The sequence below is a fragment of the Protomyctophum parallelum genome (assembly GCF_964188405.1).
Source record: "Protomyctophum parallelum genome assembly, chromosome: 4".
Taxonomy (NCBI): Eukaryota; Metazoa; Chordata; class Actinopteri; order Myctophiformes; family Myctophidae; genus Protomyctophum; species Protomyctophum parallelum.
Window position 1 is genome coordinate 33,327,222 of NC_139700.1, and position 55,584 is coordinate 33,382,805.

The window sequence follows — 55,584 nt, forward strand, 5'->3', positions numbered from 1 at the left end:
GTACATTTTACTGTAGGTTAAAAACTTTGCTATACAATGTTGTTTTCACATTTAACTTCGCAAGGTCCAGTCAGGTTGGCCTGTAGCTGTTTGTTATAGGCTAGATTGGCTATCACTATTAGGCCTACTTCAAATAGGCCTACTTTCAAATCAGCAAGTTTAAAAATTATAAATATGATCTACTGGAAATGTTATAGCAGCATAATGTAACAAAATATAAATATTTTGCGCCCCTCAAAAATCGTATTATAAAACTATTTCAGAATCTTGCATGCAGGGCCGTGCAGAGAGCACTGGGGGGGCAGGGGCTCAAACTCCAGAAAAGGGCACATGTGTGGGCGTGCGCAGCGCGCGCTGATTTTTGGGGGTGGTCTTTTTTTGGAGTCCTTCCCTTGTGCCATTTCATGTCATTGGACAGTAAAATAAGCAATACGTTCTCATTAGTCTGAAACTAAAACTGACTGATGGCAGATTAAAAGATAATTCATTATGATAGTGGAATTTATCATTACTTGTCAAATGTTCGTCTTGAAGGGCCAATGGCCCTTATTGGTCCCCCACACAAGTCCTTATTGCCCACCACATAAGCCCTTATTGCCCCCCCCCCAACACAAGCCCTTATTTGCCCCCCACACAAGCCCTTATTGGCCCCCCACATACGCCCTTATTTGCCCCCACACATAAGCCCTTTTTGGCCCCCTCATAAGCCCTTATTTCTCCCCCACACAAGCCCTTTTTGGCCCCCACATAAGCCCTTATTGCCCCCCCACACAAGCCCTTTTTGGCCCCCCACAAGCCCTTATTTGCCCCCCAAATAAGCCCTTGTTTCCCCCCCACATAAGCTCGTATTGGTCCCCCACCCCCCCCCCCCCCACATGTCCTTATGTGGCCAAAATATAAATAAAAATAAAACTTTTTTTTCTCCTTTTTTTGAGAAAGTGCACTTTCTCAAAAAGGGCAGGTGCTCAAGCCCCCCTAGCCCCTACCCCTCTGCACGTGCCTGCTTGTATGTGGAATGTGCATGGATAATATACAACCCTCCGCATTGGGCCTTTAAATAATGAATGTCACCCCCTAGAGGCAAACGGTTGAGAAGGTACAGTAGATGAGAGGAAATTGCACCTGGTAGCAGAGATGTGACGAGCAGCACTGCAGCCTAATTGGATCCAGGTGATACTCATCTGTGAACAACAACATCGGACAAGACATTTCTGATTTCTCGAACGGATTAAGGAGAAAACAAGGCTTGAATTTTAGCTTAGGCCTACTGCTACATCAAGTTGTGTTGTTTTTCATGCGTGCAGTGCATGCATTTTATTTTTACATTAGCCTACATTATTTAACTTCAACTTTAAAGCGTCCGAGAAGCCCACCAAAACCCGTGAGTAGCATAGCCTATAAGGCCTAAATCCAAATTGTTGTAGCCCTAAAGAATGTATGTGTAGCCTGCTACACTTCATGTCATTAAATGTATGTATGCAGCCTATGTAAGATTAGATCAGACATTCTAGGGCTATGCGTGTTGCTGTTTTACGAAAGAAGCACACAAATATCTAACTCTATGACATTGAGTTGGTGTAGCCTATACGATATTTATTTATATACAAGGATTTAAATCGTAACATCGACCATTACAACAACTATGAACACGACAGAGCTCCCGCTGGCTTAAATGTAGTCATTGTAGCCTAGGCTGTTGATGAGAAAACTACCACTGTGCATTGAATGGAGGACACCTGTTGTTGACAGAGGTCCTAACATTTCAGACGCTGACAATGTTTCAGGATGTATGCCTGGCATTACACTCAGTGCGTCGTCTGGTGGTGGTATATGAATCTGTGTGTCTGTATTATGTTTAGGCCTAGTACAGTAGGCATTGTCTGTCATATTAATTACATCAGTCTGGGAAGCATAGTAAGTTAGATGCATGTGACCAGGTCAATGAGTGTTAAGTGACAGAGTTTTAAGTGACGGGCAGGGTTATTGGATTGCATTCTGGCAGCACCACAGTGTGTGTTTTGGTAATAGGCCCTTTTTACATTTTACATTTCTTTCCTGGGAACTAGGAATAAGCCTGCCCTGAGGTGGAAGCATGCAACATAGCAGAAATGTTCCCATATGCTGGAGTGTGTATCTGAGTGTGGCTCTCTATTGATTGATTGATTGATTGATTGAAATATTTATTAACAGTTTGCAGAATTACAGTACATTTCAAGCACAAACTCAATACAAAGAGTGTTAACTGTGAGTGGACGACCCAATTAAGCATTACACTTGTTTACAACAGGGTCCACCATGTTCAATTCATCAAAACATTTAGAGACGTACAAATAGTCACTTCTATATAGTTAAAGAACAGAACAGGAATTCATCATAAAGGAAGCAAAAAGGGAAAAGAAAAATATACAGTGAGGGGAAAAGTGGGGCGGGGGGATTCAGATTTTACGGGGGCCAGTTTCGAATTGCAGCCGTCCGTAGGTGCCCTTTGAGAGCGGATTTGAAGGAGTCAAGGGATTCACATGTCTTAATGACTGTTGGTAGGGCGTTCCACATTTTGGTGGCATAGGAGTGAAAATAATTTAGTTCCTTGTTTGTGCCGAATCTGGGTTGTACATGGTTTGTTGCACTCCCTCTGGTGTTGTGGGTGTGGACTTCGTTTACATTAAGGAAGTATTTAGACAGGTACATGGGTATCTTGGTGGTGTATCGAATCTTGTGGACCAGACCCATTGCAAGATGCTGTACTCTGTCGTCGACCCTAAGTCATCCCAGCCTGTCAAAGTGGGCAGGCGTGAGGTGGGTTCGGGGGGTGAGGCCAAGTAGGAGCCTGACCAGTTTGTTTTGGGAGGTCTAGAGCCTTGTTTTAAGGGCCTTTGAGGTGCTGTGGTACCAAGAGGTGTATGCATAGTCAAAGAAACCTTGTACGAGAGCTCCTGTTAAGGTGTTTTTGTTGACCAGTGAGGAGATCCTGTAAAGGAATCTTGTTCTTTGATTGACTTTTTTGATTACGTTGGTGGCCATTTTATCACTGGAAAGATTGGCCTCCAGGATGGAACCTAGGTAGGTAATTTCATCTTTTCGTGTGATAATATTGTCATATTGTCTAACCAAGAAGCCATCTGCATTGCTGAGATTACTATTTGATCCGAAGAGAATGGATTCAGTTTTTCCCAGGTGTAAGGATAGTTTGTTATCAGCAAGCCAGGTGCAGATTCTACCGAGTTCAGAGCTGAGGGTCTTTTCAACCTGCAGTTTGTTCCTGTCCGAGACCAGCAGTGCTGAGTCATCTGCGAACAGGAACAAGTTGCAGTCACAAGCTGATGTCATGTCGTTTACATATATTAGGAACAGTAAAGGCTGTATGCTTCCTTGTGGAACGCCACAGCTCACTGGGAGGGGGGGACAGTGTTCCATTCACCTCCACCATCTGTTCTCTCCCCTCCAGGTAGGATTGCATCCAGCTCACTGATGTGCTATCAAAACCAATAGCTTTTAGCTTGTTAACCAGTATGGAGTGGTGCCGCAGTATTTGCCAGCATCCACCTCGTGTTTGATGTGGTCGCTCAAATAGAGGAGGCATGTGTCAGTGGAGTGGGGTGTTCTGAAACCAGATTGGAACTCGTACATTAAACTGTTTGGTAGCCATAAACGTCTAGATGTCTAATTGCCAATTAAGTACCGGATGCCACGGACGACAAGACGTCTTCCCTTGGGAATTCAAAATTATTATTATTTTTTCATCCATATTTTGAAAATTCCTCTAATCTGGTGTACAGGTGATGACATGCACATTACATGCATAATATAATTACAATTCTTTCTTTCTTTATAATGGGAAAATTGGCACTCAAAGCCTAAACTGGTGACCACCAGGTGGCGCTGAAAGAGTTAATTTGTTAGTGGCAAGATACTTTTCAACCTGTTCATAGACTATTTTTTCCATCACTTTCGAGATGGAGCTTAGAATAGAAATAGGGCGGTAGTTGCCGGGTTCTAATTTACTCCCTTTTTTGTACAGGGGGGTTACTTTGGCCAGTTGGAAATCTTGGGGGACCTGTCCCTGTTTGATGGAGAGGTTTACTATGTGGGTGATGACTGGAGCTATGGAAATGGCTGAGTCTCTGAGAAATTTGGAGGGAATATTGTCATGGCCAGTGGCCTTGTGGGGTTGGAGGGCACTCAGTTTTTTAAGTACCTCCTCAGTTGTTACCATTGCCATTTTAAAATCATCTTTACAAACACCTAGGTTTTTGTAGAAGGCTTTGATGTGCTCTACACCAAAACGCCCAGAGTGGGAGGCATGATGGCCAAGAATATTCGTTTCTCCCAACAGTTTCCAAGGACAAGGATATGAGTCCAACCTGCAGTGAAAGCACTCACTGCCGCATGCATCAGAGATAGAAGAATGATACGGACATCTATATGTGAGAATCAGGATCAGTCATCATCACACAAAAATGAAGGTATGCAAAATATACAGTACTCATATTTTAATTAATTGGTTGTTTTATATAGTGCAGTCTCTAGACAATTATCAGATTTCCAACAATTAATTGCTAATACAGTAGGCTATGTGACATTAACAAAACAATATCATCATCAGCCCACTAAACACTCCTTAGGGCATCAATTAGGCAGTCAGACTATTATCTCAATATGCAGTCAGTCACTCACTGTAATTATCTCTTTTCACACAGCATTACGCAGTGTTCAGTCATTACCCAGAACCACCCAGGTGGTGTTTGAGACCCATTCAGGAAGAAGCGTGGCCCGACTGAGAGAACCCCGCCATCTGTACGGTGTGTCTGGACGCATGTCTCAAACAGTTCCACGCTGGCCTCATGAGTGTGTGGTCATACCCAGGCAGATTCATCACATTGGTGAGACAGAAATCTAGTGGTTTAAGTCATATTAAAAACACAATGTAGTGTTCTGTTTGTTAATCTGACTGTGAAGACAAACTGACATGATTGTTTATTTTTAGTGGAGTCTTGACCAGAGCCAGAGGTACCATGGTACGGTTGGGTTGGTTTGATGCATCACTGAACACAACTCTTGTGAGGATTCAACAAGTTATTCTTCTGTTTTCCAGAGTGGGCTCCTTCCATCCCAGAGCCTCTTTGTGGACAGGTGAAGACAATTTATTCTGAGCAACAAGCAGAAACAAACATGGAAGGCATAATTGTATATAATACAGAAGAAGGTATGCTGCATTTGACAGAGAAAACCTGACAAAGCCTGATGGCAAAATGTGTTGTGTATACTTTCAGATTTGATCTTGCTATAAGGAAACACTAAAGATAATAATGCAGTGTGATAATCATTCAGCATTCATCATTGCCCCAGGTTGAATACTGACTGCAACAACAAATACCAGATGATTATTTTTATTTACACATACCCAATGCCTTATTAATTCACTAGATGACAAAATAGTATTTGGTCAACAGTTTAATTTCATAAATAGCGTATCATTACTGGAAAGGAGGAAATGCCCCTGCAAACGAATAGTTTCCCAACAGTGTGGGAAGGGAATTGGCTGAAAACATGGAAAGTGGTCCCATGAAAGTGTCCATGAATGTGTCGCATGAATGTGTCACATGACCACTTCTCTTCCTTCTCAAAGCTTCCTTGTATCTGTGTGAAGTGGGCGGACGCCTTTTTATGAGACGGGAAGCAGGGTGTAGTCTATTCATTCCAATGGGAGAGTGAACGTGAACGCTTCTGAACTATTCTGGCCACATGGTCACTAGGGGTGCAACGGTTCAGTTAGACCTCGGTTCGGTTCGAACCTCGGTATGGGGGCCACGGTTTCGGTTCGGTTTCGGTACAGTAAAAAAAAAATTACACCCGTGTGAAGTGACCCCCAGGAACGCGCCCAGGGGGCCGGACCGGTTCCGGCGAGCCGCCCCGTGTCCGAAACGGTTGAGAAATTACAGAGTTACTGTGTGCCGGTCCCTCTACTGTACCCTCTACTGTACTGTACTGGCACACACGAAATCATCATATATACAGTTAATGTGCGTGTGTGTGTGTGTGTGTTTGTGTGTGTTAGGTTGCGCACAGGTGGTGAAAAACAACCATGCTGTTTTCATGCTCATACCAGTCAGTGGCTTGCACCACTCAAAAAAGTTTATTTATAGCATTTTCTTTTCTTCTTTCTTTTTTTTAGCATATATTATTTTATTAGGCATTTCTGCCTTTTCATTATTTTCAAGGGGAAAAAAATGCACCTCACACGGGGCAGTAAGCACATGAGGAGAGGAGAGTGGTGGAGGGGAGGGGAGGATTCACACAGTGAATGCGTCGTGTACTCGTGTCGCACAGAAAAATACAAAAGTTTACAATAAGTCTACATGAGGATTTAAGGATATTATGCTTATATTATTAGAAGAAGGGCTTCTATCTACAGTCATGGATTGGACATTTTGTTGGGACTTTTCTGACGGAATTAATGTCCTGCTGCGGGTTGTTTTTGCTCTCACTCTCCCTCTTAATTAGCACTCAAACAGCGATTGCAGATGCAGAATCAGATCTGAACAAATTTACAAAGACCGTGCTTATAGAAGCCTGTTGGCGCGAGGTTACTCCGCTGTGTGCGTCTCTGTGTATGACGATCAATAATTATTCCAAGAACGACGTTTAAAGACGAGGGCTGGAGTGGATTCTCCTCATCATGCCGTCTCTCTGTGTGTGTGTGTGTGTGTGTGTGTAGGGGGTGGGCTGACAGAGTGCTACACTTCTGTGACCAAAAGAGTGCTAGACTTCTTAGTAGGACGGTGTGTGACCGATAGAGTGCTAGACTTCTAAGTAGGCCGGTGTGTGACCGAGAAATACATTCTTCGCAGCTGTAAGAAATGTATTAATGCAAACCGAAATAGTGCGGTTCATTAGAGCGCATTGAACCGTGTATGCTGTACCGAACGGTTCGGTTTTAAACCGAAAACCGTTGCACCCCTAATGGTCACTGAACTAAATATTGGATCCGCTCGTCACAAGCCACAGAGACAAATCAGGAGAAAATGTACTTTATTATTGACCTTTCTCTGTCCCAGCAAGTAGCAACACACTCTCGTGGGATCTAGCACCAGTAACCATAGGATGTTCGAGATTTTCCGTCTGACACTGGTGCCCACTTTGTGGATTTGTGTACCTGTACATGTCATCTTTCTAAATTAACAATCTTTGGTTTCATCCATGTGTAACGTCATCAGCAAGGTCTCATGAGCTCAATTCCAATGCCCCAAATCTTGGCCACTCGTGTACTCACCCTCGGCCACTCCAACATGGCGGTGTTACGGTGACATTGGTGACCTGCTGAATTATGTGACAATTGTGTTGACATCACATAATGTTAGTGATCTAATTGTTGTTAGTAATTATGTCACCTTTTTATGGTCCCAACCTCACAGTAATTCCTGAAGACATATCACACAACAGATTTCTTATCATGTCGCTCTATAATTGATGTATTTGTTTTACAGTGAAGGAAAACTACTTTTCGGGTTCTTGTGTTGGTGGGACCCATCAGTCAACTTTGAGTCCTGCTGCTGTATCCCTAACTGGGCCTGATGACACTACCCTGCAGTTTGAAGGACGTTTTGAAAGTGGCAACCTCTTAAAGGCTGTCAAAGTGTAAGATGATGTAGAAATTCACAGTGTACTCATAGGCATGGCAATATTTGTTTGTATGGTCTCACCTCGCCTACTGTAAACTAATTATCTTTCAGAGGTGAATTTGATTATGAACTCTATCTGCGGACTGACCTCTATACCAAGAAGCACACTCAGTGGTTTTACTTCCAGGTCAGGAACACCCGAGCATGTGTGGGTTATCGCTTCACCATTACCAACTTGATGAAGATGACCAGTCTGTACAAGTTGGGCCAGCTGCCTTTGATGTACTCTGAAGAGAAGGCCAAAAGTCAGGGAGTTGGCTGGCACAGGGTGGGCCAGCATGTCTCTTATTACCGCAATGGACGCCAGAACTTCCACCGGCCATGCTACTCCCTCTCCTGGCGCCTTTACTTTCCTTATGACCAGGACACCTGTTACCTGGCCAACTGCTACCCCTACACTTATTCCCAAATGTGGGCCCAGCTTTCTGAAATTGAGCGGGACGCCAGGCGCTCGCACTACTGTAAAGTCCGGACCTTGTGTCACACTCTGGCAGGGAACCTGGTCCCAGTGTTGACCGTGACCAACCCTTCCAGCCAGAAGGAAAGCAATGGCAGCACGCTGAAGCCTACAGTGGTACTGACAGCCCGGATCCATCCAGGGGAGACCAACAGTTCCTGGGTGATGAAGGGCATCCTCAACTTCTTGCTGGAGGACTCTCCTGATGCGGCCATGCTCCGAGACACCTTCGTGTTCAAAGTGGTGCCCATGCTCAACCCAGATGGGGTGATTGTGGGAAATAACAGATGTTCTCTGATAGGAAGAGATCTCAACCGCAAATACAACTCCAGCTTAAAGGACTTGTTTCCCACTGTGTGGGCTACACGTTCCATGGTCCAAAGGTACTTATGTTTGAACAATCAGACAACCAGCTTTGTCTGTCAGAACAAAGTTACAATTGGTTCAGAAACAGTGATTATTTATTGACTCTGTTTTTCACCAGGTTGTGTGAGAAGGGTAAGGTGCTGTTATACTGTGACCTACATGGTCACAGTAAAAAGCAGAATATCTTCACATACGGCTGTGAGAACATGGGGCTGGTCCAGAATCCCCCACATGAACGCATCTTCCCTTTGATGCTGAGCAAGAACTGCCCTGACCTGGTACTTTTATCTCACTGAACTATTCATTCATTCATTCATTCAATGTACAAGTGAATTAAAAACTTAAATTTCAAAATATAAAGTTACAAATAATAAAGCAATTGTCTATTACATATCATCTGTGGGCACCTGAGTGTGTGGCAACTACTTGATCTGGTTTGATAGGGTCCAGAGGTCCCTATCATGAACAAATGGATACTGTAAATGCCAACAATAGATCCCTTTTTTTTCTTTTTCTTTTCTGTCAAACACATATGTACTGTAGAGTGAGTACACCACCTTATACACAGCACACAACAGGTCTGTATTTGTGTTTCAGTTCTCCTTCCAGGACTGTAAGTTCAAAGTCAAACACCGTAAAGAGGGGACTGGCAGAGTGGCTCTATGGAGACTAGGGGTCCTCAACAGCTTTACCCTGGAGATCTCTCTGTGTGGATCCAGCACTGGTGCAGAGACCAGGATTACTGTGTTTAACTCTCTTTACTCCACATTGAGTTGTTGGTTTTCATCACTGGAAGTGATTAAAATGGACAATGCATTGTATTTGATCTCTTTGCAGGTCAACGGACAGGAACACATTTCAACACACTGGACTTGGAGAAGATGGGATTTCATTTTTGTGATACATTGTTAGATTATTGTGACCCCGATAGGTCAAAGGTGGGTTTCCATTGGATGTGTGTGTGTTTTTTTCTTTTTATCTTACAGATGAATAACAAAGTTTAAGCAAGCTGGGCTGAGATGTGGTTCTTTTTGCAGTATATTGCATGTCTTAGAGAACTCCAGGAGATTGCTAGACCTGTTGATTTTACTGAACCAGCCCATATTGATCATGAGGCAAAGTAAGTCTACAGTTGTTTTTCACATTTCAGTTTCATCAAATTGAATGAATAATTATTTGTTTTATATTTGTCTTAAACATTTCTGATAACATTTCTATAAAGACCAAGTTTACAACTTACAACACCAGCATTTTAATTGCATTTTCAAACTTGTTTTGTTTTCTCTTTTTTGTAGTTTCAGCACCAGTGGATCTAGTGGAAATAGTTCAGATTCTGATGAGCCACCAGTTGACCCCTTCTCGTTTACCAAGGTCACTGACAGTTTTGTATTTCTAACACTGAGTTTAACTGAATTCCCAACGGTATTTGTCATCAGGTTTGGTTTCTGTTTAACTGACTCTATATTCCTCAGATAAATACACATAAAAAATTGAAGAGCAAGAAGAAGAGAAGAAGAACTCTCTTGTTGAACTCACTAGAGATGCAGGCCGGCAAGGTGCAAAGGCTGTTAACTCTCATACTGCCCTCACAAAACGCTAATGTTAGACTGTTTTTATTGCTCGTAGTAAATGTGATATTCTATTTCTGTTACAGTACGCCAGTATCAAGGGGACACTGGAGAACAACACACTGACACCTCTATCCAGTGGCACAATGCCATATCTACAAGTACGTTTTCTGTAAATTGATTAGACGGACACATGCTTTTTATTTGTAAAAGATCGATACGATACGGTAAAACTTTATTAATCCACAGAGGGAAATTCAGTTGTCACAGCAGCAACGGCAGTGAAAATGTGTGGTACAGGTCAGAGTCATAAATGATAATAGTTTTACAAACACAGTATATGATGTTACTACCAAAGTGCCATGGACTGCATGGCAGGCGCGTCCTCCCTGAGCCAAGCTTGCGCCTGACAACATACCTGAATTGGACAATCCTTGTTTATACCTTCAGAAACATGGGTGGGGATGATAGTCACCACGGGGTTGGGTGGAAGGGGCTAAGAGGGTTTCATTGGGGTCATCAGGTGGGTGTCCTCCATCTTGGGTGTTTCATTGAATAGGCCCGCCACGACACCTCAAGAGGGTTCAACAGTAACAACAAGGTCTAGAAGGGGGTAAGGCAAAGGGGGGCACACCCCCCTTTGCCTTACCCCCTTCTAGACCCCACTCCCCTTGATGTCATCTTTGACCAATGATGATAATACTGGAGTATGCGTGTGACATCATCATCATACCCGGAAGGTTTGCGGGAACGCCTGAGTGGCAAAAAATACTTTCTGGTCTTGACAGCCCACTTGATTTGCCATTCACTTTATGCATGTGCATACCCTCTATAAAAGGCTTAGTTGCTGGCCCTAATAACCTGCACTAGATCTCTGAATGAACGTAACTCAACTGATGTAACTCAATTACTCAACCACTTTGGAGCTGCCTGTTTTAAATGCATTTTCATTGCAACTGAACAGTCTGGGACAGTTGTGTGTCTGTATCGGTGCAGAGAGCGGCAGTGTAGGTTTGTAGGAGATGCATCAGAAGGTGGTGTAAGCGGCAGCTTACAAGGTGCGATGGTGAACTCTTAAAGAGGTTGCTTTCGAATGAATGTCTTTTTGGCAGTGGTCGTAGTCTCATCTTCAATGCAAGAGTCGGCAGTAGACTGAATCTAGACAAATGTTGTCTCGGTGTGTGTGTGTGTGTGTGTGTGTGTGTGTGTGTGTGCGCACACAGTCTGTCAGCACTCAACAGTCAGTAACAGACAGTGCTGGTCTTAACGTTCCCTGTGGTGTTACCAGTCATGCTGTTACTGAGACAAAACAACAGTAAGGAAACATGATCGTAACATAACTTCTGTCATTTTTATATAACAGACATAACAGTCTGTGCCTTGACACAAGGGAGAGAGGAGGGCAGGGAGGGGCCGAGCACACTTTCTCACTTTCAAAGTGATCTGTTAGGCCCAAGTATCCATGGCCATTAGGAGCAATTTAGCGTGACACAGGAGAGCCTTTCCACGGGGCTCCCTCTTTCACAGGCCTGATGAAAAGCAATGCATGTCAGGGGAAACCAGAGCTGGCAGACGCGCGCTCCCCAGCAGGGCGTGATGGAGATGGTGTCACTTTCACCGCTCCCTCCTTCTCTCTCTCTTTCGCTTCGCTTACATTCCCTCTCTCTCACACTTGCTGTCGTTTGCTGACATGCTCTTTCTCTCGTGCACAACTCAACTCCCTCATTCTCGCCTACACAAACGTGTTACGTGTTTGACCCACTACAGTAACTTCTTTTCACTCGCACTCTTTCCTTTTCTCTGTCTGACTCTCTGGCATACTGTGCGTTCTCTTGTATTTCTTTCGTCCTGCACTATGCAAGCACTGTTGAGGGTGTATATAGTGTTATATATTGTGTTCATTACTGATGGTGTTTCTTTGAGTGTGATGTTTTTCTTTCCTACTGTATATTCTACAATACTTTTTCCTCTAACTGAATCTTAACTGCTGTGCTGCCTTTTGTAACTGCATTTCTGGGTTTGTGTGCTGCAGCCAAACACGCTTCCAGGTTCTCAGTACCTTCCTGGGATTGAGGAAGGTACCCTTCATGTTCATCCCAACATGAAGGGTAGGGCATCCCCCCCAGGGCCCGATGCTGCAGCTAAGAAGGTACCAAACGTTTGTTTATGTCATGTCTTAAAGTGTGATCCAGGGACCCCCAGGGGTCGTTGAGGGGGTTCCAGGGGATCCTCAGCAAAATAAGTTAATATAGCATCACAATCGGTTTTACCACTTAACCCTATTTTATACTTATACTGGCTAAAATAGGCAATTTACAAGCTCACCGCATAGCTTTCTTTCTTTTTTTAATCTAGACAAATTGTGAAAAATCTGACATTTTGAAAATGTTTACATTTTGCTTGGATGGATCAATGACTGTATGAATCATTATCTGAAATGAAATGATTCTAGAAATGAGTACCCAATCCAAACTGATGTGATGTTTACAGTCTGCAAGACTCGGCATCATCCATCTGTCTTCTTTATAGTACAATAGTACAGCGGAGGATTTCCGGGAAACCCATAAAATGACTCGACTCCCTTATTCATTACTTTTCTTCCCCTTTTTTTAAATGCTGTATATAATGCATTAACCAAATGAACCCTGGCGGCTGTTGTGCCTATTTATTTTTATTCTTATTCTATTTACTAGGGCTGTCAATTTTTAATCTGATTAATCACAGCTTCAAAATTAATTAATCATGATTAATCACCATCACCATTTGAAAAAATATGTCCAAAATATGCCATGTTTATCTGTATATTGTTGTGGGAATGGAAAGATTAATGACAGAAGGCAGATATACATTAACATATGCATGTATGTTTTAATTCTTTATAACACAAAGTGTGGCAGGATGGTTTCTCTCTCTCTCACCCTGTTGTGGTGCTATGTGATTTGAGCCCCTGCCTATGTAAATTGTGCAGCCTTTTATGGCAATAACCAACTTGTGATTTTCCCCATCCAGATAGGGCTAGATAGTGCAGAGTGGATGGGATGTATGTGGGCCATCCCAGCATGGATTAATTGCATTCAAAAATGTAATCTGATTAATTTCACAATTTAACTCAGTTTAGAAAATGTGTAAATAGTAGGGCTGTCAAAATTAGTGAGTTAACCATCAAACATAGCGGATCTGCAAGCTTAAGTGTGTTCTCTTGTGTTTTCAGTGGCATCATTTGATCATGTATAATGCATGATCTCTGCATGCAAGGTCTTGGCATTCTCTGCTCTCTGTCTCTCCCTCACTTGGTGAGAGGGACCTTGACAGATATTCTTCCTTCTGTCAATGAGTGATGAGAATGTAAACAAACACACTGCTTTTTGGTATTTGTAGTTTAAATTTAAGTTTTTAATTCACTTTTAGTTCAAGTCAGTTTCCTCTCATAGTGCAGTTAATTGGGTGCACATTGTGAATGATGCAAAACATAACGCTAAGTGTATGATTGCTTTTCTTTGGCCCACAGCCAGAACGCTTGCAGCATCTAATGGAAGAGTACATGCGGAGCAGGATGCAGTTAAGCCTGGGGCGGACTATCAATGGTGGGCTTAGTAGAAACTTAACCCTGTTATCTCTGAATGTTCATCTCACACATACACATGTCTCATACATCTTGCGCTCGGGCGTGTGTGAGTGCGCACGCCTTAATTCGTTTTTAATCTACTTTTTCTCCTAAGAAGCGTCTTCTGTTGTTTGCAAATGTTTTTTTTCCCCTTCTTCTTGCTTTTGATATTTTGTTATGCCGTTGTTTTTATATCCTGAAGCACTTTGGGATTTGCTAAAATGTTAAGTGCATTACAAATCAAATGTATTATTATGTTCCAGACAATGCCTGGCGGTCTTCCCAGTCCCACAGCGATGCTTGCTTGCTTCCCCACTGTGTGCCCTCCGCCCTCCTACGGCCCTCGCTGCACCCTACTCACCTCCCCAAGGAGCAGCTGGCAAGACAACAGGAGCTGTCCCTCCAAACGCTGTCCCATGTTCAATGTAAGTGTCTCAGTGTTGCGGACCAATTAGTCTAGGGGTAAAGGTACGCATAACATATAAAATGGACGGGAAACCCACTGCAAATTTGAAAATGCTTTTACTTGCGCTTAAAAGATAAACGTTACAGAGTTACAAAAGTGTTTTCAGTACAAATGGCTCAATAAATACATGATGGAAGTTAATCGACTTTCAAGTACATTGGCTATCATTTATAATAGAGATAACTAGTAGGCAGTATTATTTATAGAGAAAGATATTAAAGCAGAGTCGTGTTGAAGACTTACAGTGGTGGGTTGTTCCCAAAAGAAAAGGAGACAAACGAAACAATAACTTCACCTAACCGGAACCCTAACTAATAACAAGGGGTCAAAACTATAACTTAGGCCTAACACTCCTTCCCGAAGGGAGCTAAAAATAAACCAAAGAATAAGCAAAAGTTAACCAACAAGATAGTAACGAACAGCTGGAGTTGGATAAGCAATGTCTCGTCAGAGCCCATAATAATAGTAGACTCGCTGTGGCCTCCAGTGCGTCACATGACCGGCTTGGCCAATGAGGGTGATCAGGCCCTCACGCAGCTTCTACCCGTTCTCGCGAGAGATGGCAAGCGAGAAGGGACATCTTTAGTCTGCAGCTGGGATAAGCACCGTAAACAACAGCAACACTGGCCATAGTGGCGCCTCATGGCCAGTGCGTTATATAACGAGAATACTTTTTGCCTAACGAGTTCGTTTTGCAATTTAGTAGTTAGTTACTTAGTTATGTTTCCAAAAAAGTTATCCGTTACTAATGTGATGTGTTCATTTGGTTGGCAAGATACAATAAAAAGAGAGCCGCCACTTAGAGTATATATTAATAGAGACGGCACCGGATTTCTCCTCTCATCCACTTGCATTAAGTTGCTCTAAAACGCATGAGGCGATTTCACTCCTCCTTCCGGGTAGGGACAGAGTGCATTCTGGGATTGATTGGGCCAAACACATGAACACGCTGGCCGTTGACTACCATTGCACGCGTTCACGTATGAAACAGTGTTCACGTGTCGTCATGAACGTGTGCAATGATGGTCAACAGACCAGTGCGTTCATGTGTTTGGCCCAGCGCTGCAATACCAAATTCGGCCACTATGTCCATTTTGCCCCAGGGTTTCTTCCGGAAAAGCTTGTCCCAGGGGCATTTTGCCGCGTGGGTGGAGCTTCATTTCCATCCACCAGCTGTCTAAAAACCTGGAATTCTAAAATGGAATCCATTCATACAATACTAGGGTGGGTGGGTGGTAGGAGGTCGTCCTCAAGGGAAAAAAATGAAAAATGTTTGTACCCCCTCTTTTTTCTTTTTTGTGTCCCCCCTCTTTTTTCTTTTTTGTGTCCAACTGCTGCTGGTATGAACAGGTTGTTTTTAACCGCAGAGATGATTAATATAGGCTGTGACAAGGTGGCGCAATGACCGTAGGCAGTAATACAACTTGCGCAAGGATTCGAAAATGGGTAATTGTCGGGTAACTTAAAAGTAATCCAAAAGTATTCTAACTAGTTACTTTTCTCAGTGGGTAATATTGTAATGTAATGGGATTTTTTTTGTTCATTTGTATATCAAAAGTCGACAAGAAGGTTATGCATGCTTACATCAGTAGACTGTTTCAACCAATAATATGACATGCACCTGTGAATCATTCTTCCACACAGAGCTATTTGTTATGCTAGACTAGAGGGCGCATGTTGAATGTAAACAAAATGTGACCACCATGCGTTATAAAAGATCTTTTTAAATTTGAGCAGGCCACTCAAATATGTTCCTGAAAACATTTGAGGCGAGAAATAATGTTCCTGAAAACATTTGAGGTGAGAAATATTCAATCGGTAATAGAAACTTGATTCAACACTGCCTTTTTTATTATTATTGTACTTTGTGGACTGACATGACGCCCAGGCTGGTCATGGCACTTGCCAATGGCCAAAATCACAGCTCGTAGTTGGATGAAAGACGTGCAGACAGCTGGCGTCTGGAAGCTGGAAAGCTCCAGTGTCGTCCAACCCCGCCCCCATCATTGTGATTGGCTGAGACGTGCATAGCTCCCATGAAACGGAAATTAATCGTCTCCTATGGTCCTCAGCAGATTCTGTAAATGTCACGACGAGACGTTTGATATTTGTGCTTAACTCTATAATAGTGGTAGGCCTATGTAGTGTTTCATCCAACTCTTGAATTATGTTTCATCCACAGGCAAACCGTCCCACTGTTCCCCACACTGCTTGCAGATTAAGTCCAACAGGTGAGACATGGACACTTTATGCTTCATTTATACACGGTTATTTGACAGTATAAATTGAGCTATACTTGGTTGCTGCAGACTTGAACCACTTTCAACCCTGTGTCCTATCTCTACCGGTGTCCCTACTTTGGGCATTCTAGGCAAAACAATTCAAAAACAATCATTTTTGAAAATGGAAGTTCTACAATCTCACAATGATGCAATGAGCTATGAGCTTGTAGATTGGTAGTAGATTGGCCATTTTCCTTATTTGTCGTAAGATGAAATATACGTTTAGTGCCTAAGTGGTTAAGGTGAACACCCTTCAGGTAGGATAATTCTCTAGACTTCATACCTGAAGTCACCAGTGGCTCTGGAGTTAGAGCGGCCGCAAAACAGTCCTGGTTCAATCCCGGACCTAACTGCTCCTGAGGAGCAGGTTGGCTGCCTCGTCCATCGGTTTGGTTAATGCAAATTATAAAGCTCTTTGGAGGAAAGCACTATATCAACGCACAAGTCTTAACCTCTGTTTTGGGGAAGAGTTGGTCATGCTCACAATGAATAACAGGAATATCATACAGGCAATTGTGTTTTTGTCAATCAAAGAAACCACATGTCAAGCACATGATATGACAACCATATGAATATAATGTTTTTCCTGGAACAGAACTGAAATACAGTGAGTTCTTTACGTTTAGGACCAGAGCCAGTCGAACCATGTCTTTCATTTCATCAGATGTACTCCAAATAGACCTGCTACTGTATTTACTGTAATGTAAATTAAGGGTTGTCACACAAGATTTTTTGGGGGGTCCTCAGATGACAGCAGTTAAAGTGACATTTTAAGGACTTTAAAGACCTTTTTAATACCTCAGAATGAAAAATACCATTACTGCATCAAAAGTAAATCGACAAACTATACCATATGATTGCTTCTTGTGTACTATTAAAATTCACACCCATGTGAATGCTCTTATCATACATCATCTCATTCTGGCCAATCACAATTTGTGTCCTCACCTTCGTCTTCAATGTTTGTGTTTACATGTTTGTCTACACAAACACTCAAAACTGGCCATTCATTGTAAATGGCATTTAATGTTTGTGTTGGGACAAAGTTTGTGTTTACAGAAATAGGACAACTGGTCAAACATTGGCTAAATTGTCAAATAATATAAGAGGCAAAAAAAAGAAAATAGCACGTGTACAAGCTCACAACTGAGCTTATAGATCTGCTATTTTCACAGAATTTATTTGTGGAACTTAGCCATACAAAATGTAATGGCTCAACTCCTACAGTTCCAAGTGCTTGTCAGTTCAAATAGCCTATGATATTTTTGAGGGGTCATTCACGGCCTGAAAAGGTTGAGAATCACTGGTCTACAGTATCAAGTGCCTGTGTCACGGTGAATTAAATGTAGATGAATGTCCCAAACCGATATGTTTCACTGTGTAAGAATCAGTCTACACTGAAACACTGTAAATGGATTGACAGGAGCTAAGATTCTGTATATAATGCAAAGAGGAAAAGATAATGACTCAACATACATAATTTAAACTCTGAAATGATAGAACTGAGTGATAGCAAATAGTTTGGTTATAGATGACATTACTTGACAATTTGACAAAGATTGTTGTCTCCCTGAGACGTTTGCAGTGCACCAGTGTCACTGCACTTTGCCAAAAGTAAACTTGCTGATTAAGTAGAGCTCTTTTCCAAGGACTAACAGCACAATATACACCATAAAATCCTCTGATCCACAAGGGTCCATTTCAACACTATTTGTAGTGTACAGTACACTAATGTGTAGTGTGCTAATTTAACTCAAGCGTGAGGCCCTTCTGACACAGTACTCCTAGGAGTACACATTTCAGTCCATGTATCGTCACAAGATAAATGACTCCCAGTGAACATACTATACTACTACTAGGTTGTTGTACCAGTACTGTACAGTGTTTGGTAACTTTGGTTCACTTTGGTTGTAAGGATGCCTTGTACTCTATTCAAAGACTGGCGGTTTTGGAGCCTGTGAGTGAGTTTGCTGTACCCATCAGTAGCAGCTCAACAGGGACCGACTGGGTTTTTCTCCCCTCATGTCCCTTATTCACTAGTTTGGTGACTGGAGAAGATGAAGTTCCAAGGTGAGCTGCATGTAAGTGTAATATGAGAAAAGATTTCATGACCAATCCTCTAAAAGACGTCCTTAACCACTTTCAACATGGAGACCGTATTTTGGGTCATCATAGGCAAATATCTTCAAAATGTAAGATGTAAGATAAATGAAAACGGTCTTAATTGGTTAATGATAGTAAACAATAATTATTAATTTCACAATGAAAATTCCGTTGCACATGTAATTGTTGTTGTTGTATTATAGTAATTGCATTTGTAAAATTATAGTACAGATCTTAACCATGCATACATATCAAACGATAACAAATTTTGTCCCTTTTTTTCCTCCAAGAAATTCCAGTGAAGAAGGCGTGAAACAAATGAAGAAGGAAAAAAAGCAAAATGGAGCACTGAAAAGAAACGAAGCATTAAGGTACTTGGGGCATAAAAAAACTTAAACCAGGGCAGGCAATTCATACAATAGTGCCTCAAAATAATGCTAAATATAACATGGTTTTTGACTATATCAGTGTTTTAACAGATAAACGGTGTGCTCAGCAGATAATTTGTCAGTGATATATTATGTACAATGCGGTATAGTATAAGCAGTATATTATTCACATGCTACACACAGTACTGTATTTTAAACCTTAAAACAAATACTGTACCGATATACAAGCTCACTGCGTGTTGTGAGCTAATGATGTGCTATATTACGCATGTTTCTTGATAAATGTTTTTATGTGATGTATTCCCATGCTTTTTTGTTCTTGCTTAATGTAAGTCGCTCTGGATTAAGAGCGTCTGCTAAATGCCTAAATTGTCTGCTAAATGCCTAAATTGTATATTTGGCGAAGCAATTTGGTGTATTGAGAAACGAGGAGAGGGGCCAAGTACAGTATAGACCCCTGGGGGACACCGGTCAACATCAGTGGTGCTCTAGCCACTCTTAGCAGCTGTCTGTGATGCTTATGACCTGAGGGTGCACCCTGCTCCTGTTCCAGTTGAAGAGCCACGCTGCCCTCCTGTGGCGGCAGCGCTTGGACAGCAGCACATAGAGCACTGGGTTGACACAGGGGTGGAGGTACTGGAGCACAGTGCAGACAAAGTAGAACATCTCCCACGCCTGGCCGTGGCGGTACAGCCCCAGGTACACACACAGCTCCAGCACGTAGCCAGGCAGCCAGCAGACGGAGAAGGTGGCGGCGGCCAGGAACACCATGACGGACGCGTGGCGTGTATTCCTGGCACTGGCCACTGACATCACAGGGCTCTTGAGGAGGAAGAGCGCCAGGCGTATGTAGTTGAAGGCGATCACCAGCATCGGGACAAAGTAGTACAGTATGAACTGGCTTAAGACCACCTGGTAGTGATGTTCGTGAACGGTCGGGAGGCAGAAGGTGAAGCCAGCCAGGCTTGGGCCCAGGCTCTCTTTAGTGGCAAAGATGCGCAGTGGAAGGCTAATGAAAAAGCTGAGGGACCAAACCAGGACAAACATGAGAATAACCAGGTCCATGGTGGGTGGTTGGTATGGGTTGGTGATTATCATGGCACGTGTCATTGAGACAGCGCACAGGGAGTAGGTGCTGGCTGCCAAGCTAAAGGCCAGGAGGAACTGGTAGATCTTGCAGGAGGTGTCCCCCAGGGGCCAGGAGTGACTTATGGCGGAGTGCAGGGTGAGCGGGATGAGGAGGAGGGTGAGGAAGTCGGCCAGGGCCATGCTAAGCAGTAGGACGTCCAGGCGGTTCTTGCGAAGGGTGTTGTACTTGGCGAACAGTGAGAAGACCAGTATGTTTGCACAGAACCCGATGCCCAGGATCACCCCGCAGGTGCAAGCGAAGATCAGCCCGTATGTGTTGGGAACAGCCTGTGTGACACCCCCCCAAACACCACATGGTCACATCAGCACATGTTCTTGACCCGTCTTTGTGTAATAGAAGATTTTTGGATATTTTCAGTGGCATCTTCTTGAACAATAAAAGATAACCTGCACACTGCCACATTAAAGCAACATTTCGATCACACACAAGTTACAACCTGCCTCATGTGTGACCGTAACGTTGTTTTAATAAAGTGGCAGTGTGTATGCTATATTTTATTTTTTATGTTACGTTGTTTCACTTACACACCGAATCCGGGTTTGTGAAAGTCTTGTATCAATAGTGGCATTTTCTTAAAAGAAACTTGAAGCGTTTTGTACAATACTTGTCATAGATTTGTCATAACAATACTTTGTCATAACAGGGGCTGTGAACATTGCAACCTGCAACTGATAGACTGTCAAGCTGCAAATCTGTTAAAAGTTGCAGTCCCTATAGGTTTTATATCTCCTGATGGAGAGGTCATTTCAATGATGTCTGAACCACAGTAAAGATGGCAGCGCATCTGTAGAATCTGCTTCAAATGACTAGATTGTCATTGTCGACTATAGTGTCCTACCCAACACTGGGGTAGCCTTAGTTATTGTATTAACAAACTGCATATCTGTTCAAAACCTGAAAGGTTTCAGTAATCTAAAAGTCACATAAAAAACTTCCCTCTTTGCCAGAAAAGACATTTCAAACCACATATCATATTCCAGTCAGATTTAATGGTCTTTAAGGCACTTCCTTAATTTGAACATACTCACCATGGTCTTTCTTCACTGAAGTACCTTCACGCTCATTCATTCTCTTTGAATGGTGCAATGCAATCTCATCCTACAAACTTGTCCAGAAAATTGTCGTGTGTGTGAGCAGGTCTTAGCCCTCTCGGGATTCATTAGCACTGTGTGATTGCTAAATGTGGTGGGGAGAAAGCCAAGGCAAACATCACCTGGGTCAGATTTATTCTGGTTGGCTAGGTTTAAAGAGATAGCACCTCTGCCCAGTGGCTGAGATGTGTAAAACCCATCATTTGTGACGCCCCTTCCCCCTTTCAAGTGTTAGTGATTTGCTTCTTGTGTTTAAGTTGTGATATACATATCACAAGTTGAACACAAGAAGCAATACAATTATACATATACACATTGCGTTTTGTTTCTTTCTGCTTCACACCTACCTACCTCATGGAGTTAGGCTGCAACTATGTTGAGAGCTACGAGACGTATCACAGACCTGTTACTGAAAATTCTCATACTGAAATCGGACTGAAACGTCTCCTTTGCTGCAGATATGGCGTGCATAGATAGATGTACCTGTACTGTATGAACAATCGGCATCTTTAACCGCCATAAAAATGACTATTCCATTGATTGCATTCTCCACTTTGTCCCCTTCTGTGAGTTATTAATGTCTCTCCCCATTGTTCGATTGATTTCCTTGGTGTGAGCGGTAGGCCTTTAACTGGCTGTTACACAGTGTTTATGACATCATGCCGACTAATGGCCTACACTGGTGCTCTTAGTGCAGGATATAGCTGCCACTGATGCATTTGCTTTCTCGTTCCTCCTTCCATTACCATGTCTATACGGTTCAGTCAGTGGCTGTCAAAAACACCACGTTCTCAAGTGCAACATCAACAACCAATTTATCTTTTTAAGTTCAAACCTTTGTAACCACATGAAGCGTCCCTATGACCCATGTAGGCTGGAATTCAATATTGACTGGTCCAATTTGAATCTTGGGTGTAATCCCCCAGCCCCCCCCCCCCCCCCCCCCCCGCATTTTTATTTATTCATTAAATACATTATAATTCAAATGACCATAAAACAACAGTAACACACACGCCTTTACTACCAGCACCATGAAGGGCCTTGCAAACGTGAAGCGATGAACGCAGGCGTTGTTGCCTGGATCAACACAGGTCTCCTCCAGGTCTGTTGAAGAGGTGCGCGACAAAGCAAGTGTAAAAGAAATGCAAAAAAGAATCCAGGTCTGGTGACTCGTGGGCGTGTGCACGTAACGAGCACACCAGCAACAAATTCACGGGACCGCGCTCTCGTAAATATGCTTGCGTTGTCGCAACCGCGACTTCTCCGAACAAAATGCAGGTCTCATTGAAAATGAACTATAGACGCGTTTTTTATCGCTTCCCGTTTGCAAGGCCCTTAACAAACACTGTTGATAATCTATTGGTTCCGTGTCAATTTGTGACTTTGTCACTTCTGAGATCTTCAAGCTCCGATCTACAAGATTGAGTTTATGTAGATCTGCTATTTTCAGTGGAGACAGATTAGAAGGACAAAAATCATGGGGCAAAGTACAGACCACGGTCAACAAAGTGTATATGGGATTAAAGTGGTCAATTAGTCTATGAGAATATTTTTAGAATATAGATAGACCTTTATTGAACCCATGAGGGAAATCCAGCTCTTATAGCAGTACTGCATGTATATTGTATGTTCTCCTTTTTTCACATTGATGGACAAGGACCCAGTAATAGGTTTATAGGTTCCCTCACGTATTAGGAGGGCAGTATGAGTCTCCAGAAACAAGGACAGGTGTTTTTATCTAAATGAGAAAAAGAGGTTGCACATCAGCAATGGTTTTCAGTGGAGTGCCAAATCCAGTATACATTTATTATAAAGTAGGAATTTAAAAAAAACTCCAAAGGTAGCCCATCCAAAAATGTAATCTTCATCAGAGCATGTTCTGATGAAGGCTGCATAGCCGAAACGCATAAGTGGTCCTTTTTGGTGTCTGCCAATAAAGAAATGGAAATGTGAGTATTTTGTCCGGCATTTATTACATTTTTGGATGTGCTTTAAATTCCTACTTTTTGAGGTGTTTTTATCTATCGTGGTTAAATGGAGTTTTAAGTTACAATGGGTTTGTATAGGAAGGGGCGTGTCTGATAAAATGAATATCTAAATAAAATGAATATCTAAATACTGAATCAAGCAACATAAACACTGTCTGGAGTGTTCCCAAAAGCCTGAGTAGATGTTAAAATGACCACAAACATGTTTGAAAGTGAAATATCCCTTTATGTACGTATCTCGGTCAAATATGTTTCTCATGTTTTTGTACGTCTTGTTTACAGAGACTGAAGACACATTTAGACTGCTATACCTGTACGCTACATAGCTACATAGTTTGGATTGTTACATAGTTTGGATTGTTACATAGTTTGGATTGTTACATAGTTTGGATTGCTACATAATTTAGATTGCTAGGTGGTGGCAAATGTTAGCTGTCCTCGGCCAACCTGATACTGACTGACTGTATGGCTTTGTAAACAAAGACGAAGCAAATCAAGTTGTTTCTAATGGCTATAGTTTTAATTTTGGATTATTTGGAAACGTACATTATGCCCTCAGTGCAAGTGATGAACATTAAATGAGATGAAAGGTTCCCCAACTAGGGCTTAAAGGACCACTTCACCAGTTCCTCATTAATGTTCATGATAAAATGCCACCAGTGACATCATCGATGGGGAATCCAAGCTAATAGAAACTGCAGGCTTTCTATTCCTGAGTTTCTATTCCAAAAGTTGCAGTGCGATAATGGAAGTCATCGTTCTCACGATAATAAAAATCTATATATATAATTTTTTGAATCTTGTTTAAAAACATCTGCCTAATGATGATGGCACTGGTGGACAGGTTTCTGAACTGCCCACAGCCCTCTTATGAGACAGAACGAGTAGAAGAACTTTGTGTTATTTCATAATGAACATTAGTGAGGACCAATTATATGAAAATAGGTTAAAGTGATGAAGTGGTCCTTTAATTCTATGAAAAATAAACCATTTATGTTGAAGAAGAGTAGATTTGATGGAACACACCAAGTTATAAAAGAAAAAATTATAAAATGTAGGAAAGGAAAGTATCATCAGCATTTAATTGAACATCAACCACAAGAGAACATGTACAGGATATAACTAAAGTGCATTATGGAATTTAGTCAGCAGCACCATGATACATTCACACAAATAAATACACATTATAAAATGAAATAAATTATGGCAGAACAGTTCTATAGATGTATTCAGTGAACAGTTCAGAACAATTGTATATCCACAACAGTCAATACAAGAGGAGCCCTTTAAGTAGCATACCACCTCTTGTGAATCTTGTGAAATTACACTATGTACAGATAATAAATATTTAAAGTCTGTGCACTATGCATGCACATGATGCACACACTTGGTAAGAGATTTAAACCATTATGGCGTTGTTTTTTAAGTAAATCAAGATTACAAAGGCTTATTGATTGCCCAAATAAATATGGATTTAAAACCAGCTTACCAGCACATTGATACTTCATAAAACACCAGGATGTATGAAATTGTATTAAAGCACAAAATTATCAACATGTCAGATTATACAGTAATCATACAAGCAAAGCCCTATGGCCATAATATGAATTGACTGATCAAGCCGTGGATTAAGTCTCTTAGACTTCAGTCAGTGTCTTTTGTATAGGGCAGTACGGGCACCACCCAACAGCCCTTCAGAACCTGTCACCCAGGGTACTGTGTCCTTTGTGACTCCTTTGTAGTGACAGATCGCGCCCTTCTCCTCTTCTTCTCCGTCTCCCGCCGCCGGCCTAACCTCACCTTTTTTTTCCTTTTGGTTGCCACTTTCAGTGGCTGGTCCTTATAGGCCATTGCCTTGTTGGTCTCCTGGGGCAGGTTTCCCCCCCCCTCCCTGTCCAGCCTAAACCTGAGGGGGAGGTTTTTGGTGCCACCTGGGGGTTTCTGCCGCATGGCGCCCCCGCTCAAGTTGTGACCATTGACTCTGGTCTGAAGGGGTGGGGCTCGCTCGTCAGCCGTGTGCACCTCTTCCAATAGCTTCTGGAGCCACATGTGACGTTTGAACTCCTGCAGGGAGCGCCCCTTATCGTGCATCAACTGGGCATGGCTCACTGACCTTTTCCTGCCAGGGTGGAGCAGAGAAGTTATGGGTTATTATGTTGTCGTATATCCTGTGAAGATGAAAAGCTCTCCACGTTCTACAAAGGCCTCATTTGGTAACAAGACCCTTTGACACACTATATCCCTGGAAAAATATATTCTTATTCTCAACGGGACAACCTAGTTAAATACAGTGGATTATATATTGTCGTTTCTCATTAGGTCATTTTTCATAGGCCTTCATCGTGATTTCACATGACGCCAGCTGCAGTGAAAAGTTCTGTCTCAGAAACTATTTTGGAGGTGTTGGCTACAGAAATTCAAGGTCAGGTTCCAGGAGACCTCAGTACAGTAGATGGCAGCATAAACAACATTTGTGAGCTATTAGTAGCTTAGACTCATGACCCTGCAACGCAAACGTTTAACACCTACTAATTTGTGTCCCTCAACGTTTGTGTGCCATAAAACCATGCCATAATACTGTTATCTATATTTATAAGTTCTAGTTGCTCATCTGTGCAATGTTATACAACCTATGAATCCAAAAATTACTTTACATTAATCACAAATCTCAAATCCTCTGTTAATTTAACTGAGAATGTACAAATGTACTATGTATGAAAGAATAACCAAGCTTCATAATATTTTAGAAAAGGTGCTCTGGGGTTAAAAAAAGAGAGAGTTTAAGTAATGAAAGGCACTCACATTCTGTTACTCAGTGCATCAACTGACCTCCCATACAAAGACACGGGAGAGCACAGCAAGAACACAGCAAGGCTCCACTGATGGAGCATGCCTATAGAACACATCCTGGAGCCAAAGATCTGCAAAAATACAAGAACCATACTTCTAACATCCATTTCAGTGCCAAGAACCCAATAACTTTGTACTGCTACCCATTTATGAATCAAGACGTTGCTTTAGAAGGAAACAATTTTGTGACAATCTGCAATTTACTGGATTTAAATCACTTGCAGCCTAATGTAGTCAGCCAGTAAATCACTACTATTCCTAAAAAAAACTAATCTCAGTTCTCCCACTGTGTTGATAGGACTATATGAATGAAAAGCAAACAGGGATTTAAAGACACTTTATATTATGCATTTGCTAGTCCCACAATAAAAATGCCAATTAGAAACAGTTGACTTACATGCGTTGACTCCTTAAAATGAGAGAGAATCCACAAAATGTTCAGTCCAGAAAATCCCTAAGAGTAGATCCCTTTGCAAATGTAATGCATAAAATAATAATAAAAAATAAATGACACGGGCGACAACAATATGGCAAATTTAAAAACTATCCAAATCCATTGGTGTGATAGCAGTCAGGGCAGGGGAAACCCCCGGTGAGTCTGCTCCATTCAGTTGCCTCCCAACAGTGTGTGTTGAGCTATTTATTTCTCCCCAACGTCCCAATGAAAAGGGAGTTGAGGAGATAAAGATAGAAAGAGCAGCAACAGCCCATCGGCTAGCTACAGTGCTTCCACACCAATTGGCCCCTGGGATATAGTCTCAGGAAGAAGGATACTGAAGCATCATTCCTTGCAGTTCTTGCATGGGAGTTGATGTGTCTGACTGGCTTGCCTAGAAGTCTCGCACTGTGAGACAAACCTGTGTTTGTCTGAGTGAGGCAGAGAGAGAGAGAAAGTGGAACTCCTCTTTGGGTGAAGATGCAGGCACTCGCTAAGCCCCTGCCCATTAAGTCTGATCCTACCACCCACCACCAAACCCGAACACACACCTGGTCCTGCAGTGACAAGAACGTGCATTATTTTTTATATATATACACATTAAGTGCTAGTATAACTTTTTAAGCATAATCTAATATACATGACCAGTAAGACACCCTGAGGGCGAGAACGCTGAAACAACAGAGCTTCTTAATATGGCACAGTTGAGAAGCAGGATTTAAACTATTCTGGTGTCAGTGAGGTCAGATGCTGGCCGGCTCCATAATATAATAATAATAGCTATTCTTTACTGCATTTTTAAGTGCTCAGAACACGTAGACACGTTTCAATAACGTTTTTTAAAGCAAATATAGCTATTCTACAAGCTCACCAGGTAGATCAGCTATTTTTGCTATTTACACATTAATGAAAACAAAACATTGAAAACTTGACGCATTTAGAATACGGAAATGTGACATTATCAAATATATGAGACAAAAGATGTATTTAATTCAATCTGACAGCATGGATAAAACATATCCCCACCGGCCATAAAATGAATGACCAGGGAGTGATATCAAAAACAGAAGCATCCCCCCCCCACACACACACACACAACACCACCACCAGCAAACCTAATCCTGCCGACAGGTGTGTGTGTGCACCAGTGGATGCAATGACAGGGTACCAAGCCCGGGCTACATAAGGGGCGGATAGGGGTTCTCCAAGGTAAACAGCTGGGCCTCACCACTTTCCCAGGGGAAAATGACCATAACCTCAGAAAAAACCAAGCCACAGGCTCTACTGCAGACGATTCAATTCAATTCCACTCTGCCTCAGCAAACCAGCTCACCACGGAATGGTTACAGTGGGCTTTGAGGTATCTCCTATACTCCGCTAATAACTGTGGCAGTTATGCATCGACCCCGAGCTAGTATATGATCCTTGGATAAATAAATGAAACTTTGGCATGTGCTGGTTACAATATTGGGGCGTTAAATTGTATCACTAAACAAAAGACAACTTTTTTTAAATTCAGCATAATTAGTCTTTTGTCGATGCATTTAGGGCTATGCTGTAATCACACATAACCGCAGCCTGGCTACACCACTGGAGCTTATACTGTATGTTGTGTGTCCAACATATAAGACATATCCAACATATCCTTTTTGTGCGTAATCGGTGTGCAATATTTATAGCTACACAAAGGAAATGTATTGAGAAATATCATCCTTTTAAAAGTCTTAACAGTTTAGCCTACTACATTCATGATACATTTGGCATTTGATATATCAGCGATGAGCTATGCCATGACATTTTATAAAACACGTGTTCACATGTGTGAAGTTCTCAAATGGTACATCTGTAATAGCCGAAGTATAGGTTTATAGTTAATGTATGTTTTGTAATCAAAATCTACAAAGTAACTACCAGTAGTTTTACTGTAATTGTGTAGTAAAAGTACAATATTTGCCTCCGATATGTATTTGCCACTGTAAATGTACACAGTGAAGTTTGTCCTCTGCATTTACTAACTACTGTAGCTGTATTGGGAGGAGTGGGAGCAGAAGGCAGATGGGGATCTTGCCCAGGGACACGTCGACACTGGGCCCTGCCCAGTGTCAAACCAGCAATGCTCAAATAAAATGTTATGTCATAACATTTTGCCCACAACATTACTGTAGTACATTAGTAGTATGGTACGGTCAGAGCGGGCACAAGCCCTGTCAGATTAATGCCATAAACCTTTTTGGGACCATAAGCTGGACAGACAACACTGCCCAAATTTCCTATGAAGAACAACAAAACATTGCATGGAAATGAGAGGTGCAACTGTACCGTGTGGGGGTCCCCGCAACATCCAGACCCCCAGGAACGCGCCCAGGGGGCCAGCCCTGTTCCGGCGAGCCGACCCGTGTCCGAAATGACAGTTACCGTGTGGGGGTCCCCGGGGGGTCCCCGCAACATCCAGACCCCCATGAACACGCCCAGGGGGCCGGCCAGGTTCCGGCAAGCCTTCCCGCGTCGCGAAATTACGGAGTTATCGTGTTACAGCTTTCCGTGCTGGGACGCGTATGGGGTCTCTCAACATCATATCCCTCAGGGGATGGAAGGACTAGGCTCTATGAATAGGTATACTGGCTTGTAAAGTGTTAAATGTATTGGAAGAATAATATTTAAAACTTCAATAGTAAATTGTAGTGGTAAAGTGCGTTACAAGAATGTACATTTTGTTTTACATTTTCCCCCATTCTAGGCAGCCTCCTTTATTCCCTTTACACAAAATATCTTTGTCAAAAATAGCTGATCTACAAGCTTAGCAACCTATTGTGAGCTTGTAGATCTATTTTTGGCTGAAAGTTCACCCTTGTGGTTAATAAAATTATGTTATTTATTTTCTTTGAATACTTATGTTGTGTTGATCACCAGAAACAGTTGAGACTAAACTGTGGAGCCAGTGTGACAAATTACTTAATAGAGCACTCACAATTTTACAAGCAGTCATGATTCAGTTCAATAAGTGGTCTTGAAGGCCGGGGTTGGGAGTTGGGACCAGTACCCCCGCACCCCCTGCTGTCTCCCAAATTAAGCTTTTTCTTTTCCAACCGGTCTGCCCCAAACGTCTAACGTTAACACTACCATTCTGTAGGAAAACAAATACCTCATTTGATTCCATTCTGTAAAGACGTTACCTGCAAAAAATATGAAAAAATTCCATTTCCTGGCAGACAGCAACACAGAATGGGAGCCAGGAAAGCTGCTTTTGATTCCTGCTAAATTGCACTCTCAACACAGAACAGTATTGCTGTCCATTTTTCATACTTTTCCCATTGCACCTAATTGACATTCGCACAAAGAGGACACATCGGCCCTCAGCTCCCCTCTTTCACTTTTCTCTTCCAAGTCAGGCCATATTTATCAATGCTAAATCTAGTCTAGATACCCCTCAAATTGTCACAGTTAAGCAGAAACCTTGTATCTCCATATTCCATGTGTCTTGTTTTAATGAATGCTCTATTCATTTACTTTGTGACCGTGTAGCTCTGCGATGCTGCGGTGGCTCAGGGGTAGAGTGGCCGGATGGTAACTGCAAGGTTGCTAGTTTGAACCCGGGCTCCCCCAGAGTTAGTGTCGAAGTGTCCTTGAGCAAGACACTGAACCCCAAATAGCTCCTGATGTGCTGGTTGGTGCCTTGCATGGTTTCCGCCGCCGGGTGAATGTAATGCACAATCTATGTAAAGCGCCTTGGATAAAGGCACTATATAAATTCACATTTTTTTTTTTTATTAATCTAAAAACGTTTTCCTTTACTTTTGCAAAGTCGGTCTGTGAATTTATGTTTAACCAATGAAAAGTATTAACAAGAACTTGGAACATATTACTTTTTACAATTCCTGAAAAGTACAAGGTACAAGGTTTCTATACCCGACGTATGTATATATGTATATATATTTAAAAATATATATATATACCCACACACATATACTTTATTATTCTTAGCATAATTAAAAAAAAAACTCCATATTTACCTACGACCCATAAAAACTGCCCCGTGGCCGCAACACTGCTCTACACCCACACTGAGTAGGTCATTGTCACACTTTGAAAATGTCAGCATTCACAAGGCACTTTTCTTACTCTGTAGCTTGCCACCGCTCTAAAACTATCGTGGCTTTGAGTAATATTTTAAATTATACTGTAGTGGAAATGAAATGGAATACGGTGAAAGCATACATGTTCAAAAAAAATTCTCCATAGATTGCCTTTGTAAATGTTTTCTGTTGAACATGACCTACAGAAACCTATAAAAAGCTCAAATGTCATTCATAACCATGTCTGGTTATGCATAGCATTTGCTATGTTCTTCATAGCGTTTGCTATGTTCTTCATAGCATTTGCTGTGAAGAACAAAGGAAAATAATGGCTCTGATAATGGCTCCTTTATGGTTGGCCGTTTCTTCACATGTTAACTTTAGGCATGTAAGCTTGGAAAACCTCAGTTGAGAAATGGCTTTTGCAGAGTTATTTTCCTCTTAATGGTTTTTTAACCATGAGTTATAGGCAGCTTCTCTCAGTTCATTTGAGGTATGCTGTATAATATACCACTGTGGGCACTTGGAAGACTGTTCTGCTAATCATTCACACCTACCAATCATGGCTGACATCTTTGGAATGCTCTTTATTCCCCCCCTTCTGTTTTTTGCCCTCCATTTCAACAATTTCAACAGGCCCTCCACAGTTCTAATGCTTTTGGTAATATACATTAATATTAAATGTTGAAATTGTTTGGTTTCTTTGGTTCATTGATATCATAAGTTGTCACCAGTTTCGGGTTCTGCTACATTAAGTATGGATACTTGATAATGAAGTGAAAGGTCAGAAACTCCCAACAAGATTTGTTTTTGTATGCAGCCAAGAAAATCTGTCAAACTTGAAGGCCGGTCTTGGCATTGCAATATGGTGCTCTGCTTCAAAACTCCATCACCATACCACTGGCTTTGTATATGCAGTGATTAATTGAATCATAGACTTTCCTCCCACTTATAATTTAGGTATCTATACCTTTTGATTAAAGAATCGATACTATGTGATTGCCAAGACTAATTCTCACATGGATTTTGCGGCAAAAAAGGCTTATTTCCTCGTCCTCCCTGCCTATCCTGACTCCTGGTACATGTAGTAGTGCCTGGAAAACAGGCAGGTGCTGAAAGCAGCCTCTTGATGCTTTAAAGGGATATTGCACTTTAAAAACAAAAGGTTGGTCATTTTATCATCTACTCAGGCTTATTTGAACACCCCAGACAGTTTTTAAGTTGCTGGATTCAGTATTTTGATATTTGAATTTTGATACACATTTTTGCTGCCCCGCCCCCTTCCTATTACAAATCCATTATAACTTCAAACTCCATTTCAATATATGGATAGAATCATCGAAAATACCCGTCCTTGTTTCTTGTGACTGATATTGTCCTTCTAATACGTGAGGGGGCCGTGTTTTTTCATTTACTGTTTTTATTTTTATTTTTCTGGAAAGGCTCCTCCAGTAGGAGCCTGCACGAGACTAAAAAAATCTAAAATAATTCAAGTTATGTGCACCATTCTGTAAATATTAATTGCATAACTATCAGAAAATTGGTTTCTACTTTTCCTATTTGGGACTAAATATCTAAATATCCTCCATTGACAACTGTAACAATTATTTGTTGAAAAAGGTCTGTGATGTTCTTGAAAACAAAAATCCTAAATAATGTTTGAACCGTGTTTGTGGAGTGGACCCATGTTTACATGACTCATTTTATTTCCAAAATCAAAATGTGGTTCAGTTGATGCTTAATATTAGCTATCGTTTGTTATCATGGTGTGGATGTTATTAGTAATGCTTAATATTTAGTTTCTCATCGTGAAAAGCATTAAAAGCACACACGCACGCACACGTGCACACACACACACACGGACAAATTTAGTCAGTATGTCAAAAATGGGTCAATTCTCCACACACCCGGAGAGGCGTACATCCTGAACATTACCTAATGCCTGTTCAGGGTTACCAAAACATGGCCCCCTCTGTCACTCATTGACTTGATCTGAAGTAGTTGCAGATTTTATGGTTTCTAGTTTTGCTATGTGATATATGGTGATCCTCCACGTAAGGCAATACTTGAAGTTTTTTTTAATTTTGCCATAAATGTCAAGCTCCCGGAGACAGTGAGTCGGGGAGGTCCTGCTGGGACAAAAGCATGTTGTTCAGACTCAGCTTGGAGCACAGGTACATTAAATAATTATTTTTTTCACAGGAAATATCAGCCATTGGACATTTTGCCTGTAATTTCCTTCTTTTTTCCCCTTTTTTTCTAGTATAATAAAAGTATTTTTTTTTACACCCGTCTATTGAATGATACTTAAGTATTTTGCTGTCTTACGATTAAATGGCGAACGCATGTTTGATCACGCCCTAACTGTGATTCAGGCTGATTCATGGAGCTGAAAAACAAGTCCAAAGTCTGAGCCTTTGACCTGGTCTTATATGAGGTGGCCACGACATTAGCATTTCTCTCTTGGCAGATGCAATTTAGTGAGGCCGGCTTGTCTGCAGTGGCCCTGTGCTCCAGGCTCTGTGGAGGGGGCTTCTTCTCTCCCCCCTCACCTTCCAACCACCACCCCAAACGCAGACCACAAGCTGCTCGTGTCTGATGCCCCTTCTCACACTCCTGACCTCAGGAGCGGACCCCAGGCCAGCTCTGACATGGACTGAAACCACACACAGTCATCACATAGCCACCACCAATGGCTGCCACCCTTCTGCCCCCGAGCTATCACCCAAAACATTACCATAAAGTTCTGCCCTACTGCCAAGTAACACACGCACGCACGCACGCACACACACACACACACACAGCAGAGTTGCACAGTTAGGAGCCCCCAACCAACTCCACCACACACACTCTATCTCTGTGCCCCTCTGCCCTCGCCCATGTAAAGATAGCTCTGTCTGAGGGAAGGGAGTGGGTTGGCCTGAGGCGGGTAAGCTCACTTGGTTATGATGGCTTTTTAACACACAACATAAAACCTACTGTGGTGTTTTATGTTTTGTGGCTTGCGGTGGTGCCGTGGCATGGCCTGTGGAACAGTCCTCTGCAACTGCAACTACTGCACTGCAGTATGTGAGTCTGCTGAGAACTGTGCCAATATGCACTGACGAAACATGCAGCCGGTCAGCATGTGCCCGTGCACTGAGTTTTTGTACTTGTTCATATTGCAATATCCCCTATGAAAATTGAAGAATCAATAGAGGCCTGATTGAGCTGACCACACACATATGGCGTTACGGTAATGTCGGGCCATGTCTGTTTGTTTGCATAAGCGAAGAGCAGCCTCAAACCGTTAATGAGTGCTTTGCATACAGCGCGTAACCACAGTTAAGCCAGTTTGTCAACAAAGTTGGCCAGACAAACCACTGTGTGTGTGTGTGTGTGTGTGTGTTTGTGTGTGTGTGTGTGTGTGTGTGTGTGTGTGTGTGTGTGCGTGCGCGTGCGTGTGCATGTGCGCTGTATGATGTGTGTCTCTTTGGAGGAAAACAGTCTGAACTCCTATTATCACAATTGGTCAGACTTCCTTTATTTTCCTTTACCTTCCCTAATTTGCTCTTACATCATCCATAAGGACTCACTGTAATGTTTCTATTTTTAACAACATTCTATATTTACTCAGCTTCTGTTCTGACACACAGATACAGTTTTGTTTTTCCAGTCTAAAAAAAAACATTTCAGTAACTATTTACACACCGGAAAAAAAATGGCTTCACTTGAAATTTCCAAATTGTTATAATGCACGTCGACAGCCAAGTGCACTTCACCGGCTCGAAGCTGATCCATTTACTGTAAATGAGCTTGTCTCTGTTGGTTTCCTGACCAATTACTGTACAGTGAACTTAGGCACCATATTTATTTATCCATAGGTTATTTTAAATGGACTGCACTCAATGCACAAGCCTTGTTGAGCAGTCTTGTCCTCCCAGCCTGTCCTGGGACACGCAGTGGTGCCTGGCAGACAGAGACGGATGCTGAAGGCAGCCTCTGGACAGCTTTAAGCATGATTTATAGTTTGTCTTACATTGGTGTCATGCACTGAAAATAGCCGATCTACAAGCTCAACACATGTCGCATCTGTGACTCATTGTGAACATTCAGATCTACTATTTTCAGTGTGCGACACCATGGTATGACAAAGTGTAAATGGGGCTTTACCCCTAGTCGGGAGAGGCCACCCGCCTCGTGTTCACCCGGGCACAGGAGACTGGCACGAGTCTCTCCCGCCTCAGTTTTCACCTCTCAATTTTCTGCTTCTCTGAGAAAACTGGAGAACGTTGTATACTTTATAAAGCTGTACAACTCAGAGGGTATCAAGGCGGGGAGAGGAAATAATAGGAAGGCTCCGTATTAGGTTCTGAATAGAATGTCAACCAAGTGGTAGAATAAGCCAAGCCTTCAGTCCACGATTTGAGTTTCTCACCAAGCATTCAGTTTAAAATTCTACAGTAGTTTTACCTAACCCAGGGGTTCTCAACCCATGGGTCGTGACGCCTAGGGGGGGGGGTCCCCAAATTATTTAATTATTTTTTATTTATTTTATTTTGCAACTGAATGGCTGGAAATGGAAATGAAGAGTTGACATAGTACACACAGTACATGCATAAACTTTCCTTAATGATTATATCTGGTTTCAGTATTCATTTATGATATATTTTTGATATATATAAGGTTATTTTTGCAGGCGCAGTTTGTATTGGGGGTGGGGAGGGGGGCGGGCGAGGCGAGGGGCGCGAGACATGGCCAAAGCATTTCCGGGGGTTCCCAGCCAAAAACGTTGAGAACCCCTGACCTAACCCAACCTGGGGTGTGTGTTTTCAGCAGCTTGCTTGGCATTGACAATGTGATGTGCTGGTGTAGGCCGGGGATCACCCGGGCCCTTTCTCGCACGATCTAGGTCTGGTCTGACGTCTTAAACACATAAACCATTGCCTAACAACGTAGATTTTCGCTGATGTCGGGCCACCACAAACACACAGCCAAACAGACAACTTGAACTTTATATAGTGGATTATGCTGGCTCATTGCATAGATGTGACATTTTAAGATACATAACAAATTATATATAGCGGTCTAAGAGACTTCACTGGGTTGAAATAGATGCAGAACAAGGCACCTCAAGGCTATGTGAGCTCATTGAACAGAGTACTGAATCGTAATGTTTTATTAGGTATTAAAACTGTTGTTCTGTATACATGGTCTGTTTTTAAAAACTCTTTATACAAGCCACTGTAGCTCGACAATATTTGTAGATGAAGCTCTGTTTTCTTTTTTCATTGAATATATTTTCCAGTCGGATTATTAAAGTTGAAACCTTCAAATGTGGTGAGCAATGACATCATGTTATTTTGCTTAAGGCAAGTTTATTGAAGATATCACTGAACACAGACAGCCTTATAAAACTACATTAGCAGTCTTCTTGGTTCAAACGTTCTTCAGCAGCATTATGTGAAAGGTTTATTGAAAGGGAGCAGACAATGACATACAACAGTACATATGTGGATATTCATGTTTATGGAGACCTACTACATAATCACAGACTCAATTGAAAAGGTTATCACACCCAAAACCAAAAGTATTTTTTCCCCTTTCCCCACTTTTTTTTCTTTCTTTTTCTTTTTTTAAATCTGCAAATGGCAACAAACTGCTCTGTTCCCATTGAAAAGCATTGGCAGAATCCGTCCTCATAGCCAGAATTAAGGTTTGGTGTGACTGCAGCGAAGAACAATCGATTGAGGGTTTCGTACAAAACCTATAATGTTTGACCATCTGATTGTTGATTGTGTTCTTGATCTGCTTGTTTTAAGAAGGCACAATAAGATATTCAGAACTGATGAAGTCTGTAATTGTAACTTATTCCACTATTTACACATAACGTTTTAGGGCATTGATATACAAAGTCCTTTGTAAAAAAAAAAAAAAAAATCTGTAAGCAATGAAATATAAACAAAGCCAGCCATGGTGCAATAGTGTTTGAACAGGGACCAGTAGCCACCATAATGTATTCTAGACATGGAATTCCATCTGAACATACATGGCCTTCAATTAATGAAACTGGAGTGGCAATATATTTTCAGAATGGTTCACAAACAATGAAAAAAATACCCTAACCCACCCTCTAACCAAAAGAAACCTAAATAAAAAATAACGTCTTCAATCTCAAATTGAAACCATGTGCTTCACCACAATGATGTAAATGTTTGAATGTGTTAATTCACCAATGAACAGTGAGTCCATTAGACATTCGATTACACACTCTGGGCCGGAGATAAATCAACATGGAGTGTAATCCAAACATGGGCATTTGCCAGCCAGCTTGTTTTCTGTCCGACTGTGGTTTTCCAACAGTCTAAATCCATGAGGCGGATATGCTCACAACAGCCAACATATTTCTCCAATCGGCATCCCTCTTGTAAAGTAAAGGAAGGAGCCGAACTCATAACTGTTTGTTTTGTGCTGCCCACGGTCTCGCAACCTTGTCACATAAGGCCGGGCTTTCATTGCCTCTCTAATGCATGAGCAAAAGGGAATTAGCTTTTATAAAGTAAAAATAAAAAATAAAATAAAACATTACTGATTTGAACCGAAATCCCTTTCCCCCAACCCCAAATGGTGTATTGTGTGGGTGGCAATTTGGAAATAATGAGCCATGTTGAATGTGTTTATATTACATTGTCCCTTGGGAAAGTTGAGCCTTGTGGTTTAGAGCGGCGGAAAGTGGCGTTGTATGCCTTTTAAGGTTCAGCGTTAATGGCGAGATTGTAGTGGTTGTGTAGGTGTGATCTGCTCACTTCCCCTGTTGGTGGCCTCTTCAAGCATTACAGAAGAGGAAAGAGGCGGTGGTGCTTAAAGAGTAAAGGGTGTCCACACATTTATTTTAACACCTTTCCAGCTGTAGATATCTGTTCCCAATCAGGGTTTTTCCTGTAAAAGCACACATTGTTGCAGCCCTCTGTTGCAGTAATGAACCACAGAGTGCCGGCCTGAGCTATTTGAATCACAGTCTGGAGGGTGTGTGTGTGTGTGTGTGTGTGTGTGTGTGTGTGTGTGTGTGTGTGTGTGTGTGTGTGTGTGTGTGTGTGTGTGTGTGTGTGTGTGTGTGTGTGCGTGTGCGTGTGCGTGTGTGCGTGTGCGTGTGTGTGTGTGTGTGTGTGTGTGGGCAGGCATGCATGCCTGAGGTTGCTGAGATTCTGTCTTCTCAACATTAATAAGGACTTCCTTCCTACCAGACAGAGTCAAACACCTGATCACTTACCAGCGAGGACATGCCCACGCATCCCTTACAGCTGGCAGCCTCTGCAGGCTAATAAGGATCGGCCTGTGTGCCTCTGCTGCCCATCAATCATAATGTTCAAAGTGCTCTGAACAAAGTACACAGTTAAATTAACACTCTGGATTTTTACTGTGTACAAATGAGGTTTTCTCTCCATGCCTAGCTTACTTAGCGTGTTGGTACGATGCGTCTTTGGGTTCACTTCCCGTTCATGTTTAAATTTTGTAGATTTAGAACTATATGCCGAGAGACAGGGGGAGAAATAACACCTCTCTTATATACTCTCCGTTTTAGAAATTATTACTATTTCTCCAATTGCAATACATTTTGGCCTCTTTTGAAAATGTTCAGCCAAGATACACTAGGTGAAATGTGCATTTTTATGATGTGCGTAACCCCTTATTTTTCTTGTTTAAATATCAGGTTTTGAAATGGTTTTTCCATAATTGAATTAGAGTGGCTAGTCACAACTGACTCAAGTGTACATCCACAGAGTTTCTAGCCCAGACGCTGTCAGGGAACCTCTTGGCCCGGCCGATGGACGAGTTAATAGGACCTGAACAGAAGATTGTCCCATTCAAAGAGCTGAGACCCACCTCAAATGGTGTCATTGTGGCTGTGTTCGACCTTTACTGCAAGATGGAATTACAACTTCTGATATTAGACTATGAATGTATTATATCGTGAATGCAATGGCCCACCAACTTGCCATTGCATCAGTTTGTTCAAAATTGGCTTTGCTCACCACAGTGACAGTGTTACGTGGATCCTATTACTATCAACATACCTCCCAGGAAGGGGATGTTTCAGCAGATAGTCAGCTTGCACTCAGTAAAAGTTGACACAAGCAGTCGACTCATGTGGGTCTATTCAGGGAACAGAATATCCTCCCAAACTAAATCTAAACCTACTGCACTACAGGCTTTCAGCCAAACAGCTTATCCTGGCGAAGGTCAGCATAATATATTACTGCTACCAATATGAGTTCACAGACTGTCAAAATAACTGTATATTTAATATTCTGCATCATCTGTTCTTCATGTTCTGTGCTCACTGTAACACAATCAATGGCAGCAGTTCTTGTGTTATAAGGACAGATCGTGAAGAGAGAAGGGAGAGTGCATGATGATTGAACATTGAACATCATTCATATGCACAACAAAAAAACACAAAGTGGACACACACGTAGCTAAAGTTTCTTGAGGACGCAGAGAGATAAGAAAACAATGTTTCAGACAGACGAGCTGCGTTTTTCAGGGTATTGATTGCCAATCCCCTGAAGAAGGCTGGTCTATCCTTTTTTTCTCTTTTTTCTTTGTGTGCTGCCACTTTGTTGGTGATTTTTTCCATTTGTCTGGTGTAGGTGGCCCTTCTGTGAACGCTGCGTGTCCTCAATCACAGGAAAAAATTGCATAAATTTCCAGTAACTGCTTAAATATTGGCACTTTTTGTTTTGTCCTATGCCATGTCCATAACCAAGTATGCTAAAACCTACCCATGTTTACCAGTATACCAAATAAACACTACAGTATTTGCCAGCTCAGCTGGCACAGAATGGCTCATTAGGATGCATTTGAACTGGTGACATTAAACTAGACATTATCAAGAAATAACTCTCCATAATTTAGGTTTGTTGTGAATATTCTTTAGGTTTTCCACAGAACAGATTTGAGTGAATCCAACCCTACGTCTTTAGGCAGCTATTCTACCATGCTGAGGTTCATAGCTCTGTTTGATTAGGGTAACACACAGGAGGTCCGCTGCCATGGTGTTTTCTTTACCTGGGCCCATAACTCTTAAAAACACACAAACACTTGGGTTCTAAATGACCTGTTCATCACACAGTGACAGGAGAGGTGATTCTGGACTCTTGGTGGGCCAGGTGTGCAGATCAGGACAGCTGTGCCGTGCCAAGACCTGTTGGCATGGCGACGCAGGACCATGGAAAGTTCTGGAATCTGTCGCAACTGGCAGGGTGCTCTTGAGTGGGACTGGTGTTGGCTTTGCCTCCAGCTGTTTCTTTACAGACATGTTGAACGCCAGCAACTGCCAGGGGGCCAAGATCAGCCCAGTGAGTCTGGCCACACACAGGCCACTTATACACACATATACACCCACAGTTATACAAACACACACAAACAACAAATACATATAAGCATATTCTGCAATCATCTTACCATATCCTAGCACTGTAAAATACAACAGCAAAGTATCTGTAGAGTGCATCCATAATCATACTAATTGATTCTTTGCCTTGCATTGATCAAAACTTGCAATGTATATGAATTACATACTGTATAGGGCTGCCGGGTAACTAGCTTGGATGATTATCCTGAAGTATGACTCTTTATTTCAGTTTTTGCTTCTGTGTAAAACATTTACTCGCCATGTATATTATTATTGAGTGGTGCAGCCACTCCATTGAGTAGCTATGTGTGTGCCTCAGTTTAAACAGTTGAAAATGGGGAAAGTATATACAGTTGGAGGGGGTACAGGCAGCATTTTGTAAACCGCTATGTCATCGTTATGTACATGCACTTTTTTGCAGTTACTTTGGGACAAATGACAGCATTTTTGTCAGGACTATTTTAAATAGTATAATAGAAAACTCAGATTTAAGATCTGTTTAAAGGTAGCAGCTCTGTTTACATGTGTAAGGTCCAGCGGTCCAGCAGTCTACTTGGTACATACCACTGGGTGGCACTGTTGCGCAGTGTCTCTTTCACACACACACACACACACACACACACACACACACACACACACACACACACACACACACACACACAGGCCAGGGAAGAGGGCTAGTACAGTACAGTACAGTACAGTACAGTACAGTACAGTACAGTACAGTACAGTACAGTACAGTACAGTACAGTACAGTACAGTACAGTACAGTACCACTCAGTTCAGACGGGTCTGATTTGTATAAATAGCAGACACCTTGGATAAACTGTCTTAGATTTTTGGAGAATTATTTCAGTTCTTAACAAATGGCAATATAGCATACAGTACCCTCATACTTCCACTGTAGTAATGTTCTATCTGTGGTACTTGAAACCCTTGATGGAGGAACCTTTGAAGGTGGTGTCAGTGAATAATGGCTCTGCTGAAATGGCTACACCACAGAAAAATAAACTTGCCATCTTTGTTTTCCTTGTGTGGTCGACGGTAATTCATTGAATAAAGAGAAATAGTGGGGAATTCTTTTGAGGCGTTTGTTTGATAATTCATTACGTTCTCGCAATGGGGGAAAGTGGCTGCGGAAATTAAAATTTATTGAAATCTATTTGAGTGGTAAAGTTGGCTGTGTTTCTTGGATCTAACCCTCTTTGACTTGAACAGCATGTTTTGGTCAATGAGGAGGTGAACTCCTTTTGTGGGTTTGCTCAGAGGTTAAGATGGTTTAAGTTGGTGGTGGATGGAGCTGCAGCTGGAGTCATTAGTAGAAAAGGTGATGGATTACTATACTCCATCTCAATGAATTAGAAATATAATATTGTGTAAAAGTTCATTTTCTTCCGTAATATAATTCAAAAAGTGAAACCTTTTTTTGTTTTAATCTAGATGATTATGGCGTACAGCTCATGAACATCTAAAAATCCTATCAATAAATACTAGAATATTTTACGAGACCACTAAAAAAATGATTTTTTTAAACGAGAAATGTCGATGTTTTGAACAAATTATTTCATCAATGGGGCGTGGCATGGAGGTGATCAGCCTGTGGCACTGTTGACAATACAACCTAGATTCTCTGTGGGGTTCAGGTCAGGCCAGTTGGCTGTTCAGATAAGCACAGTAATACCATGGTCAGTACACCAGTTACTAGTAGTTTTGGCACTGTGGGCAGGTGCCACATCAAGCTGGAAAGGATAATTAGCATCTCCATGAATCTTGTCAACATACTGAAGCACAATGTACTCTACACTGTCAGTGGATCAACACCAGCATATAACATGGCCTAAATCATCACTGTGTTTTGTCAAGTCCAGAGAGTCCAACCCCACAGAGAATCTAGGTTGCATTGTCAAGAGGAAGGTGTGAAACATAAGACTGAACAATGCAAATTAATTTACGGCTGTTATCAAAGGAAACCTTCGGTTCTCTTGCCAATGCTGTTCAACATCTACAGTACATAAATGATCTACCTGACAAATCGTCCAGAAAGTATGGCTACGCAGACGACCTTAGAGAAAGGATCCAGAAGGAACTACGCACATCTCCAGAATTCCTGACGAAGACCCGTAAGGGTCGAAACGTTGTATTTAAAAAAAATCCTGGGAGCAGAGAATCAGTGTGCGAACATCCCTTCCTTTTCATTGTACCCAGACGACCTTGCCATCATGTTGAGTCGTCCAACATGGAAGGCGATGTAAGGCCTGAATGAAGATAACGTCTACAGATCAGTGTCGGTAAGACAATCGCAGTGGCATACCACCTTAGCACCAGGGAAGCAAGGAGGGAACTTGAGGTGAGCGTCGACCGTAAAAGCCTGGAGGTCCCGCAAGCCCCGAAGTACCTTGGCTTGCGTCTGGATCGGACACTGTCCTTCAGACAACACCTTGAAGAACTCAAGGCCAAGGTGACATCCAGGGTTGCGCTGATCCGCCGCCTCACTGGAACAACCTGGGGAGCCTCTGCTAAGATGCTGCGTGTATCCACCCAAGCCCTGTTCTTCTCTGCAGCGGAATACTGCGCCTCAGCCTGGAGCAGAAGCCCTCATGCGAGAAAGGTTGACGTGGCAATTAACAACGCCCTCCAAATCATAAAGGGGGGAAAGCAAACCTGGGCTTCCATAACACCTCAATAGTGCCACAGGCTGATCACCTCCATGCCACGCCCCATTGATTAAAAAATGTGTTCAAAAGTAGCCCAGACCAAGTATTGACTGCATACATTAATATACTTTTCAGATGGTCGACATTTCTCGTTTCAAAAATCATTTTTTTAGTGGTCTCGTAAAATATTCTAATATTTTGATATAGGATTTTAAATTTTTCATGAGCTGTACCAATAATCATCAAGCTGATTGAGGGTAGCTACTGGGATGTAAGTTAGGACTTGATCACCCCGGCTGGGTAGCCTGAGTGAGGGGTATGATGTCCGAGAGACCCGAAACCCCAATGACCTTGGGATACATCACTGAGGATATGTCCCAGGTGCATCCATGCGATTTTTTTGGTTATAGTTCTTCTATTTATAGTGACTCATAGGAATAGACTATGTGACATCCGGAATGTAGACGGCACCCGGGTGAGCAGTATGGGTTAGCGCCCCAGCAACGTGTCTCTCACGGATGACTGAACACCCTATCTGGGAGATGCAGGCCACCCGTCTTGAGAAATCTTATTTTGGCCGCTTGTATCCGCAATCTTATTCTTTCAGCCATGACCCTGCACACTTCATGACCATAGTATGTGAGAGTAGGAACATAATTGATCTTAAAGACACCTGTTGAGGTGTCTTTGTATTGTTTACGATAGTCAGTCAGTTTGATACAGTCTGTTTCTAGAGAAACTTTTACTATTTTTGGCGGCAGTCACATTAGCGATTTCTCACAGTCAGTTGATTCTCCATATCCATATGAGTAAAAAATATGAATATTTTTGGAACACAATTCTTATTTGACTCGACATAAGAAAAGTATGAGAATTCAGAATGCGGGGAAAAAACGTGACCCAGGTAGGATGTGTAAATTACGTCATACTTTGGTCAATAGTGACTTGACTTGAATTTATACTTGGTTTTATTACCTGCTATTAAACCTTCAAGTAGTCTTCCCACAGCATGATATGCATTTTTGTACATTATGGTCCCATTAAAATGGTAAAGCAGGGTATGTTTTCAGGGATTGTGCATGGGTTCTACTGAGTGGTAGTCCCACTCATCTGTTCTCATTTTGGGTTGCCATCTTGTAAAGCGAGAGAAAATCTGAGCTAAAAGGATGGCAACTAAAGTAAAGTTTTCAAATAATTGTAGTGAGTCAAATTGTACAATATTTGCATTAGGGTGTAATGGAGTGGAAGTATTTAGTATTGAAAAAAGTAAATAGGCCTACTCAAGTAAAGTAAAAGTACCTCAAATGTACAGCATTTGAGTAAATAGTAGTTACTTTCCACCACTGGCTGCACACCTGCAGTGTGGACGGCCTGATAGCCTGTTGAGATGAGGTATGACTTGACTGATTGAAAGACTTCCTCTACTTCGTCCCCTCTTGACTGGGCACATAGTGGGTGGATACGGTTAGCGGCAGTCATAACAAGCATTTTTCTAAATGAACTTAATTTGATGACAAGGTTGGACATATTGAATGCCCGTCAGTGTTTCTCAGTCCAAGCCTCAGATGTTGCAGTCCAACAAAGACAAAAGTGCCAAATGGCAAGACATAGAAAAGATGTTTTTGGAAAATGGCCGCATGCGTCATCCTGAAACCAGTGTTGGGGTCTTCGTGGAGTCCCCGCTGGTCCGACCTACCGTTATTGGACATGGGAAAGTGCACATGCTTCAGCACACACAGCTTGCTTGAATTGTGTGCTTTAACAAAGATACTTATTGAACTCAAACCAGGCACTGGTCCAGTGTGAGCTATTAAGTTTTCTGTTGCATGAAGTTTTTGTCTTAAGAAGGTCTTTTGACTGAAATGTCATGGCCTCTTAACTGAAATGTCACTCTTTTAATGTAAGATAATAAAAGTGTGACGTGCCTGTTTGCATGTGGATTTTAACCACTTAAACCCTATTCATTTAACGGAGTCCCCCCCCAAGGGTCCATAGCCCTAGATAATTTTTTCCCTTTCCAAAATCTCCAGAATAGGGATGCTAGGGTGGTTATGGTAACACGTCCTTATGAGCTCAACGTTTTTGGAAGTCTAAAAACTGAAAGTCAGTAACTGAATTAATTTCCGTTCATGCAGTAACAATGGTGATACTATAGTATATTGTTAAGATTCCTGAATACATGCAATGCATTGTGGCTACAGTGTTGTGAGCTTATGGGTCAATTTTCTGTTCGTTAGATAAACTTTTGGTTACCACTGCGCTCTGACTCCTCTGGTGCGATATCCCCTTTAATAGGTTAGACTAATTATTAGGTTAAACAAAATTGATGGGTCGCACTCAGAATGACAAGATTTAGTTAATTTTTTAATTTCTTTCCCATGTCTTATCGTCAATGTGCCGAAGGCTGCGTGACACCGGAGTGCAACTAAGTATAAATCACCTTTTGCTCTCAGCAGTAGCCTGTCCCACCCATCTGTTCTCATTTTGCCACCTGAGGGTTGCCATCTTGTAGAGCGAGAGAAAATAAGAGCTAAAAGGAAGGTGACAACAGTTTTCCCTTCTAGTTTACCTCCATGCACCACACTGAGTCTGACAAGCTGCTGAAAAATAGGACTGGGTCACATTTCACCCCTCAAAAGAATGTGCAGGGGCTGAGTAACCCTGTGGTCTGTGTTGGCATGTTTGAGCTGGCGCTTCATAATATGTAGTGTGTGCCATCGAAGACCCAGGGCATGAGCACCAAAGAGAACTACCCTAGGGCGTTTCTACTTTGGACTTGCACAAATCAAAGCCAAAACCTAATAGTAGCACCGTAATCAGTCTTCCTCTTCCCCCTAATATTAGCATCCTTTTTTCTCAAGGGTGGCGGTTGGAGCGTGTGGCTCAATATATCCTCTTTGACCTTAGATTTGGTTCTGTGGCTTCATGAAGGCACCTTTGTCATCATCATCAGTCAGCACACTAACACAATGCTTTATTGCCACTGACAGCATGAAAACTTTTCAGAAAATGGGAAAGTCTTCTAACTCTAGCATATCCAATGTATTTATTATTTATTCATAAGCTCTTGTTAATACGTAACAGTACATTGATTAAATATGTGTAAAAGCCACGGACAGACTTAACCACTTTCAAGCTAGGGCAGCCATTTGCATGGGCATATGATTTTCAAAAGATTTTCAAACTTTTACAAAAGTGGTGAAAGTAGCCGATCTTCAAGCTCACTACAACATGGCTATTTTCACTACTTTTGTTCATTATTTGAAGAAAACAATAGCGTTCGACATTTGTGCTCCTCTGAGCACAGATCTCCACCAGGCCTGCTCGTTAATGCCCAGTTGCCCACCCAGGGCTGTGTCAATCATGGGGTGCCGCCGGCAGGACACAGGGAAGCTGCATACAGGGGGTCGTGTGGTCGGAAAACAAATCAATTCTTCCATGGCTTACTTGGGCCTCATTCACACGTATCAAACACCAATCAAGCATACGTTTTTTTGTTTTTTTAGGCCACCACAATGCTTTTCCAATGGGAGTATGAGGCCTTACTGCACGGGAGAGTGTGTGTTAAGTTTCACGCCAATCAGTACTGTGATTAGCTGTTCACATCTGCAGATGCTCACAACACGACGGATGGATAGACACAGGAGCGAAGACAATCTTCTCCACCTCCCAGCCGTTGCGTTCTAATTGCGAGATAATGAAATATGGAGATAGAAGGCTAAAAGTGCATTTGGTCTGACAAGAATTAGATTGCATAAAACTACATCCTGACCTTATCTTCAGTATAGGATACTTGCAACATATGGTGATGTCAGCATTGGTGATGTCAGGCCAAAGCAGACATTAAAATGTGGTACAGTCAAATAGAGAGATAAATTGTGTGCCCTATAAGTGCGAAAAGGAACTCTGTCACAATTTGGTCAAAGCACCTGAAATCTTGGGCTGTATTTAGTGTCACCACCACCGTTGTCCCCCTTTGATCTGTGTTTTCTTGATGCACCTGTGCTGAATTAAAGGGCAGAGTATGTCAATTAGACAATAGGTGATCTATGGTCAATCAAGCCACCCAGTAGGCCTATGCATTCTCACTGCAAATTAATTAAAACTGATAGGCCAATATTTTTCTGCCACTATTTATGTCGGCAATTTATCATTGGAATATCCTCAGGTTTTTGTGTAGGTACTTTTGGACCTCGGGTCCAGTGGGTTTGATGCTTGGCCAGGGACAATATATTGCCCTTGCCAGCAGTCCAAGCTGTGAACGCTTGTCTGAGAGTTACCGTAAATCCTTCTGCTTGCACCGCTAAGAAGCTCAGAAAGCCGCAGCCCTGCTATTTGCCACCCCTGTGGTCCTTACAGGTAGCCACTGAGACTCCCCAAATTATGATCTCCATGTGTAGGGGAGCAATACGAGAACAGAGCTCAATGGATAAAGAACTACCTGTTGCCCCTTGTTTTCATCAATGGATAAAGACGGGTGCTGTCTGGTCACCCCTGTGCTGATTCATGTGTCCTCCGTGTATTGGATGTGTGGTGATTAATGGGATATTATTGTGGGTTGTTTTCTTCCCTCTGATAAAAAACATTCAGATTTCAAATATTTCCTGTATGAACTTTCCGTTTGTGGCTGTCATTCCAAAGCACAAAGCTTTAAATTATTGAACTTGAATTTAAATTGATGTGCGAGTTTGCTTGGTTGATCTATTAAGCTGCAGAAATTCATTGGTGGTATAGTGGTAATAATATCTACATTACAAGCTGTTGGCCTTGATTTGGTTCAGTTCAATATAATTTGGCCAATGCAACAAAATACTAAAACAGCCCCAATCCCTTAGGGGCACACTTGTAGTTGAGTAGTGCATTGATCACATTATTGTGCAATGTCCCAGGTTAAATTCTGTGTGTGTGTGTGCGCGCGCGTGCGTGCGTGCGTGCGTGCGTGCGTGCGTGCGTGCGTGTGTGCGTATATACAAATATATACAGTATATAATATTAATCTTGATTTGTTTTCACCTCATCCAGAAATAAAATGCTTCTCTTATCTTGCAAGGGGATACGTTAATCTTGTATATGCTAGGGGCTGTTTTTAACAATCACTAGCGATTAACTCTAAGTGGATCACGTAAATGGTGAAGATCAATCCAGCCATGACCTTTCTGGATGCTCAACACAAGCAATGGTGGGCAGCAAAGCAACAAGTTACTGTAAATTCAATAAACATGATTATGATCTTAATTTAGACATATTTTAGGTATGAAATAAGTCTCAGCTGAGGCCCACCTGGGAGCTGAAGTCCAACACTGCCCCCACCAGGAGTTCCCAGCAGGATTCTGGGATCACACATCAAGGTTTGTCGCTGGCCCTCGACCCCTTCCCCAGGCCTCTGGGGTGGGGGGGGGGGAGAGGGTGCAGCGGGGCGGAGGAGACAACACACCGTAGCTGTGTGTGCAACTGCACAGTGAGTCCTTTTGCTCGTTGCCATGCTGTAGTTGACCGCAGGATTGCAGTGTTTACTTAAGAGCCGGTGCATAAGAGAAAGGCGGACCACCGGCAGTCGCCACCCGCCGGGTCCTGGGCAAGACCTGGGGCTCATCTTTGTTGAAAATGGCTCTGGAACCTGCAGCCGCCTCCCACTGGGCTGGCCTATATTTAGCAACAAACTTGAAAAACCTCTTCATTCTTAAAAAGCTGTTTAGGTTTCCATTGAGAAGGCGGTTCAGAGGAGGACGGGTCGTGACTCGTGATGCTGCAGTCCAGTGCCTGTTTAGTGATGCTCCACTCAACTGGAGAAGATGCACACGACCCCTATGACGTCCCTGTTCTGTTCAGCAAAGAAATAGCAGATACAATCTTGCAAGGTGCCATGCATTGTGAGCTTGTAGATCTACAATTTTCGGGCAAAGAGATTTGGTGTAGAGGAAAAAAAGGAGGGGACACAATAGACCCCTGTGGTGAGCAATACATAGTGGTTAACTGAATAGTAACAGCAATGCGGAAGACAGACAAATTGTCTCCCAAGGAGTGCCAAAAATGCTGTTTCTTATTCTTTTTTCTTTCTTTTTATAATGGAAACCTCTAGAAGGAATGCGATTGCTATTTTGATATAATTGTTAAGGTTTTTGGGTTATGAGTGAAATGTCCCTTGATACAAGTGTGGATTGTTGGACTTTTGTTGATGTCCTCATATAAATATATGGGGTGTTGTTTTTTGTTTCAAGTTTGTTTTCACAAGCTAAAGACATGGCCATGTTCCCTTTTGTTACCAACATAAATATGTTGTCCAACAAACCTTTTCAAATAAACACATGCTTTTGACTCCAAGTCATACGTTTTTGGAATTACCTCTATAAAGATTAATATGACTAAAGAAAGGCACGTGGAACTTAAACCAAACATAACATCATTAAATTAGATGGAAACAGATTTAAACTTGTTGGCGAAATCTGTCTTTCATTTATGCTGAACAACAAACCAACAAAGAGGCCAATTTATAAAATTGATAGCATCATGGTTAAAGTGTAATGTCATGCGTAGAAACTTTCCCCAAAAGTGCACTTGGATCTTTAATATTTCACTAAAAAACAGGACCCGAGACTGCTCTGTATGTAATCAGTCAAATGTTTCTTTCTTTATGAAGATGTTTTCTTAAGATAGATGATCTGCTGATTCAGTGTTTTTAATATTTATATGATGTTTTACCCCTCCCAGTTACCAAAGTCTGGGGGAGGGCAAATCCAAGAGAGGACATGCGTATTACATGTTTTCATTTGCCGTTATGTACGCCTGAATTGTGAAACAATCCCTCTTTTCATGCCCATGGTTTCATTCAGTGGGTGGCGAGAGCACCAGTATGATTGGGGATGAGGGAGCCGGGTGATTTTTTCCAAGGTGAGCACCTCATGGGAGATGACTGTTCGCTGCCATTAGTTTAAGTGCAGGAGTGTCAGTTAACCCGACACTGGCAGAAGGAACACTTAATACCAGATGGAAGTAGCTGTCCTTGAAGTCTTAACAAGCCAGCACACAGAGAAACAAGCCTTTATTCAGTGTAGGAGAACGTAGAAAAAATTGATAACTTAGCAAGGTTACCACAAAGTGTATGTTAAATCCCACATAGGAAAGGGAGGGATAAAGGAGATTGAAGGGGGTGGTGGTGAGGGGCGTGGGGGCAAATGTCCAAAGTGGATAAAAACACAGTTTGGATGTTGCTGACTGTAATTTTTTATTGCGTTCAAAATAGGCAGGAATATAAAACAAAGCAGTGGTTGTCACGCTAAAGGTCCTGCTGCTTAAGAGGTGTCAAATTATTGTACCTCAGCTGGATACATCGGCGTTGGAAGCCAGGGGGTGAGAAAAGAGCCAAACCCAGTAGACTTTGGCACATTTGTCCTTTACCGCTGGCACGTATGAGCCACGCTGTGAGGCTTCAGAGCATCGATAGGCCCTTGGCGTTTTACTGCCCAAAATTACGAGTTAATACTACACAATGCTTGACCCCTTTGGGCCAATGTCCTTGTGGACAGTAAACATAAAGGTGACATTTACAGATGAAAGTCCCCTGCCGATATTGATCTAACATTATTTTTTTTAAGATTTGTTTTTGGCTTTTGTGCCTTTATTGATAGTTACAGTGAAGACAGACAGCAAAGAGAGAGAGAGAGAGAGAGAAGGGGGGACACATGCACCAAAGGTCGTCATGAACGGGACTCGCTCAGGCCAGAGCCTCTATGTGGCATGCGCCTGGACCACTAGGCCAGCGGGCGCCCCCTGATCTACCTTTCTGATGAAGATGAGGCCAAGTCCACCCAAGCAGTGAGACTGATCGAGCCAAAGGTTTCAGCTTTCAGGATTGCATAAATAAGATCATTATCAAGTAAAGTGCCTATTCTACTACTAGCAGTTTTTAGGAAATGTGTACAACTAATAAGAGTCACACACGTTAGAGTAATATATAGTCATTATCTCACTGGTGACTGGCCAAACACTTGAAACCGAAAAGGCCTAATTTCCTTAAATTAGGACAGAGGTTTTCAACTGATTGTGAACCATGCAGGGACGACCATGATTAATCATGCATACTGAATATCTCTGCTGTCGGGAAGAAACCACCTGACTCCAAAATGAAAAATATACATTTTTCAGGAAATGAAGAAACCCTATATTTTGAAAACAAAGCAATACTGCCCCATCAAAGTTGGTGTAAATGGTAAATGGTGCATTTATATAGCGCCTTTATCCAAGGCGCTTTACATAGATTGTGCATTACATTCACCCATTCATACACCGATTGCGGCGGAAGCCATGCAAGGTACCAACCAGCACATCAGGAGCAATTGGGGGTTCAGTGTCTTGCCCAAGGACACTTCGACATGTAGACAGGAGGAGCCGGGATTCGAACCGCCGACCCATGGATCATTGGACGACCTGCTCTACCTCTTGAGCCACAGTTGTGACTTAAATTTATATATTGTCAATTACTTCCATGAGAGGGGGAGAGGTGGTGGAGTTACCGGTACTTGCTTTAGCAGACAGTAAAATCAATCGATCAAAACCTCTTAACTCCATCCTCAGTTTGAGGATGGAGTTAAGAGGTTTTGATCGAAGCGCTTTTTACTGCTTTTCATTGGTTCAATATTTTCGAAACCACACACAGAAGGGCCGTGTTCAATAGCACTGATTTATGGGGAAAAAAAGAAAATCAAAACCCTCAAAAATGGAGTTAGGTGGTTTCCTCCTGACAGCAATGATATGCAAAATGAAATATCAATCAACTTTATTTGTGTAGACTCAGGGGTCTATTAAAAACAAACACTACATAAACAACACCCATACCCTAAAAACACCAGCTTTTACAATAGCCAGTACAATTCCATTGGCCAGTAGAATGGCTGGGGAAAACGTGAATCCCGGGCTCCCCCAGAGTTAGTGTCGAAGTGTCCTTGAACAAGACGCTGAACCCCTAATTGCCCCCAATGTGCAGGTTGGTTCCTTGCATTGATTCCTCCGTCATCGCCGTTGTATGAATGTGTGTGTGAATGGGTGAATGTAATGCACAATCTATGTAAAGTGCTTTGGATTCAAACAAAAAGCACTATATAAATGAACCATTTTCCATACTAGATATTCTAACTCACTTTGAAAACTTGACAGCCAACTTGACGTGTCATTATAGGTCACCAGGCCATTTATTGCACTTCTCTGTGGAAGAAAATAATGAATTAATGAATGAATGACAATGAAACGACATATTACTTACATTACTAAATGCATGGTCAGGGACCACATGCAATACCTTCACGGACCACCAGTGGTTCATGGACCACCTGTTGAAAACCCCTGAATAGGACATTTCAGAAAATATCTGTGGGATAAAGAAGCCTCTTGTCAGCTCTGGTAGATATGATCACCATCCTTTTTTGTTTTTTTGTTTAATCAAGTTCTACCTGGATAACATCTTTCTGTAGGCCAATCTGGATGTTTCTCCTACCATACAGGTTCCTGCAGATTTACAATGGAAGTTCTGTGCTGAGTTTCGGATAAATTAAGAAAACAAGCCCTGTGGCAAACTTGGGCTTATTATATTAACACATTTTGTTCAACAAGATAATCTCCACAAATCGACACACTTTTTTATGATAGTCGAACCACACAAACTTCAGAATTCATGGTTCATGGGTTCACAAGTGTAATTTATGTCAGAGAACAAGATGTGAAGCTCTCTTAGGCTCTTATGTTAACCACAGACTTTATTTTCCACATTAATCGAAAACCCAATGGAGGGAAAAAGCATTTGGAAATCTGGCGAGGTAACCCAGTGCGAACTTACTTCCGGGTTTTAGGACTACAAACTGTACTGTAGCACTACTGAAATGAATGCAATGAGTTGCTGGCATGTTCATCAATCTGCCACTGTGACAGTGCTGGTGAGTCTCAGTTGATTGTCTGCCTGTCATTGAATACTAGATATTCTACTGCTGAGTGGTGACATGCTTGTACGAGTGGGCTGTGATCTCACAACACAGGCATCCAGGAGGAGAAGCATCACAGGAGGCCTTTGAGAAATCTTTGGCTCTTCCCATACCGGTCCGGTACCAGTGTTCATCCATGCGAACAGAAAAACTGAGCCGAGGCAGGTCTGTTGAGGAGCCTCAGCCAAGTTAAGCACGGAAATATTTCTTTCCTGTTAACTCAAGAGTCTGGCAGTCACCTGCGTGAGGTTACCCTCTCTGTTCATCCAGAGCCACTGGCCATTCGTTAAAGCCTTGTGAAGCACAGACAGCAAGATTATCTGGTGATAAACCATGTATGAGATGTAGCTATTCGTATCAACTTTGGTGGTTTTCAAATCTCCAGTGAGCCAAAGCTCTCAACTGAGATTTTGTCACACGGTATCGTTGTCAGTAAAATAAGAAAATGTTCACTTTGCAGGGTGTTTTTTTTGGCAGAATGAAATTTCCTTAATTGTTACAGTATAGAGTTGCAACAAGTTTCAGAGGGCCCTAAGGTTGGGGAGCCAGCGTGTGTGCTTGGGGACAGTGGATAGATTTCTGTTTCGGGCAGAGGTGGTCATTGTGTTTGGCTCACAGTAGATTGCTGGCACACACTCTGCTCAGCTATGCACATAGGCTCCATGATTGATCTTTTGAATTACACAGTGAATGAAGGATCTACAGCATTGAAGCTGCAAAGGCAATAGTGTAGCCTATCTTTACTGGTCACTGTGAGTTAGATAATAACATCCAAATTTGAGGAGATGAAGGGTCAACATTTTTTTAAATTGTGTTTTATTTTATTAATGACATATATACAGTCTGGAGTTCAGTAAGTCCAGTGTTTTCTGTGTTCAATGGCCAAACAAAACTGTAAAAGCTCAAATCATAATAATGCAAATATATGGAGGAGTACTTAGCAATTATGGCACCAACAGGAACATGGCACGCCAAGTGGGCATCAACAAGGGCCAGAAAGGGAGTCTCACTTTTTTCTTTTTGAGAGAAATGTCTACAGCTAAGTGTGTGTCCTTTAAGTACATCTTGGATGGTCAACAGACGAAAATATACTGTGTGAGCACTGCTAGATGGCTGTTCTGAGGCCAGGACACACAAATTCAGCTCCTGTGAAATGCACGGCACCCGCTGCCCGCATCCTACTATGCTTTCTGGCACAGGAAACTACAGAGTGCCTGATCTTAATTAGTTTAGCAGTAAGGAATAACATCCTTGGAGGATTAGAGATTGTTGTTATAGATTACCGCAGAGAAGATGCTACTTGGTTGTTTTTTTAGCCCTATTTAATACTTAGTTGGATGCCGGTGTAATGCTGCTAGATCGGCTATTTTCATATTATTTTATATAATTTGACACCCATAATGAATGGCATGCCCAAAATAGATTGGTTGAACGTGCTTATGTTTTCTTTTATAGTGGTGATAAATATAAACTGCAATCACACAAATAACCTATAATAATGAAAATAAAACTTTTTCTTTTCTCCCCCAAAACAAGGTTTTGCAAAACAAGATACAACATTAAAGGATGTCCTGTTAATGCAAAACCATGTATAGGTAACAGGGTCAGCAAATATAGCAGATGCAGGCCAGCTTGGTGACAGCTGTACCAGTAATGATCATACAACATGTTGAAATTTCAGAAATATGATTAATTTGACAAGTATTTATTTTGTTGTGTCAGTGGAATTGGATCACATATTCTCTGGGTGGTAAGGGTTGACTTTTCCTAGCTAGGCTGCTCCTGTGGTTGGCTCAATTGGGATTCTGAAATGTTTAAAATCCAAGATAAACTGGATGAAAGAATCTGTAGTCAACATTTTGCTAAATTATCAAAAATCCATTTTTAGAATTTGGATCTTTGATTTGGAGTTCATTCAAAACATCTGTTCCCTCATTTCCAGCCATCATAATACAACTTTAGTTTAGCAATATTGTCAACACACCTTTTGAAATACGTACAGTATGTACATTACAGTTGTACAAATGTACACCATAATTATTTTACACAGGCCTTTAATTATATTTTTAATAATTCCGTTCATAAGTTTATACATTTATAGACCTCTCCTAGTACCGGTAATAGTAACTAGTCAAATAGATTAATTCAATTTTAACCACTTTCAACCTGTAGTCGTTATTTTGGGCATGCCATTATTGACCTGTTTCCACTGTCCCACTTTAATATTTACAATCTAGTCCCAGCACTTGAGAGCCTGATGGTGCCCCTGATGGGGGTCCCTGGCACAAAATGTTTTCAGATTTATGTCCGTGGACAACCAGTGGGAACCACTGGTTTAAACAACATTAGGAAGCAAGCCCAAATAAGCAACTACTGTACACTTTAAAAACAAGCCTGCAAAAACACAACCAGCAACTATATTGTGACTATATAGTGACTTTACAGAAAAACAAGCCAAAGTTAGCTTATAATAAGCAGACATGGCAACACTGGCTGAAGGAGTCATCTATATTTTATACTATTTCGGATGTGTTAAGTTGCCTATAGATCCATCCCCTTTTATTTCCCGATTGTTCTTCCTGAAACCATCCCCCTGCTTAAATATCAATCAGACCTTGTCGCTTTTGTGACTCTTCTGGCAAGATTCTGATCCACTGATGTTGTTTGTTTTTGTTTTGTCTCTTGTTATTTGTTACTCTGTATGAAAGCCTGGTACCGAGGCTACTCTGTTTGTCTCTCAATTAAAAAACATAATTTAATAAATTTAATAATTCAACAAACAGAACGTTCAATAAACACGGAAGGAAGTGAAGCAGACACACACACAATTAAGGAGCCCCAGTACATTCCAGCCAAAACAGGTGGACAGGCAGGCAACAATAGCAGATACAAGACTACAGTGCACGCATCATTATGACGCTGTGAGCTTGTAGATTGGCTATTTTCGCTATTTGTCGTACAACGAAGAGTATAGGGCTTAAGTGGTTAAATGAACTAATTCTGAAAATGTGAATGTTGACGATTAAAGAGTGAGCTTTGATCATTTTTCAGAGGGCATGACTGTTA

General features: G+C 41.9%; 3 protein-coding genes across 3 annotated transcripts; 1 reads left to right on the forward strand and 2 right to left on the reverse strand.

Moving 5' to 3' along the window:
* Positions 1 to 1,344: 1,344 nt before the first annotated feature.
* LOC310857156 (cytosolic carboxypeptidase 2-like) lies at positions 1,345 to 16,375 on the forward strand (the record flags this gene model as incomplete). The annotated part of the gene is made up of 18 exons (XM_083762767.1): positions 1,345 to 1,381; positions 4,334 to 4,463; positions 4,698 to 4,880; positions 5,093 to 5,210; positions 7,086 to 7,090; positions 7,485 to 7,635; positions 7,731 to 8,519; positions 8,621 to 8,780; positions 9,100 to 9,226; positions 9,340 to 9,440; positions 9,540 to 9,622; positions 9,798 to 9,873; positions 9,975 to 10,058; positions 10,157 to 10,231; positions 12,103 to 12,219; positions 13,579 to 13,654; positions 13,938 to 14,099; positions 16,323 to 16,375. Exons 2-18 carry the CDS (start codon positions 4,406 to 4,408, stop codon positions 16,373 to 16,375), a joined length of 2,418 nt encoding a protein of 805 aa, XP_083618893.1. The 5' UTR covers positions 1,345 to 1,381; positions 4,334 to 4,405.
* Positions 16,376 to 19,402: 3,027 nt separating this feature from the next.
* Positions 19,403 to 20,342, reverse strand: LOC310857158 (galanin receptor 2a; the record flags this gene model as incomplete). The annotated part of the gene is made up of 1 exon (XM_083762769.1): positions 19,403 to 20,342. A coding segment is annotated over one exon (930 nt), but the record flags the coding sequence as incomplete, so codon positions are not given.
* A 3,349-nt stretch (positions 20,343 to 23,691) lies between these two features.
* pthlhb (parathyroid hormone-like hormone b) lies at positions 23,692 to 26,822 on the reverse strand. The gene is made up of 3 exons (XM_083763211.1): positions 26,391 to 26,822; positions 25,946 to 26,064; positions 23,692 to 25,262 (listed from the first exon to the last, which is right to left on the reverse strand). Exons 2-3 carry the CDS (start codon positions 26,047 to 26,049, stop codon positions 24,848 to 24,850), a joined length of 519 nt encoding a protein of 172 aa, XP_083619337.1. The 5' UTR covers positions 26,050 to 26,064; positions 26,391 to 26,822; the 3' UTR covers positions 23,692 to 24,847.
* Positions 26,823 to 55,584: the final 28,762 nt, after the last annotated feature.

Excerpts from the sequence above, each read along its gene's own strand:
- pthlhb (XM_083763211.1), bottom strand. The coding sequence starts at position 26,049 with ATGTGTTCTATAGGCATGCTCCATCAGTGGAGCCTTGCTGTGTTCTTG. Across the intron at positions 25,263-25,945 it reads GATGCACTGAGTAACAGAAT|GAAAAGGTCAGTGAGCCATG; the intron begins GTGAGTGCCTTT and ends CCACCCTGGCAG.